This window comes from Hibiscus syriacus, unplaced genomic scaffold, assembly GCF_006381635.1.
Source record: "Hibiscus syriacus cultivar Baekdansim isolate YM2019G1 unplaced genomic scaffold, ASM638163v2 tig00110387_pilon, whole genome shotgun sequence".
In the NCBI taxonomy this organism is placed as follows: Eukaryota; Viridiplantae; Streptophyta; class Magnoliopsida; order Malvales; family Malvaceae; genus Hibiscus; species Hibiscus syriacus.
In genome coordinates this window covers 1,439,488-1,511,576 of record NW_024062717.1, presented here as the reverse complement: position 1 = coordinate 1,511,576, position 72,089 = coordinate 1,439,488, and the positions used below count along the sequence as shown (strand labels likewise).

The 72,089-nt window shown below is 32.8% G+C and overlaps 4 protein-coding genes and 2 pseudogenes across 4 annotated transcripts; 3 read left to right on the top strand and 3 right to left on the bottom strand.

Annotated features, from left to right (window-relative positions):
* Nucleotides 1-6,553: 6,553 nt before the first annotated feature.
* On the bottom strand, nucleotides 6,554-7,250 carry LOC120122375 (annotated as a pseudogene).
* A 10,045-nt stretch (nucleotides 7,251-17,295) lies between these two features.
* LOC120122402 (indole-3-acetic acid-amido synthetase GH3.17-like) lies at nucleotides 17,296-19,425 on the bottom strand. The gene is made up of 4 exons (XM_039141520.1): nucleotides 19,084-19,425; nucleotides 18,890-18,991; nucleotides 17,996-18,804; nucleotides 17,296-17,862 (listed from the first exon to the last, which is right to left on the bottom strand). The coding sequence occupies exons 1-4, from the start codon at nucleotides 19,359-19,361 to the stop codon at nucleotides 17,306-17,308; spliced, it is 1,746 nt and encodes a 581-aa protein (XP_038997451.1). The 5' UTR covers nucleotides 19,362-19,425; the 3' UTR covers nucleotides 17,296-17,305.
* Nucleotides 19,426-32,882: 13,457 nt separating this feature from the next.
* On the top strand, nucleotides 32,883-34,213 carry LOC120122374 (annotated as a pseudogene).
* A 2,080-nt stretch (nucleotides 34,214-36,293) lies between these two features.
* LOC120122803 (beta-galactosidase 6-like) lies at nucleotides 36,294-51,908 on the top strand. The gene is made up of 15 exons (XM_039141884.1): nucleotides 36,294-36,490; nucleotides 37,696-37,791; nucleotides 38,089-38,201; nucleotides 46,438-46,504; nucleotides 46,639-46,731; nucleotides 46,799-46,942; nucleotides 48,195-48,289; nucleotides 48,406-48,511; nucleotides 49,025-49,109; nucleotides 49,206-49,324; nucleotides 49,403-49,951; nucleotides 50,032-50,139; nucleotides 51,312-51,419; nucleotides 51,512-51,657; nucleotides 51,729-51,908. The coding sequence occupies exons 1-15, from the start codon at nucleotides 36,326-36,328 to the stop codon at nucleotides 51,883-51,885; spliced, it is 2,151 nt and encodes a 716-aa protein (XP_038997815.1). The 5' UTR covers nucleotides 36,294-36,325; the 3' UTR covers nucleotides 51,886-51,908.
* Nucleotides 51,909-52,257: 349 nt separating this feature from the next.
* LOC120122643 (VQ motif-containing protein 31-like) lies at nucleotides 52,258-52,761 on the top strand. Its single transcript, XM_039141765.1, has one exon. The coding sequence runs from the start codon at nucleotides 52,258-52,260 to the stop codon at nucleotides 52,759-52,761; it is 504 nt and encodes a 167-aa protein (XP_038997696.1).
* A 1,038-nt stretch (nucleotides 52,762-53,799) lies between these two features.
* Nucleotides 53,800-57,451, bottom strand: LOC120122698 (protein SUPPRESSOR OF GENE SILENCING 3-like). Its single transcript, XM_039141820.1, has 5 exons — nucleotides 56,454-57,451; nucleotides 56,029-56,323; nucleotides 55,614-55,858; nucleotides 54,253-54,410; nucleotides 53,800-54,082 (listed from the first exon to the last, which is right to left on the bottom strand). Exons 1-5 carry the CDS (start codon nucleotides 57,435-57,437, stop codon nucleotides 53,815-53,817), a joined length of 1,950 nt encoding a protein of 649 aa, XP_038997751.1. The 5' UTR covers nucleotides 57,438-57,451; the 3' UTR covers nucleotides 53,800-53,814.
* Nucleotides 57,452-72,089: the final 14,638 nt, after the last annotated feature.

The following is a 72,089-nucleotide window of genomic DNA, read 5'->3' as shown; positions in this document are numbered from 1 at the left end:
AAAGACTAAATATCCTTAATATTTGGATAAATTATATGTTATATATTATACAATATTAAAATTTATAAATTAGTCTCTAAAATTACACCTAAATTCATAATGGTCCAAAATTTAATAGATATTTAGCTGGGTGGGTGGATGTGAGGCGGGCGGATGCGGGGCGGGTGGATGCGGGGCGGATGCGGGGCGGGTAATGTCTCAAACCCATTACCCGCCCACCACCCACGACAGGTACCACTTTATAAATCCACACCCGCCCACTACCCGCTAAAATTATACCCATCCCAGCTCCAATTGGAGCGCATGCGGTGCGGAATCCACGAAACTGTACCCGTTTTCCATCTCTACTTATACTCATTATGTCTAGTATTCAATAGATTGGGTATTACCCCTATCAATATCTCAAATCAATGATGGGTTCGATTCGGATCCTGCCTTAACTAAACGACACCCAAATCAGTCTGGACCATTTGTCAGGCTATTGGTCTCTTGTTTTGTTCCTTCAAAGTAATGGAGTAAGACATTGATTTCTCAAAAGGATTAATTGTTTTGATTGCATGATAGACTTTCTTGAAAAATATTGGCACGCGTGTAAATGAGGTTCTCTACCAACTGAGCTATAGCCATTGTATTTTTTATACATAGTTTATCATATTATATAGATAATTTTTTGTCAATATGAATATTAGATGATCCAACATCATAAACATACCTTTTTGGTCGGTTTGATTGGTATTACTTATAAGTAATATTGGATTTATAATCCATCGATGTGATAGGTCCCTTTTCTTTCTCTTTATGATTTCTTATGATAATAAATGACCTATTTAACTCAGCGGTTAGAGTATTGCTTTCATACAGCGGGAATCACTGGTTCAAATCCAATAGTAGGTAGAACTTATTATATACCAAAAATAGTAAAATAAAAAAAATAAAGAACATACATCAATGTAAACAACTAATATTCTTGTCTTGATGTGGGTAAAAAAGATGGATAAAAATAAAGTCTTGGGTTTAAGTATGTGGTAAAAACAAAGAAAAAGGATAAATGCTCAAAAAGTGGTTCACTAGTGGATATATAAACGGGTAGACTTTTTGGGAAAAAGTGGGTTTAATCCTAAGTTCTCTTATAACATTAAAACATTATGTTCAACATGTAGTTTAATATGTATTAAGATTACGAGTTCTATAATATCATAATTAGTCCGACACACTTGGTCGAACAATGAGAAAGAAAGAAAATATATGCTCGTTAGGCTCAAATCTCACGAGGAAGGTTTATATGTACCGAGTCAAGTTCATCTCCACTAGCAAATGCATGAAAATATCAATACTTAACGGAAAATCACCAGCTATGTCAATAACCATCATGCAAATTAAGTTCGGTCAAAACATAGTCACAATCCAAAAGGAAGCAAGAGTATAAAGTGAATTTCAAGATAAGCAACTAAAAATTCTAACACATCAATATTAGAACAACTTAATTTTAATTTGATAGAAATTCTACCTCTCACTTAGATCATATTGTGCCAATATGTATAGAAAAGCACACGAGGGGGGACATAAATACTCCCCTAGTCTAATGATGAATCTGTTCCAAATTTTGCTCGATCAAAAATATTTGGGAACCTAAAAATTCATAGAAAATAAAATAAATACCCAGTAAAATAAATATAAATTAAAAATAAAATTAAAAAAAATTAAATGAAATAAAAAAAAATGGGTTGTCTCCCATCTAGCGCTTTTATTTAATGTGGTTAGCTCGGCGACCTGTTTCAGACTATGGGTTTCGAGAGAAATATTTCCTCCACTTCATACGCTTTTTCCAACTAAGAACTTCCTTATGAGAAATTCTATGATCATATAATTCTTTTATTATTTACTTTTAGATTTTGGCATTCTCATAGGCTTTTCTACAAATCCTTTTCATCTTTTACGAAATAATTACTGGAAAAGTATCTCTTTTTCCCAAAAATGTGTTCTTCAAGTTTTTTGGCAACTGCTTTAAATCGATTTGAGGAGCCTGCAAAACATAATGTAGCATTTTACGATTTCAGGGAGTAAAGCATGAATCAGAATTAACCAAAAATATTTTCTTGAACTCCCAGATTTCATTTTCAAATTCCTCCAATTCTTTGCATAGATTATCAATAAAGTTATATTCCATATAATCCTCAACAGGAGGCTGAATAATATAAAAAATTAATACTAACAACTTTATATGGATGTCGCATTGCTTTGTATACATAAAATTTTATGATCTCACCGTCAAACTGCATTGTAAGAATTTCACTTCGTACATTGATTTTCATATTTGTTGTGTTAAGAAAGGGACGACCAAAAAGTATCTCTGAAAAAGTATCCGTTCGGTCATTTTCCATGTCTGTGACATAGAAATATACCGGAAATATAAGCTCATTTACCTTAACTAAGACATCTTCCAAGTGTCCTTCAGGATAAACTATCGATCGATCCGCCAGTTGTATTGTCACTCTTGTATCCTTCAAATGCTCATTAGAAAGTAAGTTGTACACAAATAAAGGCATAATATTTATAAAAGATTGTATATCGCACATTACACATTTAATTCCAATTTTATCAATTTTTCAAAGTATAGCAAACATACCTTGATCTTTTAACTTTGGTGGAAGTTTTCGTTGGAAGACAGCTAAAACATGCTCTCCCAAATTCACCTTTTCTATTTTGATTAGCTTTCTTTTTGTGGTACAGAGGTCTTTAAGAAATCTAACATACCTTAGTTTTTTAGATTACATCAAGGAGAGGTATGTTGATTTCAACCTTTCAGAATACTTCAAAGATTTCCTTCTCTTCAGCTTGTTTGTCTCTTTTTACCGATATGAAGGAAAACGTGACGGAGTTTCATAGGGAGATGGTGTCGGATCGGCCTTTGAAGCTTCTTTATTTTTTCTTTGGGGATTTACATCAATCCCCTTTTCCTTAGGGGGATTTATTCCAACTACTTCTTTTTCTATTTGAAATTTTGAATTATATTCATTCCTTGGTGGATTTGCACTTACTGCTTCTAGGACTGGCTGTTCCACTATCGCACCACTTTGGATAGTGATGGCGCTTACATTCTCTCTTGAATTTTACTCCGTTTGAGAAGGTAGCTTCCCTTGTGACTTTAATTTTCCCACTGTTTGAGCCAATTGGCTAATCTGCTTGTTCAATTCTTGAAAATGGGTCTCAGATCGATTTTGGAATTTTTCTTGGGACAAGGTTCAATAATGGATTCTAGAGAGGACTTTTGTGGTTGAAACGTTTGTGGAGGCCTTTGCTGATAGGCTTGATTCTGCTTTGGGTTTTGTTCATAGCTCATATTTGGATTGTCTCTACATCCCGTATTATAAGTATTGGAGTATGGGTTATAGGGTCTCTGGGAAGGTCCCTAAAAGTTCCCTACATCATTTGCTTCTACGCCAACTTCTTCCTGTAGCATTGGACAACAGTCTGTCAGATGATTTGGCATTATGCATATTCTGCATAATCTTGTTGATCAAATTTTCCATGCAACCAAATAATTAACTACATCAGTTAACTTATTGATTTTTTTCTAAGGAAACATTATTTATCTCGTGAACCCGTCGGTTGGGTTCACTTAAAGTGCCAAATTGTTGTAAGTTGGAAGTCATTGTCGAAATTAATTGCCTTTTTGCAGCTGCTGTTTTGTTCACAAGAACTCCTCCACTAGCATAATCTATAGTTTTCATCTCCATTGGAAGCAACCCTTCATAGAAATACTGGAGGAGTATTTGCTTTGATAATCCGTGTTGCGGACAGCTTGCACAAAGCTTTTTAAATCGTTCCAGTAATCGTAAAACAAATCTCCATATTTTTGTCTTATTCTCACAATGTTTCTCCTTAATTCGCTTGCTTTTTCTGCTAGGAAAAACCTATCAAGAAAATTCCGAGTTAAATCAGTCCAAGTATTTATAGAATTGGGAGGTAAATAAAATAGTCATTATTTAGCTAAACCGGATAAAGAAAAAGGAAAAGACTGTAGTTTTATTTAGTCTTCAGATAATCCCTGAGGTTTCATGCTTGAACATGCCATATGAAACTCTGTGAGATGTTTGTTTGGACTCTCACTGGAAAGCCCATGGAATATAGGAAGAAGATAAATAAGGCCCCTTTTTCAGAGTAAACTGAGTTTTTCCTTGAAGAAAAGTGATGCGGAGAGGTTGTTGTAAGGAAAGTGTCGCAACTAACTGGTTATGGTGTTTATTTGATCTGCCATTGGTTCTGGTGTTTTGTCTGTGCCTAGTGTATCTTCAATTATCGGTTCTTTGTTTGTATTAAAGGAAGATAATCCTTCTAAATTTAATTCTGGATCTGATTGCTCTAGTTGTTCTTGTTGTCATTTTATTTTATTTTTCTCAAAGCGTTTTTGCGTGAATTCCTCTAGCTCAAGCTTCGATTTATGGATCAAATTCCACCAAATCACCTGGATTACTTATGGTCATAAATAAAAAATGAAACAACTTTATCAGTTACTTTAGATAAAGTCCTCGGCAATGGCGCCAATTTGACAGGCGTCGTATTACTGTCAAATAATTTCTTCTTCTCAAAAATAAATAAGTAAATGAAAGAGTAGTAAAGAGAAGTAGGGTCGGTCCATAGGGAATTTGGAGTTTCTGTGGTTGTGAACCTTTTGATTTAGATCTAGAAGGATAAAAAAAATAGGGATTTGGATAAAGGTGAGAAAAGATAAGGATGAGAGAAAAAAAAGGAGATTTTAAATTGTTTGAAAATAATAATAATTTGAGATAAAGATAAGAGAAATAAATAAATTGAAAAATAAATTAAAATAAGGAAAACTTATGGTGAAAACAACCTCATGCTTCAGCTTTTGCCTCAATTCAATTGATCCTTGGAATAGATTTTCCCTTCGGATATCTGTCAGTTACAGTCTATAGGGCCCAACCCCTGTAACTTGTTTCTCACTCTTGGAAACCGAAAATTCAAAAGTTTTATTTGAATTCCAATCCTTATGTGGACTAACTACGACTATCGTCGTCAGCACCAACTCAATTTTAAAAGCTTTAGAAAAAACTCGACTCGAACTATACTGTCTCAATGAGAATCGAGCCCGATCTCAATTTTCCTTAGTGGACTGTTGCTAAGTGCGTTCACAAAAAGTCGAACTTGCTACCAGCCGATTCTTCCTCCCAACTTTAAACTAGAACAACACCCATAACAATGACCTTTTTTTAATTTTAAATGATAGGTTGATTACCTATCCTATTTCTCCATAAAATTGAGAAAATAACCCGAAGGTATTTTTATTGCTTTTCAATCCTTACAATAGGAATTGGGTCATCGCTTTAGCCCTTGGCTTAAGGAGAAATTAGAGAAGTATGACAATCATACTTAGCATCTTTAAAAATAAAAATAAAAATAAAGAAAACTTTGAAAAAGAAAAGAAAAACATTTATAAAACCCAAAGCAAAGAAGAAGAATAAAATATGAATGTGTTTATAAGCTTACCATGAGAGGGTATTTATAGCCTTCAAAATAGATAAAAATAATGAAAAGATAATTCCTAAAAATAAGATATAATTTTGAAAGATAATTCTTGAAAATATCCAAACTAAAATCCTAAAAACATGAGATAATCTTGAATTCGAATTTCAAAAACGTGAAAGACCCATTCGTCATTCTACAAGTGCTAATTGGATCTTCTGAAAGGTGCTAACTCAACGCGACGTCTGATTTGTCATGCCCAGAGTCATGCCTACTAATCCACACTTGATTCTGAAAATAAAAAAATGCTATAGAATTATGTCATTTAGTGTAATTTCCAGAATCTAGTGTCCTACACAAAAAAGTTAATCATTACAAACAAATCAACCATAAAAACTAACAACTAAGGAGTAATTTAAAGGCAAAATAATAACCAAATAAACAACCTATCACCCGATTTCTAATAAGTTTTTATAACCACCCTCTTTTATTTTTATTGATTTTTATCTTTTTCATCCTATTCTATTTTCGTTTTCAATTTTCAAAATTTTCGTTAGATTAAAATTTGATTTCACTTTTGATTGTATTTTATTCTATTTAATCAACAACATCAAAATGGGATGTATAAATAAAGTTTTGTTTATACGGAAATTCTTTCGATTAATCAACTAGTTACGAAATCGCGTTGATAGCCTCTACTCGTGAGCTAGCCCATCTGAGAGCTAGACTTGCCTCAATTGTTTGCCTCTTGCCTTCAACTTTCCTCAAGTTAGCTTTCGCTATTTTAAGAGCTTGTTGAGTCTCTTATGGATCAATGTCACTACCCTTCTCCGTATTATTTACTAAAATAATGATTTCATTATTGCCTATTCTAGCAAAACCACCCATCAAAGCCATCTTTAACCATTGGTCATTAAGGCGTATTCTCAAAATACCTATATCTACCATTTTGGCAATAGGTGCGTGATTTGGTAATACGTCAATTTGTCCGCTATTAGTAGATAAAATGATTTCTTTCACTTCTGAATCCTAATCAATTTGATTAGGGTAAGTACGCAAAGATTTAAGGTCATTTATTCAAATTGTTCTCTATTTCTAAGTTCGTAGCCTTCATAGTAGCTTCATCGATGTTACCTACCAAATAAAAGGCTTGTTCATGAATATTGTCTAATTCTCTGAAAATTATCAATTTAAACCCTCTAATTGTTTCTTCTAAGCCAACATATTTTCTCGGGGAACCGGTAAATAATTTCGCTACGAAAAAGGGTTGTGATAAGAAACACTCAATTTTTTGTGCTCTTGCAATGGTTAAGGGATCCTCTTCAGACAATTCATCTAACCCAATGATAGCTATAATGTCCTAAAGTTCTTTGTAACGTTGTAAGGTTTGCTTAACCCATTACACAGTTTCATATGTTCCTCACCAATGATTCGAGGTGGAGCATAGTTGACGTTGAGTCTAAAGGATCTATCACGGGATAAATACCTTTTTGCAGCTAATCCTTTTTCTAGTACGGTAGTAGCATCTAAAAGCACAAATGTTATGGCAGGGGCAGGGTCGGTTAAATCATCCACAAGTACATAAACTTCTTGAATAGAAGTTATGGATCCCTCCTTGGTAGAAGTAATTACTTCTTGTAAAGTTATGTGTATCTGACTTCTCCATCTCTTATTTTCTTGAAATGCAAGCAAACACCACTAGTATCACGAAGATACATGAAAATTCATGAGACAACTTTCTAATGTTCTTTACCGAGATCCACCATGTATCTACTCACTGAATTGACCACGTACACTAAGTTTGAACGCGTATAAACCATAACATACATTAAAGATCTCATTATATTATAATATGAAAAATGTGACATGTACTCTGTATTTGATTTTGCTGAATAATCTGATGAAAGTCAGAAGTGAGTTGCCAGTGGAGTTCTCACAAGCTTCGCACTTTGCATATTAAACATGCGAAGAATCTTTTCAATGTATCCCTTTTAACTTTTAATTCGAGTCACACTCTAACATGATAGATAAGTCTCCCAGCGAGAATTGTCTGGATACACAAGGCCTTGAACTCGAGACCTGCTTAAATGATTCCAAACTACTTACCACTTAAACCAACTCCGTTGGTGAATCCTTAAATCTTTAATTGTTCATGATTCTGACCTAAAATTTAGATACAGGGAAATGAATATATAGTTAAGGATAAATTAGGAGTTGAATCTTCCTGATAATTTTAGTTCTTGTACAATTTGTATATATCTTTTAGAAATTTTATTAATAATTTATATTTTTTTAATTTACCTTTTTAACATCAAACCATGTAATCATGTGTCTGTCTTTATACTCAATTGTTAAAAATCTTGGTAAAAAAAATGTAATACCCCAATTTATGGCTAAATTTGAGAATTATAAAGTGGTGAATTTAATTGGTATTTTGGAAGAAAATTTGAGGATTAAATTGAAAAATTTCAAAGTTGGAAGACCATTTTATAAAGTGTAAGAAATTCAAGAACTAAACTCATTGTTTACCCATTTTTTATGGGATGAATTATAAACCCACATTCCAGTATGTTTTTCTGCAGAAAATTCCCAGTTTTCCCTCCCCTTTGACCCTCCTTTCAACTCCGATCTACTCGTCGTCCGACCTCCGATCGACGAACTGGAACCACCATCGTGTTCATTGTCGACCGAGGAATAAAAAACCTCAAACCTTTCATCGTTAATCATTGTCGTTCGTCGTTAATTTCAGTTAGAAGTATCGTCAGTTTTAACTTGATTTTCGTTGTTTTTCCATCAATTCACGACGATCCGGTCACCTGTTTTCGACACCTCCCGCACCATCGTGTTCCTTGCATCATTCTGAGTCTATCGGTGTTCTCTGTTTCTCCATCCTCACCGGCGCGTGAAGGGGTGAGACCGTCAAAGTTTACAACGTTTCGTAATCGAGCTCTTCACCGTTCAAAATTGTGAACCGAGCTTGGTAAATGTCTTAAAATCTCATAAAATAATTATTAGGTATTTTTCCAGGAATTTTCTGACACCATATCACTGTTCACCTACCGTACGCACCGTCACTACGCGTAGGGGTGTTAATTTTGTAATTAATTTCTGTTAGGGTGATATTTATGTAAAATTCGAGTGTTAGTTTTGTCAATATTTTTAGAAGGTGGATAATTTTGTAATTAATTTTGGTTACGGTGATATTTGTGTAAAACGATTGACTGTTGACCGTTGTTCTGCGTTCACCGTTGACCGGCATTAACCACTATTGACCAGAACTTTGACCGGCGTTGACCGGGCTTTGAACAACCTTTGACTTTGACCAGGTATACCTATTATGACGTTTTTTGACATCCTGAATCTGTTTTTGGGGTTTTACCAAATTCGAACCCGATAAGTTGGTTTCACTGATTAATCACCCGATTCGATCCGTTTTTCAGAATTAAGCCCCATTTTTTATGAAATGTTCATTGTTATATATCTGAGGAATTATTGGAAGATGATTTCAAGATTGAGGGCGTTTGAATAAAATTTAATGGTCGAACGATATGGCACGAAAATCGAGGTAATACTTTACTACCTCTTTATGCTTTATGGAACATGTTGATATTGGTAAATGCATGAATAAGATAATGTTGGTCACTTATGTGGAGTTAATTAATGAAGTTCTACACTCAATACAAATACGGTAGAAAGTAGGTAACTGAATATGGCTCAGATGACTATTATAAGAAATTAGAGGACAATTAGAATTAAATTACAAGTTCTGAAATTAAGTGATAAAGGAATCAACCATGGATATGTAGATTATAATTTATCTCATTAAAGGTACTTAGATGATAAATTATGAGAATACTCTGGTAGGGTAAAATTATGAAAATACCCTTAAGTTGTAAGAAGATAATAATTGTCTCTGGAAATTCTATATAACTCTAAAAGGATATATTGATATGATAAAACTACAGATGTGCATAAGAAATACTAGTTTGCATAGAAAATTCGGATAACCGGTTTTTAACCCTAAGAGGGTTTTGGACAAGATACTAGAAGTCTGTTAAAGAATCATTTCAAGATCAAAGAATATTCGGGGAAGAAATTAACCATATGATCTCTAAATTATAAGTATGTTCGTTAAGAGTTAATACTGAAATTATTTAGGTTAGGAAAATACAAAAATGACCTTAAAATATAAAAATAGTCCGAGTTGACCTTGAATGAAAAAGTACTTTGAGGATTCGTATTTAACTCGATAAATTATGGATTTAATTGTTAAGATTATTTCTTTGTACAGAACATTTTTGATATTCTGTTTGTAAAATTAGAGAAAGCTATTGACCAAAAAATCTCTGAATTATGAGTAAATCCCTGAAGTATGATTTATCGATGGTGCCCTTTTGTCAAAATTGTTTGAAATGACTGAAGTAAATGATAAAATTATATTAAATAATAAGACTGGACAGAAGGAAGAGATTGAAATACACCAAATCTGTAAAATGACCAAAACATTTCTGTAATGACCCAAGAATATCACCAAGCTCAGGAATGATAAGATATCCTTGAGCTCAGTAATGAATGGAATAAAACTGAATACCAAAATGACCAAAATACCCTTATGGCCTAGACTAAGTAAATGTTTTGTATTAATTAAGGAATCCAAATAAACATGGGTATTGAACTACCCTTAAAAGTTATGGAATTCAACTTAAGTGAGTCGATCAACCGTAATAATATGCCAGTACCTGAACGGCGTAGGTATTATTTGAATGTGTGTTCGTCTTCTCAAGTTTGGCTTGATGATTTTGGAAGTATTTAGCTCAGCTCAACTCTATATCGTATTCAGTACTAAGAATTGGATATTTGTTCGACAACTCAATCATGAAGACCAAATTGAATTGAATGGAAGTACAATATGTATCTTAAATTCAGAAACGTCTGAATTACTCTGGAAAATCCCGAAGTAATTGGAATAGACTTGGCTGCTAAATGAACTAGGTGACTTCAAGGACTGAGGATTAAGTAAGAGATTGTAATAAGCCTGAAAACTCGGATGAACTTACGTGATGTATCATCCCTAGGAATTATGAACCATAAATCAAGTACATCAGTATTTTCTGGTATAGTTGAAACATGGAAATGAAATAAAGACCATTAGAATATATGTTCGTCTCCTTAAGAATTGTTCAGTGTGATTTAGAAAATGATCTATGAATAAAAATATTTGGTATTAAAGAGTAAATACCCTGGAAGGTTAATGAATTGACAAGTATTACTTCTGGGGTTATTCATCTGGAGTTGTTAGATAATCCGATTAATCGACATAGACTGTAAATGTCCTGAATCTTCATTTCTTCCTTACCAGTTCAAGTCATATTCTAAATAACTGATGATTCCGTTAGTTATTGGACTCTTTCAATAGTGATTCTGAATTTTGATATTCTATTGGTATACTGAAGATCCGTGTTTCTCTACCTATTAAGATTATCCAATATCTTTGAATAATATATGTAAATTCTGGTGTGTTCCCTACTCACATGAATATTTTATCTGATTTTCGATTTGATTTCTGATCTGATACTTGACATGGATTCTGATCTGATATCTGACATGGATTCTGATCTGATACTTGACTTGGATTCTGATCTGATACATTACCTTGATTTTGATATGATACTTGACATGAATTATGGTTTGATTTTTTATATATCTGTTTACGAACATAACATGTTTTATTGGGATGGATTCTTGTTGGAGGAAGAATACCTGGAGGCCTCTCGGCTTTGTGCTCAAGGCCTTATTGGACGTGACGGGGTTGTATGGTTCTGGGGAACCTACACATTTTGTATGTGACGGATGGGGGTATATATATATACTTGTTTTAAAAGATATGTATCTTTTTATTGGTTTTACGGGAACACACTAGATAACCTATTCTGATCTCCTGAACTCAGTCATCCGAAGTATGTCTTTGAACTGAAAGCTCATTGTCCGTTACCACCTGAAAAATAAGTAGGATCTCCGCTTAGCATAAATATTTGTAGATGTCTGAACCGATAAGGAAATATATGTTTATCTGTATCTACACGTTCTTCAGCATTATCTGGTAATTCTATATTATTGAGCTTTCCAAAGCTCACTCTATTACTCACCATTGTAGGTTAAAAGAATTATACCAGTGCAGCTATTGACATTAATAAGGGAGTTCTTCCGGTGTTACTTGCGGAGTATGATACATGTGATTAGGGGGCATGTAATTGTATTTTGTTTTATATACAAGTATGAAAATCTGTTTTATTTCTGCCTACTGATAAATCATTTTATAAGTTACATGTTTTAAATAAAAGTTTTAAATTTTTTGCTATTTTTACAATGGGTCACTCCGGTGGCCCTAATGTGACACTCCAGATCAGATCAGGTTACCCTTATCGGTCTACGGGGGTTACATTTAGTGGTATCAAAGCTATGGTTGAGTCAAATTTTTCAAGATAGATCGGCCTGACGAATTTCAAAAGATGTCTGATCAGTACATGCCCCTAGACTACAATCGTATTTCTCTAAGCCAGAACTCAAAGGTTGAGTCCCTATCTGTAAAGAGAAAACTTAAGTTTTCATTCAATAGGACTCTATCCTTTTATAAAGGAATAACAGTAACGTCTATTTCAATTCTGTAAAGTACCTTATGAACCATGTGAGAGTTACTCATATGAGAAATTCTGATCCGACTCCGGAAATGAAATTTGGATATGCTACTACTTTATGAGCCTATTTTCGCAACTAATACTGAATTGATTCTTCAAGAAAATTTTCGTTCGAATTCTTTTATTGAAATGATGAAAAGTTCTTATAAGAATGTGTGCTCATCTGGTTAATAATTAGTAAAGAACTAGCATTTTTGTAAAAGTTACTTGAAAGTATGAAAGAACATATAGAAGTTTCATTTATGCATTTCTGTAACATGAATTAATTTCGAGGATGAAATTTTTTTAAGGAGGGGAGAATTGTAATATCCCAATTTAGAGGCTAAATTTGAGAATTATAAAGTGGTGAATTTAATTGGTATTTTGGAAGGAAATTTGAGGATTAAATTGAAAATTTTCAAAGTCGGCAGACCGTTTTATAAAATACAAGAAATTCAGTGATTAAACTCATGGTTTACCCATTTTTTTTATAGGATGAATTATAAACCCCCATTCCCGTATATTTTTTTTGCAGAAAAATCCAAGTTTTCCCTCCCTTTGACCCTCCTTTCAACACTGATCTACTCGTCGTATGACCTTCGATCAACGAACCGAAACCACCATCGTGTTCATTGTCGACCGAGGAATAAAAACCCTCAAACCTTTCATCGTGAATCGTCGTCATTCGTCGTTAATTTCAATGGAATTATCGTCAGTTTTAACTCGATTTCTGTTGGTTTTCCGTCAATTCACGACGATCCGACCACCCGTTTTCGACACCTCTCGCACCATCGTGTTCCTTGCATCGTTCCGAGTCTATCGGTGTTCTCCGTTTCTCTGTCGTCATCGGCGTGTGAAGGGGTGAGACTGTCAAAGTTTACAACATTTCAGAATCGAGCTCTCCACCTTTCAAAATTGTGAACCGAGCTTGGTAAGTGTCTTAAAATGTCACAAAATAATTATTAGGAATTGTTTTGGAATTTTCCGACACTGTATCACTGTTCACGCTCCGCACGAGCCGTTACTGCGCGTAGGGGTATTAATTTTGTAATTAATTTCTATTAAGGTGATATTTGTGTAAAATTCGGGTGTTAATTTTGTAAATATTTTCGAAAGTGGCTAATTTTGTAATTAATTTCGGTTACGGTGATATTTGTGTAAAACGGTCGACTGTTGACTGTTGACCGTTGACATGCGTTGACCGGTGACATGCGTTAATCGTTGATCGGTGTTGACCACTATTAACCAGAACTTTGACCGGCGTTGAACGACCTTTGACTTTGACCATGTATACATATTCTGACGTTTTTCGACGTCCTGAATCTGTTTCGCCAAATTCGAACCCGGTATGTTGGTTTTCACTGATTAATCACCCGATTCGATCTGTTTTTTGGAATTAAGCCCCGTTTTTTATGAAATGTTCATTCTTATGTATCTGAGGAATTATTGGAAGATGATTTCAAGATCGATGGCGTTTGAATGGAATTTAATGGTCGATCAGTATAGCACGAAAATTGAGATAATACTTTACTACCTTTTTTTGCTTTATGGAACATGTTGATATTGGTAAATGCATGAATAAGATAATGTTGGTCACTTATGTAGAGTTAATTAATGAAGTTCTACACTCGATACGAATGCGGTAGAAAGTAGGTAACTGAATATAGCTCAGATGACTATTATAAGAAATTAGAGGATAATTATAATTAAATTACAAGTTCTGGAATTAAGTGATAAATAAATCAGCCATGGATATGTAGATTATAATTTATCTCATTAAAGGTACTTAGATGATAAATTATGGGAATACTCCGGTAGGGTAAAATTATAAAAATACCATTAAGTTGTAAGATGACAAGAATTGTCCCTGGAAATTCTATATAACTCTGAAAGGATATATTGATATGATAAAACTATAGATGTGCATAAGAAATGCTAGTTTACTTAGAAAATTCGGATAACTGGTTTTTAACCCCAAGAGGGTTTTGGGCTAGATACTAGAAGTTTGTTAAAGAATCATTTCAAGATCAGAGAATGTTCGGGGAAGAAATTAACCATATGATCTCTAAATTATAAGTATGTTCGTTAAGAGTTAATACCGAAATTATTTGGGTTAAGAAATTACAAAAATGCCCTTGAAAGGTAAAAATAGTCCGAGTTGACCCTGAATGAGAAAGTACTTTGAGGATTTGTATTTAACTCGATAAATTATGGATTTAATTGTTAAGATCATGTCTTTGTACAAAAAATTTCTTATATTCTGTTTGTAAAATTTGAGAATGCTATTGACCCGAAAATCTCTGAATTATGAGTAAATACATGAAGAATGATTTATCGATGGTGCTCTTTAGTCAGAATTGCTTGAAAGGACTGAAGTAAATGATAAGATTATATTAAATAATAAGACTGCATAGAAGGAAAAGATTGAAATACACCAGATATGTAAAATGACCAAAATATCTCTGTAATGACTCAAGAATATCACCAAGCTCAGGAATGATAGGATATCCTTGAGCTCTGTAATGAATGGAATAAAATTGAACCCCAAAATAACCAAAATACCCTTATGTCCTAGACTAAGAAAATGTTTTGGATTAATTAAGGAATCCAAATAAACATGGGTATTGAGCTACCCTTAAAAGTTATGGAATTCAGCTTAAGTGAGCCGATCAATCGTAATGATATGACAGTACCTGAACGGCATAGGTATTATTTGAATATGTGTTCGTCTTTTCAAGTTTGGCTTGATGATTTTGGAAGTATTCAGCTTAGCTCAACTCTAGATCGTATTCAGTACTAAGAATTGGATATTTGTTCGACAACTCAACCACGAAGACCAAATTGAATTGAACGGAAGTAAAATATGTATCTAAAATTCAGAAACGTTTGAATTACTCTGGAAAATCTCGAAGTAACTGGAATAGACTTGACTGCTAAATGAACTAGGTGACTTCAAGGACTGAGGATTAAGTAAGAGATTGTAATAAGCCTGAAAACTCGGATGAACTTACGTGATGTATCATCCCTATGAATTATGAACCACAAATCAAGTACGTCAGTATTTTCTGGTATAGTTGAAATATGGAAATAAAATAAAGACCATTAGAATATATGTTCGTCTCCTGAAGATCTGTTCAGTGTGATTCAGAAGATGATATATGGATAAAAATATTTGGTATTAAAGAGTAAATACCCTACAAAGTTATTTAATTGACAAGTATTAGTTATGGGGTTATTCATCTAGAGTTGTTAGATAATCCGATTAATCGACATAGACTGTAAATGTCCTAAATCTTCATTTCTTCCTTACCAGTTCAAGTCATATTCTGAATAACTGATGATTCTGTCAGTTATTGAACTCTTTCAATAGTGATTCTGAATTTCGATATTCTATCGGTATACTGAAGATCTGTGTTCCTCTACCTGTTAAGATTATCCAATATCTTTGAATAATATCTGTAAATTCTGGTGTGTTCCCTACTCATATGAATATTTTATTTGATTTTCGATTTGATTTCTGATCTGATACTTGACATGGATTCTGATCTGATATCTGACATGGATTCTGATATGATATCTGACATGGATTCTGATCTGATACTTGACTTGGATTCTGATATAATACTTGACCTGGATTTTGATATGATACTTGACATGAATTATGGTTTGATTTTTTATATATTCATTTACGGGAGGAACATGTTTTATTGGGGGGATTATTGTTGGAGGAAGAATACCAGGAGGCTCCTCGGCTTTGTGCTTAGGGCCTTACTTGCACGCTCCTCGGCTTTGTGCTCAAGGCCTTACTGGATGTGACGGGGTTCTATGATTTTGGGGAACCTACACATTTTGTACGTGACGGATGGGGGTATATATATATATATGTGTTTTAAAATATCTGTATCTTTTTACTAGTTTTACGGGAACACACTAGATAACCTATTCTGATCTCCTGAACTCAGTCATCCGAAGTATTTCTCTGAACTGAAAGCTCATTGTCCGTTACCAATTGAAATATCGGTAGGATCTCCGCTCAGCATAAAGATTTGTAGATGTCTGAACCGATAAGGAAATATATGTTTATCTGTATCTACACGTTCTTCAACATCATCTGGTAGTTCTATATTACTGAGCTTTCCAAAGCTCACTTTATTACTCACCATTGGAGGTTAAAAGAATTGTACCAGTGCAGCTATTGACATCAATAATGGAGTTTTTCCAGTGTTACTTGTAGAGTATGGTACATATGATTAGGGGGCATCTAATTGTATTTTATTTTATATACAAGTCTGAAAATTTGTTTTATTTCTGCCTACTGATAAATCATTTTATAAGTTACATGTTTTAAATAAAAGTTTTAAATTTTCAGCTATTTTTACATTGGGTCGCTCCAGTGGTCCTAATATGTCACTCCAGATCGGATCATATTATCCTTATAGGTCTGCGAGGGTTACAAAAAATGTTAAATGCTAGAAAAAAGTAAAAAGATCTCATATTGTCTTTCAAGAGCAAGGAAAACGTTGTTGAGTGATTTTGTGAGAAATCAAGATTAGTGTGACTTAATTTAATTATGTGTTAGTTTAATAGGTTGTTTGTCTTAGTCATTTATAAGATTTTGATTATATATCATTAAATAATATATTTGAGAAAATTGCACTGACAGTATATTTGAAAAACCATCAAATATTTTATAAGATAAATTGTCAATTGAGTCATACATTATTGAAATAATGTGTAATAGTTTATAATAAAGGAAATGAAAATCAATATGAAACATAACAGACTTAGAAATTTCAAAATAAAAAAACTCATCAAATGATATGTAGTTAAAACAAATATTATTTTCTCTAAAAGTTATAAATTTGAACAATTATATTTGTAAAATATATACATTGTCAATAATAAAGAAAGATTTTGAACATATACTACATTTATAATCACTCCATATTATTAAAAAATTAAAATAAAAGAAAATAAAAAAACAATTTGGATAAAACTAAAAAACCAGATCCAAATACTAGAATAATATACTATATCTCATATTTAATAGAAGATGCATGTAATTTGATAAAAACATGTAATTATTCTCATATAGGCTTTTAAATATCATAAAGAGTAGGGTCTTTGGACTGAAATGACACATCTACTTACAAAGGTGACTTTGGACTGAAAAACTTTCCCATCACTCTTGAATCTAATATCTTCAAGGCTTCCTTAGATTTAATGCAACTAGGTCTCTTGTATTGGCTCAAAGATGCTCCTTTGGACAAATAGTAATCCATTATTGCATCAAACGTTCCCTGTTTTACAACCCTAATCTCCAATGGTGCAATTATACTTTTTTTCCTATAGATTTTATATGTATAATGCAATGACTCTTCCATTCTATAGCAACATTCTACCATTATCTTTGGGTCAAACTCTTTGCAATGGTTGCCTTCTTTTTCCTTGAGCTCCCAAAATAAGACATAGTGACCTGGTGCTGAGGAAGTATCAGCATAGCTAGTGTACTCTGTCAACACGAATCCGAGTGGATCGAGAAGGGCCTTCGCTTCTTTCACAGCCTTGAAGAGATCTGCTTCGCTTGTTTTTTCTTGATCTACGCATATAGCAACATTTTGCCTCTCCACAAATTGGAACTGAGGTGCATTATTGTGGAAACCAGTCGCCATAAGAATATCTCCAACTTTATATCGATATAATCCTGAAATGAAGGAAGGAATATCATCAAACAAGATTATATCATTATCTAACAGGTTCATGTACTAAGAACTTGGATGGTATGATGCAAAATTAGAAAGATTAAATGGTTCGACTTACAAAGGAGAAAATTTTACCTTCAGAAGTTGTGACAAGTAGTTCATAACGGTAACCAGGCTTCACATTTACAAGGTCAACAGGTTCAGTGTCTTCATTGTTGTTGCTCCTTATTTCAATAGATTCATCATGGTCATTATTCACAGGAAGGAATTCGAAGTAAGCCATGTTAGGGAGGAATGTGAAAGAGACATCTGCAGGTTTGCATAGAGGTTCTAAATTAATCCCACACTGAGCTTCCGAGCAAGCATATAAAGCTGAAACTAAAGGGAGCCCTCCGCTGTAGAACTCGAGTTCTGCCGTGTATTGTCTCATAACGCCCGTACATATGCAACGGATATGGTTTGCTTTAGGCCATAGTTTTCTGATTATTCCTTCCCTTGATTTACAATTACATATGTTCTCTATCAGGTCAGCCAGTTGAGGATTAGGCTTCATGATCAATGATGCTGCCTTTCTGCATCCCAAGTCCGTGATCCGATGGCTTATTTGACCTGCTTTTATGTCAGAGCACAGCTCTTGCCAGTGATTTTCTAAAAACTTGATGGCTCTTAGCAACGTAGATGCAAAGACTGAGCCGAACAAGACAACCTCATCTCGTTGGATTAAACCAAAGAGTAATTGACAGTACAAGCTCTGTTCGGGTTCCGGGCAAAAGATGGTCTCAACGGGGCTTGTGTAAAACTTAGGCAACATGGCTCTAAACCCACTCTCCTTGTATATGCTTGTTGTCACAGATGCTGCCATGAGGCCACTAGGAGTTTGAATCTCTGGTCTAGCAAACATAAGTTCCATTCTCTTACCGCCTTGGTTTATGTCACCAAAGTGCCTTTAGAATCAAATGGATAAACCCAAATTGTTAGCAAAAAAAAAAACAAAACAAAACAAAAACAATTACTAGATGGGTTCCTTACTTCATCACCGGAGACTCGTACAAGGTACGAAATAATTCCCACTTCTGTGCAGCTTCAGCCGTGACAGGCGTCATCTTTGGCTGCCCTCCTGAAGTTCCAGAGCTGCATATTATCGAACAGATGATAGAATAATTAGGAGGAAGGAAGGGGAATATAACAAGATTTGAACACAGACAAGAGCAACAAGTTCATGCCTCATAAGGAATCCTGTAATGGGTTCAGCTAAAAGGATATTCGATCTATCGCCATTAGCAATCCGATCAATGAAAGGCTTGAGTTCTTCATAAGTAATGACGGGAACATTCTTCTTGAAGAGTTGCTTGTCAGTTTGGCCATGGAGGAATTGCCTTAAATACTCTGTTCCTGCATTTCTACTTAGTATTTCCCTCAATAACTCATCTTGAATTTGCTCAGCATTTGTGGTCAGCTCCTCGATCATATTCAACCCATCTTCATACCATTTTGTTTCCATCGAGTCTGTAAGTGATTTCTAAATTGCTAAAGGATAAATTCCAGGCAGCTCTATTATTTTTTTCTTTTTCCTCTTTGTTTCGGCTCTAGTTATGGCGATTGAAACAAAGGGCACCCCGATCATTAAATATATAGTGAGGGTTTTGTTTTCGGCCATAGAGGCAAATTAAATTATAGTAATAAAGATAAATTACACTAAATTTACAATCGACGTTTTGAGATGATATGACAAAATTGACATGTCATCAATTTTTTTAATTAATTTTTATTTAATATTTTTATCTAATAAGATGATAACTCGTGTCATCATCTCATTTGTTTAAATTTAAACTAAATAAAATATGTTTTTGAGGAGATTTGAATTCTGATTGTTATGCGTGGAATCTCGACACCCAATCACCAAGTCAAGTCTTATATTTAAATGTTTCTTGCAAGAAAACATATTTAACATATATGTATAACATATTAATAAAGAATTTGTTGTTATTTCTTGTGGTTCCGAGTTTGAGTATCAGGAATTCTAAATGTACAAACATCAAGAATATCAAATATACAAGTATTCAATGTCAAAGAGTTAAAAATTATCTTTAAACAAATATTATCTTATACTTACTAAAATTAATAAAAGAAAGAAGCATATTCATTCTATCTCTCACACATTTTAACAAATACCTACTTTATCCCCTTTCACTTGTAATTTATTTTCCTTCTTGATCCCCTCTTCACAACAAATACATGACTTAGCTTGGTGGTTGGGTGCTGGAATTTAATGCATAGTAGCCTAAGATCAAGTCTCTCATATGTATATTTTATTTAGTTTAAATCTAAACCAATGAGGTGATAACACAATATGTCTTTTAATAATATAAAATTATTTCATGATGATATGTTAATATTATCGTTAAATTTTTAACGATAAATATTAAAATGAAACTTAATTTAAACTAAATTTTAGTTATGATTTTGAGAAAATAAAATTTAGATATTAAAACAGAATAAAAATATGTAATTTACCCTAACAATAATATTTTTATTCAAATTGAATATTTTTTGTTTTGAGAATTGTATAATTAATGGAGAAAAGAAAATAAGTAACAAGTAATGAAACCAGTTTATTTTATAAAAATCAATTAGTATTTAATCATTTGCATATATAAATTCAGTAAATCATACTCACATGTTTATGAATAATTAGATTAAATTTTTAATTTTTATAATTTAGTAGAAAAAAATAGATAAATTAAAAATATCACTAACTTATATGTAAATATTTAATTTTCATAAATCAAAGCCAAATTCATAATTAAACTATTTATATTACATATTTAATATTTTGTACAATCATATATGTATACATGTATGTATATAGGGAAAAATGTATGATTTTATGTTAAGAAATACGAGTTTATAAAATTTTAAGTAGAAAAGAATTTTTAAAATTTAAAAGGACATGAATATATTTTCAATAAAAATTATATAAAAACATTTAAAATATATACGAATTTGAAGTTTTTAGTGGGAACAACCGTCCTCTCCTACTCGTCTATATATATATATATATATATATATATGTATATATATATATATGTATATATATGTCTTAAGATAATCTTATCCATATATTAATTTTATTCTTATAAAAATAGTTTCTGGGACTGTCTGACTTTGTTCAGAATTACACATATTTCATGGTATTCTTATCTAAATAATTGGTGACGGTGGAGCATTATACATTCATTCATGCTGTTCGTCTTTTCTTTCTGAACCGAAATTTTCAGAAGAAAGACAGGAAGATAAGGAAACATGGCTGCCATGCAGCTGTCATTCGTCTAGCAATAACACTTGTTTGATACGTGTTTCTTTCTTTATTATACAAATATTATTTTTGTCTCGAGAACTTTTTATATTGATTTTTTGTATATTTTACGATTTATCGGTTAGATTCATAACTATGTTCTTAATGATATTGTATTTAATTTTTTTATAAAAATTGGTAATTTTATTAAAAATAGAAAATATTTAAATTATATTGAAGGTTTATATCCATGACTATAAATATATAAGAAGAATATTTTTTATACAAAAAAATTAGTCATTTAAGATCATATAAGAATTATACAAGAAAAAAATTAAAAAAATCTAACTAAATACACTCGAACAATAGATAAATACAAATAGATTTGATTGCATCGGCAAACAAACTATAGAAGGGAATAAAGATATTGAAGATCACTGACATACCGTAAATCAGAATCAAGCGATATGAAAATACTATCAAAAAATACAAATTGCATATCCAAATTCAATCCGAGAGTCCAAAGCAGGAAAGATCATCATGATAATACATAAGTATCATTTTAATAAGTTGTGACGATGTCAAATCCAACTCAGAAAAAATAAAAGAAAACAATGGTCAAACAACTGAAAACGTGTCATAGAAGCATAGCAAAACGTGTCATAAAGACAAAAGAATACATGCCAAAAGACTGAATTATTAAGAATAAAAAACAAGAAAAAATAAAGATACACAAAATAAAAAAAAATAATGAATACAATCAATACCAAGATTAATATGACCCCGATCACAAAGATGAAGAAAAAAAACTAAAAGCGGTTATGAAAAAAGAGAAAAAGCAAAACAAAACCTGAATGCAAAAGTTTTTGTATATTTTTGTATATTGTATTTAAAATTTAAATATAGATTTTCTTCTATTAAAAAATATGTATTTTCTTTAAAGTTTAATTATAATGAGATAAATTTTGGAGACCCGTTTAGGATGACTTGAATGATAGATTTAAATGAACGTTTTAACATTTGATTAATTGATCGACCTACTGATTTATTAATTCGAATCGTTTTGATTTACTAATTCAATCTATTAATCTCTGGATCCACTGGTTTGTTGATTATTAATCTTTAATGACCATTAATTAGAGTTGAACATTAACTTTTGTTAACTTTGAGGTAAATTGATTTTACATGTTAACTTTTCTAATTTAATTAGAGTAAGCAAATCTGTCAAATAAAATCCTAATTTGTTATCGTATGCAAGTATCTACAATTATGGGTTATCTCGACCTCATAAATCATTGTAAACGCTTTGTCATCGAATAATTTACCTTTTGATCATTATCGTATCTAATCTTAATAAAAATAGATAGATAAAAATGGATATTAAACGACTGAAAATATGTATAGACAAAGAAAAACATATTATAAAAGCATAAGAAGACGTGTCATAAAAATATAATTATTAAAAAAAATACACTATAAAAAATAAAAAATAAAATAATGAATATTGTTAATCGGTGATCAACATCAAAATTGATGTTGCTGTTGATTACAAAGATAAAGAAAAAATAAGACAAATAAGACAAATCTTAATTTGATCTTTAAAATGAAAATATATGAAGTTAATCATGTTATTAATAAATTATTGTAATGTATCCACAATCCAATTATTAGATATTAGAAAATTCTTAAGGTTCATTGAAGCAATTAAAGGGATAATGAATTGGGATTTACAATTTGTACAGGAGTAATATGTTCACTTGTCCTACTAGATTCCTGATGATTTGATATATGAACACAGTTAAAATCATCTAACTTTATTAAGGAGTAATTTTACTCAATAGCATATATACAACTATCAGTAAACTTTGACATCCTAGTGACATGTATACATTTTTAACTTAATACATACTTATTCCATGTCTAGAAACGGCTAAATATGTAGCTCTGATACCAATAAATGTAACACATATAACTCGTATACTTATGCTAACACAGATTATAGTTGTCACACGAATTACTTAAAACATTCTCCAAATCAAAAGAGATTAAAATTAATTTCTCCAAAATATAGTTATTATTATAAAATATTAAATCACATAAAACAGTCACATAATATTTAAAACATATTTTAATATAAAATACATCCCTTTATAATAATAATAATAATAATACTCATTCATACTATCCATAGTGAAATAGAGTAAAACAGTTTAGTTTAGCCATTACAAATCAGTTCCAAAATAGTTCAACAGAGCAACTAGGACATTCATAAGTTTATGCCATTAACTAAGTCAAAATTACATCAAATGATGTCTTACTGATATCGTAATATACTCCTCGATGATTGGTGTTGCTCAGTACTCCTTACTTATACTCGTGATCTTTACCTACGCTTGAAAATCATCACACGCTAAGTATATACTTAGTGAGGCAATTTCAAATAATAAACAGTGCAATACAACTCATGCATGAAATTACATATCATTTTTCAATGCAATAAGATCATCTTACCTGCATGTCCATATTTTACCATAATCACATGATAATGATATCATTTTTCCAATAACCATAGCCAAATGTAAACCTATGAAGACCTTGGGTATTCGAGTAATATATATATATATATATATACCGTAGTGTTAAACTTATACTAAGCTTACGCTCTAGTGTTAATCCGGATATGACACATAAGGTCGTGCCCACTACCTGCACTTAGTGTCCTTACACACACTAGTGCTAATATTAACCTGCAGCTGCTATACTCTATGGCATATCAACTATACATTATCTTTCAACGATTTACTTGGGCATATGGTATAATTTATTTCATCCACGGCATCGTATAACCATATAATTAACATTATGGCAGTTCATAACTGAAATAACATTCATGACAAAATATCATATTTATCAGATATCAATGTTTTATAATTCACACCTTGACATATCAAGGTCGTGTCAATATTATGATAAATGGAATAATATCATTCTGATATAAATAAAGTAGACTCATCGCAAGTCTTTCTAATGATGTATAACGCATCTATGTATTATATCATGCATGCATTACAATCTTGCCACTTTAATCCAATGGTTCAGATTTAATATGGAATTAAATCCTCAAATCCAAAGGTTTATGTTATTTTTCATCATTTTAAAATGTGGAAATAATATTTCTAAGTGTAATTTATCATCCTTCAATTTTTCTTGAAATTTCTATTCGGTCTGATTTACTGAATTTTTTTCTCAAACTTTATCGCTTTATAGTTTTTAATACAAAACCCATACGAAAAATATGATTCTCATGGAAACGTCATTCTTGAGGTAAAATATTTATTTATGGGGCTGGATTGTAACTTTTTAAAATTATCATTTTAGTCCCTAACTTTTCTAAAGTTTATATTTTAGCTACTTAACTTTTAAAATTTATATTTTGGTCACTAACCAAAATTTGGGGTATTACAACTCTCCCCTTAAATAAAATTCATCCTCAAATTTTAAGACGTACCTAATGTGAAGAGGTGTGGATACTGCTTCCTCATGTCCTCATTTCTTTCCCAAGTAGTTTCATCGACTTTATGATTTTTGCCAAAGCACTTTAACTAGATGAATCATCTTGCTAGATAGTTCTTTGATTTCTCAAGCCAAAATCCATACTGGTTCTTCTTCATAAGTCAAATCTGGTCGGATCTCAATTTCCTCCGGTGCAATGACATGTGAAGGATCCAATCGATACTTTCTAAGTATTGACACATGAAAAACATTATGAAATTTGTCTAACTCTTGAGGTAATACTAACTGATAGGCCACCGACCCGACTTTCTTTAAGATCTCGTAAGGTCCAATGAATCTTGGACTTAATTTTCCTTTGTGCCCAAAACACAATATCTTTTTTCAAGGTGATACTTTAAGAAAAGCTTTATCGCCTTCATGAAATTCAATCTCTTTTTGCTTCAAGTCTGCATAAGACTTCTGCCGATCAGATGACATCTTGAATTATCCTCACTTTATCCTCAACCTCTTTCAATAAATCAATGCCAACAAGATTCCAATCTTTTAACTCGAACCAATTTAATGGTGTTCGACATTTTCTCCCATATAAAGCTTCATATGGAACCATATTGAAGCTCAATTGATAACTATTGTTGTAGGAAAATTATGCTAAAGGCAAATACTTTTCCCATGATCCCTTGAACTCAATCACACATGCCCTGAGCATATCTTCTAAAATCTGAATAGTCCGTTGTGATTGACCATCAGTCTGTGGATAAAAGACCGTACTGAAATTCAATCGAGTACCCAAAGCTTTATTCAAAGAATTCCAAAACCTCGATGTGAATCTTGGATCTTTGTCGGATATTATTGATATTGGCACTCCATGGAGTCGAACTATCTCTTTTATGTAAAACTTTGCATATTTATCCAATGAATAATCCATTCGCACTGTAATGAAATATGCCGACTTAGTTAACCGGTCAACTATCACCCAAATGGATCTTCTTATTTGATTACAAAGGTAGCCCTGTAACAAAATCCATAGTGACTATTTCCCACTTCTATTCTGGAATAGAAATCGGTTGCAACAATCCCGAAGGCACTTAATGTTCATCTTTTACTTGTTGACATGTCAGACATGTAGCAACAAACTCAATGATGGTTCTTTTCATACTCGACCACCAATACTGATTCTTTAGATCGTGACACATCTTGTTTCTGCCTAGGTGCATAGTCAGCAGACTATAATATACCTAAAAAATAATGTCTTTCTTCAACTCATCATCATCCGGAATGCATATTCTTCCCCGATAATATAAACATCCATCAGACTTGACTTTAAAGTCTTTTGTCTCACCTTTTTCCACTTGTGTAATCTTTTCCAAGCATCTCATGTATTTCTTTTGTAGCGCTTTTATCTGATCTAGAAGCATTGACTTTATCCTTAATTCAGCCAACAAAACGCCATTTTCTTTTAAAAATAGTCCATCCATAGCTCGTAAAGCTGCAAAAGTCTTCCGACTAAATGCATTTGCTATGAAATTTGCCTTCCCTGTATGATAATCAATGATCAAGTCATAGTCCATTAAGAGTTTTATCTATCTTCTCTGTCTCAAGTTTAACTCTTTTTGAGTCAATAGGTACTTAAGACTCTTATGATCTGTGTAGATGTAGCACCACTCACCAAACAAATAATGACGCCAAATCTTTAGAGCAAATACCACATCTGTTAACTCAAGATCATGAGTAAGATAATTTCTCTCGTGCTTCTTTAGTTGTCGGGAAGCATAAGCTACAACCTTACCTTCTTGAATAAGTACATAGCCTAAACCATTATGAGATGCATCTCTATATACCACATACTCTTTACCATATTTTGATTATACCAGCAATGGTGCTTCTGTTAAAATCTTCTTTAGAGCTTCAAAACTCTATTGACACTTCTCTGTCCAAATAAATGAAACATCCTTTCTCAAGAGCTTGGTCAATGGAGAAACAATCATTGAAAAGTTCTTTACGAACTTTCGATAATAACCAGCAAGTCCCAAGAAGCTTTGAACCTCTATAACATTTTTTGGGGTTTTCACTCCACTATTGCCTGAACTTTCTTAGGATCAACTCTTATGCCTTTTGTTGAGACCACATGACCAAGAAAATCAACTTCCGATAGCCAAAACTCACACTTTGACAGCTTGGCATATTACTTTTGCTCCTTAAGTATCTCGAGCACAGTACGAAGGTGAGCATCATACTCTATCTTTGTCTTCGAATACACCAAAATGTATTCAATAAATACCACCACAAAGTGATCTAAGTAAGGCTGAAATAATCGGTTCATCAAATCCATGAGTACTGCTGGAGCATTTGTCAAACCAAACGTCATTAACATGAACTCATAGTGCCCATACCATGTTCTGAAAGTTATCTTTGGAATATCGTCCTCTTTAATCTTTAACTGGTGATATCTCAATCGAAGATCAATCTTAGAGAAAGTTGTCGCTCCCTTTAGTTGGTCAAACAAATCATCAATCCTCAGAAGAGAATACTTGTTCTTTATATTTACTTTGTTGAACTGCCGATAATATATATATAATCATATGGATCCATCTTTCCTTTTTACAAACAACACTGGTGCACCCCAAGGTAAAATACTCGGTCTAATGAATCCTCGATCTAGCAGCTCTTGCAATTGGGTGTTTAATTCCCTTAACTCTGTCTGGGCCATTCGATAAGGAACCATCGAAATAGGTGATGTACCTTAAAATACATCAATACCAAACTCCACCTCTCTATCTGGAGGTAATCCAGGTAATTCATCTGGAAACACCTCTAGATACTCTCGTACAATTGGAATGTCTTCAAACTTAACTTCAGTAGCTCTTGTATCCATCATAGTCACTAAAATTGCTTGACATCCTTGTGACAGTAATTTCTTAGCAGTAAAGGCCTGAATCACATTGGATAAGGGATTTACCCTTGCTCCAACAAATATTATCTCTGAACCTTTTGCATCCTTTAAAAACAATCTCTTTATACGATAATCTACCCAATCATAATAGGGAGATAACCAATCCATGCCTAATATTATTTTGGACTCCTCAAAAGATAATTCCAACAGATTTTCTGGAAATTCTACTCCCTGTATCTTTATCAGACACACTTTACATATCCAGCTAATCTTTGTACTATGGCCCAGCGGATTGATTACCACAATATCACTAGAAATAGGTTATAAGGAAATTCTCTTATCTCCAACCACCTTTGAGCTAATATAAGAGTAAGTAGAATCGAGATCTACTAACACAAAAACATGTTTATCAAAGAGATTAAAGGTATCTTCTATGATATCAGGAGCATTTTGATCGTCATTAGGAATCTCGTTTAACATGTTCTTAACATTATTCAACCAGTAATCAGTAGCCATCGGATCAGCGTCTGTATCGCCTCAAAAATTTAGGTGCTCTAATTTTCCTCAGTTCTTTCGAAACTGAAACAGGGGTTCAATGATTGACTATATTTTCCAATGCCTAAACAAATAGTCCTCGATATTGCACATACATATCGTGTTGATTCAGATTAGACGACCCATCATTATGTTGAGCATTAGGTGGATTTTGGTTCACTTCATTACTCCCACTTTGTGCAGGAGTAACATGCTCAGTTACCCTACTAGATTCCTGATGATCTGACATCTGATCACAGTCAAAATCATCTAACCATAATAAGGAGTAACTTTACTCAATAATAAGCATCATAACATATATACAACTATCAGTAAACTTTGACATCCTAATGGCATGTATACAATCTTAACTTAATACAGACTCATTCAATGTCTAGCAACGACTAAAGTTGTAGCTCTGATACCAATAAATGTAACACCTACAACTCTTATACTTATGCAACCACATGTTATAGATGTCACATGAATTATTTAAAATATTTTCCAAATCAAGAGTGATTAAAATTAATTTCTCCAAAATGTAGTTATTATTATAAAATATTAAATCACATAAAACAGTCACATAATATTTAAAACATATATTAATATAAAATATATCTCTTTATAATAATAATATTGATTCGTACTATATATATTGAAATAGAGTAAAATAATTTAGTTTAGCCATTACAAACCAGTTCCAAAATAGTTCAACAGAGTAACTAGGACATTCATAACTACATGCCACTAACTAAGTCAAAATTACATCAAAGGATGTCTTACTGATATTGTAATATACTCATCGATGTTTGGTGTTGCTCAATACTCCTTACTCATACTCTTGATCTTTACCTACGCGTGAAAACATCACACACTAAGTATATACTTAGTGAGACAATTTCAAATAATAAACAATGCAATATAACTCATGCATGAAATTACATGTCATTTTCTAATGCAATAAGATCATCTTACCTGTATGTCCAATATTTTACCATAATCACATGATAATGATATCAATTTTCCAATAACCATAGTCCAAATGTAAACCTATGAAGACCCAGGGTATTCGAGTAATTTATATATATATATATATATATATATATATATATATATATATATATATACACTGTAGTGTTAAACCTATACTAAGCTTACGATCTAGTGCTAATTCAGATATGACACATATGGTCGTGCTCACCACCTAGACTTGGTGTCCTTACACACACTAGTACTAATATTAACCTACGGCTGTTATACTCTATGGTATGCCAACTATACCCTATCCTTCAACGATTTACTTGGGCATATAGTATAATTTATTTCATCCATGGAATTGTATAACCATATAATTAACATTAGGGAAGTTCATACCCAAAATAACATTCATGGGAAAATATTATATTTATCAGAGATCAATGCTTTATAATTCACACATTGACATATCAAGGTCATGTCAATATTATGATAAATTGCATAATATAATGCTGATATAAATAAAGGAGACTCATCGCAAGTCTTCCTGATGATGTATAACACATTTATGTACTATATTATGCATGCATTGCACTCACCTTGACACTTTATATATTCAAAAGATTTGCCTCACTATGATCCCCACTTAATCCCTTTTATACTCGATTTGCTTTGATCACAAAATCAATCACGATTTGTACAAAATCACAAATTGATATCGATACATATGTTAGTATTGTACTAACATAATTATATTTTAAAAAAAATCCATAATTATACTTGAAACTTATTTACTACCAAAATACTTTAACACTTATTAATTCTTTTAATGTTGGCACCAACTTTTCCAAATTATATAAGATGGTCTTCACCATTTTATCACTTAAATTTTAAATACCAAAATTCCAGCATTGAAATAACTACCACCAAGTACATTTACAAAGGCATAATTACGTATGAACACCCCAAACTATTCGAATATTGCATATAATTCACTAAACTTTACAAACTTTTATAATGATCAAATTTCACATCCTAAGACTCATTTAAAACCCCAAACAAAAATTTCCATCATAGTAAATCAACTATTAAACAATTACACAACAATCTAAAACTTTTCCAAAATTATCAATTTGGTCCTCTAGTTTTTCAAAAATTACAAAATGGTCCCTAATTTTTTATAAGGCTTGTAGAATACTTCCTACATCATTTCCGCCCTCAAATAATTTTTTCCATAATTTTACCACCCATTTAAGTCATGGTTGAATACTTCAAAGTTCCAAAATTAAGGTTTTCATGATTTTGCTCGTTTTTTATTCGATTCAAGCATGAAATCAACCTCTATCCAACCTTATGTAATCTCTACCATCAAAGCCCTAATCAAATTTCATCAAAACACAAAGTTCCCCAACTTTATAGTTTGGTTGAATCTTAAGGAAGCATTTCTAGGAGGATTAAACATGTTTTAATCATCAAGCAAGCTTGAAAATGAATCTACAACCTCAAAAACATCAATATTCATTATCAATTCCATAAATCCTAATATAAAAATAAACCCTAGATTTTGGGATCTTTGAAATCAAGCAAGATTAACAAGCATAAATGGTACCAAAAGATAGTGTTTCTCGCGTAGAACAATTTTTTATTTCACGGCATAATCCTAAATTCAAAGGAAATTGCTCAAAATTTGAAAATAATTGTTTTTTCTCACCTTTGGATGGATTCACGGCTTGGAGAAGAAAGATAAACAAGATGACATGAAATTTTAGATTAATTTCATGCTAATTTACCTTTAATGTAAGCTTAAATGAATATTATATTCATTTAATTGGGAAAAGACCAATTTACCCTTAATGAAACTTCATATTTACCATCAAACCAAGACACCATAACCTTATCATCTTCCAAAAGTCAAAGGTGAACAAAATAATTCACACTTTACCATTTTGTCCATGTAACTTTCCAAAAATTACAATCTTGCCACTTTAATCCAACGATCCAGATTTAACATGGAATTAAACCCTCGAATTCAAAGGTTTATATTATTTTCCATCGTTTTCAAATGTGGAAATAATATTTTTAAGTCTAATTTATCATCATTCAATTTTTCCTGAAATTTTTATTCGATCCGATTACCGAATTTTTTCTTAAACTTTATCGATTTATAGTTTTTAATACAAAATCCATACGAAAAAATATGATTCCCATGGAAATTTCATTCTTGAGGTAAACTATTTATTTACGGAGTAGATTGAAACTTTTAAAATTACCATTTTAGTCCTTAACTTTTTCAAAGTTTATACTTTGGCCACTTAACTTTCAAAATTTATATTTTGGTCATTAATCAAAATTTGGGGTAGTACATCTCTCTCCTCTTAAATAAAATTGACATGAAATATAGAAGAAAAGGAGAGAGAACCGAAAAAGATGAGGGGGCTGGAATTGAGAATAAAAAGAAGTTAACTTAAAGAAAAAAGCAGAGAAAGAAAAAATGAGGCTTTTAGTTGGAGATTTTTTGGATTCGAAAAACATATAGAAAAAACTGAGAGTTTTTAGTGTGAAAAAAGAAAGAAATATCCGAAACAAGAAAAAAAAAAGAGAAAACAAAGAGCAATTTTCGAAAAAGAAAAAATGTAGTGAAAAGAAACCCATCAAAACCAGAGAAAAAAAAGAACGAAAAAAGAAAGAAAGAGGAGAACTCACCTTTGTCGTTGTTCACCAGAAATCTCATATCTCACCGGAGGTAACCTCTAGATCTAGGTTCGATTGTTTTGGTTTTTTAAGAAAAAAACCATGGATTTGGGTTTTAAAAAGTAAATAAATAAATGAGTGAAGAAGAAGAGTGGCGTGAGAAAAAATAATGAGACAGAGAGAAACGGCGAGAATGAAGTAAAAATGGGGTTAGGATTAGGTTTTTCTTTTCTTGTCAAAAAGGAGTTAATCTTCTCCTAAGGCTTGAAGTCTTGTTGTCTTATTTTGTAGTCATAAGTTATTAATCAAGTTCTTGTTTTCAACTTTAAAGTTTAGATCTATTTTGTTCTAGTCATTATCTCATGATATTCTTATTTTTTTCTTATTTTACTTTTGGTGTATATTATTTTGTTAATTTTCATTTTAGTCCTCCATGATACTTATGGTCATATTGTGGTTCTAATACCCATATTATATGATACTTGCTTGTGCAACCTTGATCCTTGTTGATTTTGATATTTAGCCTTTAAAGTTACCATCTTTTTACTTTGGTCCTTTATTTAAATATTTGTTGATTTTCTTCTTATTGTTTTTCATCTTGCCATGATTATATTTTTAGACCCACTGAGAATACTCCTATTAGTCCTAAAATCCCTTTCCCTCCAAAGTTCCAAAATGCAGGTTGAGTCTTCCGCAAGGATTGTCCCAACATTTAATCAAACAAACAACAAAAGCATCAATACCCGATAATTAAAATGTTGAAATATTGTCCTAAAAAACAATAAGGAGAAGTCGGTATAACCGAAGGTGAAGAGCTCTGTGGAACAACTGGAATTTGAAATAAGAAGATTAAGTTAAAAGATAAATTTATCAGTCCAATAAACTCAGTTCTATCTACAATTTCCCAACTCCCCTGGTCATTCTCTGGTTTTACATTCATATCTGCTATGCTCCAAACTTGATCCTTCTGAATTTGCTCTTGTTTAGTAGTTCATCCCAATTTCTAATTTCTCTATTTCTTTTAAGAATACCGCTTCTCCTACTCATATCGAATAGAACTGCTGAGGCAAACCTTCTTCATGTAAAACCTGCTTGATTTAGATCGGGAGAATCGTACAAAATATATGGCTACTGAAACCCTCACTATTTCAATCAAACTTTTTTATAGAAACAGGGTAGTTCTGGCCGAAGCTGGCAAGGATTTTGTCGATACCCTGTGTGGTCTCCTTATGTTTCCTGTCGGAAAAATTGCACGGCTTGTTGATAAGCATCTGACTTCGCTCCTCAGTTGCTTGAAGAACGGCCTTCGGACCGATGCATGCAAGGATATGCTGCTTCGTCCAAGAAGCGTTCATGAAGAGAAGTTCAAGACCTTGAAGCTTTCCATGGATGATGCTACAGAGCCTACAAAGTATTTCGTTTGTGAAAAAATGGTTTGTAGACTAAAACCCGTTGGTTGGCTCAGTTATTATAGAACTACAAGATGCACTTGCGGGAAGTTGATGAATAAAGAAGATGTGATTCGAGTTGAAAGAAATGTGCTAAAAGAGGAAACTAGGGGAAAATCAATATTCATCATAACTGATGATTTTAGAGTGATGCAAGGTCTGCCAACAGATCTGATTCAATGTGATTTTAGTCTCATAATTATGTCTCTTTGCTTAATCTTTCCAGTTGGCTAATCTTTGAGCCATTTACTTATATCAAAGACCACGCTGACTGATATTTTCCTGAGAAAACAAGGAATTCCCAGCAGTACCCCGATGTCCGATGACCAATTCGTGCTCGTTACACCGGATTTGGAGGAAACTACCAAATATAATGGCAAGGAGAGAACTGAAAATGATGGCAGAACAAGTGTGAAGATAATGCTGAGAAAGTCTGATGGTAAAGTTTTATACGCTGAAGCAGGTGCAAATTTTGTTGACCTCTTATTTAGCTTCCTCACCATCCCTTTGGAATTGGTATTGGGACTCTTAGGAGGGAAGGACAATCTCACTACCGATACCTAATGGCCTCGGCTACTACTTGACAAGTAGTAACAAACACACAAGCAGACCCTTGAAACTGTTGGACCCAAAGTCTCCGAAGCCGAACATTACAAACAGTTCGGGCTATGCCGAGAAATGCTCACTGTTTGTTGTCACTAATGATCTAGTAGTTAAATCACTGACAACCGTTTCTAGTGCATCTTTACTAAAGGAGATGGGGATCTCTCTTGATGAAAAGTTGAAGAGAAAGTTATTATAATTGGAGAAGCTGAAGTAATTTATTACCATTTTGAGATTTGGTCAATCTTAATTTTCAGCTTTCAGTCACTTTATATTTACAATCCACGGTGAAATATCTGTGCTGCAGGCGCTTACTTTATTGAGGGCTTGTTTGTGTTCATCCTCGGCTTTGTGAGCTTTACTGAATGTTCATGTCTAGCAGCCAATGCATGAGCCATCGCAGGAAAAGCTTCAAACTAGTGTTTATTTTATCTTATATTAGTCAAATCCTCAGTTCTAATCTCAACTTTACTATTAAGCAGTGTTTCATTAAAATCTCAAGCATATTGCAACTCCTTGTCTCGGCTTGATTGTCTTACACCCGAAGATTATGAATGATCTGTCAGGGTCTATAAATCAAAGTGATGAAATAAAACGAAATGGCTAAGAGAAACGTGCTAATCTTTTATGTGCTTGAAACAAATGCTATTAAAAGTCCGAAATCATAACACTCTGCATGTATCAGTTTGATCATTCAATATTTCACAGTAAACAAACATAAAGGTTATTGGGGGACAATTCAAATCAATAATCACATTAACACAATATATACAGTCATATAGTAATGAGTCTACTACATACTAGTAAGCTTACTACTCACTACTCAGTACCATCAATTGTACTCCATTGCAACCTTTTTCCAAGACAGTGAACAATAGCACTGAAAAGTATTAATAAACGTGAAATATACAGTAGAGAGATAAAATAATGAACATTAATAGTACTCTAGAATCAATCCGCTAAGTGCGGTATCCTGCCTTCATTATCCATCTATCTCCCATGATATATGTAAACAATACAATACAGTGATGTATGCCAATAACAGTATCCGGAGGCAATACATAAGTAGGATATTTCAATGATTTCACATAACAATAGACACGTTCAACAAATGTATATATATATATATATAAATTCACATGTAATCACGAGCAGAAAGTCATTCAACAGAAGTCATTTTGAGGATTTCAGTAGTACAATACCTCAGGTAACGATTTGCCTATTTCAAATATAGGAATACAATGTGGCTTGTGTTAATGGGGGAACGTAAGGATATTTTTAGTTAAGTTAAGATGAATAGAGCGATTTAGTTTTGTGCTAATCTATAAAGCCTTGTTTGGTTTTTAGGGTGTGAAGAGCTTTGCAAGCAGTTACTGCTTTGTTTTGTGTTCAGAGTCGAAGTGTTTGCAAGTGTTTCTTGTACAACTTTGATAACCTTTATGTGTTCTTTTTCCTCGAGGGATTTTTTTAATGAGACATATATGATCTTGTTAATTTCATTATCTTTAATAAAATGAAGACATTGCAGAACAAATAACAATAATGTAATTATGGTAAACAATAAATTATAGTCTAGTATGATCGAAAGTGAAATATGATAATCGGTATGACACACAAGGTATAATGACTAGTAAAAAACGTCGGAGTTTTGTTTTATCATTGTTTTATCTCATCACCAATTAGTAATCGAATCAACCCTATGTAAATCTCAAAAAAAAGGGATAAAAATAATTATATTAATATAATTATATTAATTAATAAAAGATTGACACAATATCTTATGTTATGAGGTGAACTTATAAAATTGTAGGGAGATCATAAATAACAACATTTAAGCATATCATTGAACCAGTCAACCTTGGTTTTAACTCAAAATTCATTTTTTTCAATCAGGGTTGACGTATAAGTAACAATATATAAAAGATAAAGGTTAGGTGGTGATATATCTTATATCTGGGGTTGTTTTTTTCTTACGTTTGGTATAAAATAAAAGCTTAGAACCCAAGCCACGCCAACATTACAAACAATTGCTGCCTTCACTATTTATTTTTATCCTCTCTACCGCCATTTGTATTTCTAATATTTCTAATTTATCCAATGGAAACACGCAAGGCGTGCAGCCCTATGACGTATACGATATGGCTCTTACACCTTTTTCACGTTCGTCGGCCGTCCTAAATTTATTAATTGTTAAGTCACTTTACCAATTATCGTATAAACCACATTAAGATGATAAGGAATTAAGGATATTAAGATCCAATAACTATATTTAAAGCTTCTTCTCATCATGTAAGCGAGCAAATTAAGAGAACAAAGGGTATTTAGTCGATCAAAAAGGGTATTAACTTAAACATCAACTACACGTTGCACATTTATGCACATTAATCTTTCCAAGAATGACAAACCTTCTTTCCTGTTTCCTATGTGTGTGTATATATCATATCATCCCAGGCTCACCAATCCCACTGCAATATCCGGTTTAAAGTCCAAGTTTGTAAAGGCCAGTGGTAGCTGAAATGGAGATGGTTTGGTGGTGCATATATATACTGGTTGCGGTGCAGGCGAGCATGGCAAAGGCTGGAGAAGACAACGTGACGTACGATGGGAGATCATTAATCATCAATGGCCAACGTAAACTTCTGTTTTCGGGTTCCATTCACTATCCTCGCAGCACTCCTCAGGTAAATTCAAATCATAATTTCTTCGGCCCTTCTCCGTCACTGACTCACTCTCACCTGCATTTGTTTTTCATTCTCCGGCCATCGGCAACCAAACACCACCATTTTCATCATAGCCCATAGACAACTATATTATACAAAAGGCATAATATCAAAATTATCCCCCAACATTTATTTAAATGATCATTTTAACCCACACCCCTTTTTGGGAGTATTTTAGTCCCCAATGTTTCATTTTTTGTCAAAATGACTCATGTTGAATGGAAATCGTTAATTAATTAATTATCAACGCATGTTGTTGACTGACATTTCCATATGTGCTTAATTGTTGAGATGACATGATGCATTAGCAATTAAGCACGTGTAAAAGTACTATGTTAGCAACACGCGTTGATCGTTAGCCAACTAATAATTTTCATTCAACATGAGTCATTTCGAGAAAAAAAATTGAAACGTTGGAGGCTAAAATGCTCCTAAAAAATATGTGTTAAAGAGATTATTCTGAAAAACTTGAGAATAATTTTAACAGTATGACTATATAAAATATAGATAATCTAACACAAACACTTGGATCATGTCGGGATGACGTCAGGATCGAACTATGAGGAGACAAATTGTTTAATTTTAAAATAAATAAGATCCTAGAAAGTAATTAAATCATAAAAATTGAGATATTAAGGATTTAATTTTTACCAATTTTAAAATTTAAAGTTCTTAAAAAGTAATTAAATCAGATAAATTTGGGATCAAGACTTCATTCCATTAATTTTAAAACTACTAGTATCCCAGGCACAATAGTTTTAAAATTTCTAATAACCTAAAATGTAATTTGATCATCAAAATTAGAGTGAACAATTACCCCTCTCACCTATAACGTGGGTCCGTTACTGCGTCACGAGATTACTTAAGGTAAAGGAAAGAACACCACCGCATATATATAGAGACAATGAAACAAGGTCAGGTATTGGAATTTTATACATGAATGAATGAATGCCAACAACAAAAAACAAATCTCACGCTTTTCTTTTGCTTTTTAATACAAACAAACCTCCTCCTTTATTATTGTTCTAAAAGTAGAGATATGAATGGTTACGGTTGTGGGTCACGAGCACATTATTTTTGCTCTTTTCTCTGCAAATGTTTACTTTTGGCTCAATGATCCTACACTTTTTCTGCAAATTGATCAAAAGCAATGAGTTGGTATGCAGATGTGGCCATCTCTGATAGCCAAAGCAAAGGAAGGAGGAGTTGATGTGATTCAAACGTATGTATTTTGGAATATGCATGAGCCCCAGCCTGGTGAGGTTAGAACACAAGCCAATTGAAACCATATTTCTATATAATTACATGAATGTGTATTTCACCAAAGCTTTTTTCCCCCTATTGTTTTGCATTGGGTAGGGCTTTTGGCCAACTCAACCTAATCCGAGAAGTATATACAGCTCATCTAATCTGACTTATCAATAAATTTTGACCCAATTTAAACTTGAATTTCTTTAAAAATCAAAATGACCATCAATTTCAAGTTAAATTATCATTTCTAAGTATTTTTATATAATTTCATGATTATGTATCTCATCATTTTTTTTTTCATTGGGTAGTATGACTTCAGTGGGAGAAACGACTTGGTGAAATTTATAAAAGAAATTCAAGCACAGGGGCTTTATGTCTGCCTTAGGATTGGACCCTTCATTGAGAGTGAATGGAATTATGGGTGAGTTATTTATACCCATCATTTTTCTTTTACAAAGTTTACAACTATTTTTTTCTCTGATCGGCTCACTTTGGTCAAATTTATAAAAAGGTCCTTGTAGTAGCGCTTTTAGTAATTGAGTCCCTCTACTACAATTTGAGCACTTTTAATCTCTTTACTTTCTAAAATATGTATTTTATATCCCAAAGTCAATTGTTTTCTATTAATTTCATCAAATATTTTTATGTATTTTTTAAAAAAATGACGAGGTGATATATATTAACGATTTTCACATATTTAAAAAATAAATAAAAATATATAATACTTATGTAATATAAAAATATTATTAAAGTCTATATCAGTAAATTAATTTTAGTATCTAAATAAAAATTACGATTTAACCACTCATACTCGTGACTTTTTTACTCAAATATACCTAAAAGAAAATTATAATTAAAATAACACATGTTCACAATTAAATCTCGAAATGACACTTTTTAATAAAAATACTTCTTATCCAACACCTTTTAGAAAGTGTTTTGTAGATAAAACGTCTTAAGCTGACATGGTTAAACTCATGAAAAAAAAAACTTTCTATCAGAAACATCTTTTATTCCCAAAAATTACATCTATCGTATAGGCTTCCTTCAAAATATTACATCCGATATCAACATTGACATAGTACTTGTAAAAACACTAGTATACCTTCCCTATACAAGGCTTAAGGATATTTTCGTTTGAAAGAAAAACCTTTCGAAATGGTAAGTATTTGCAACAATCCAAAGATTTCAAGACATACCCACACAATCGAACATTTGAAAATATACACGTTAAATTTGAAGCCAAAAAAATTTCCTAAGTTAAGCGAATGTGTAGGAAATCATCAATATTATTCCCAGCAATGAATTATAAAATCTCAGATAATATATCATTTGAGAGATCATATAAGGATATTTTATATGTCATTGAAAAAGTAAGTGAATAAGGAACACAACAAAATTTCTCTATAGCAGAATGAAAATGATGGAAAAAAATAGAGATAGTGAAGACCACAACTAAACATAACATATGGATAATGCTTAAAATATGGAGAAAATTACATAAATAGTTCTCTTCAAAGGTTAAATAGTTACACCCCTTCAAGAATACGAGTACAAAGGTTCTCTACATAAAGGGAAGGTACGTTTTAGTATAAGCTCTTCCATATTGTAGCAGAGATTCTTTATAGGATCATATTGTCTAATCATTTTCTACAATTGTGTCATATCCTATTATGCTTCAAACATAGAGATAATGACATGAATAATTCTTTACAGAGGTCCAACAGTTACACCCCTTTGAAAATAAAGGGTGTATAGATTTTTTTACATGAAGGGAATACGTATTTCAATAGAAGTTCTTCTCATTTGTAGCATAAATTCTCTATAGTGGGATCTTGTCTAGCCATTTTCGATAATTGTGTCTTATCTTATCATCTTTAAACATGAAGACAAGGATGAGAATATTTATCTACAGAGGTCTAATAGTTTTACCCCATCAGGAATAGGGGATGTAAATGTTCTCTGCATAAAGGAAAGACTTGTTTCAGCAAAAGCTCTTCCCCTTTTGTAATATAGATTCTTTGTATGATCACTTTATCTAATAATTTCTGATAATTGTGTCTTATCTTATCATGCTTCAAACATGGAGAGAATGACATGAATAATTCTTTGTAGAGGTCCAATAGCTACAATCCCATAAGAATAGGGGATGTGGTGATTTTTTTTTTTTTTTTTGCATAAAAGGAATGCTCATTTTCAATAAAAACTCTTTCTCTTTGTAGTAGAAATTCTCTATAAGGTCATCTTGTTTAGTGATTTTTTATAATTATGGCCTATCCTATCCTACTTCAAACATGGAGAGAATGATGTGAACAGTTCTTTGCAAAGGTCCAACATTTACACCCCTCAAGAATAAAAGATGTAAAGATTCTATTCATAAAGAAAAGACTCATTTAAGTAGAAGATCTTCCCTTTGGTAGAAAATATTCTTTACAATGTCATCATGTCTAGCCATTTCTATTAGTTGTATCTTATCTTATCATCCTTTAAACATGGTGACAAGGATATAAATAGTTCTTTACAAAGGTTCAACATTTACAAACCTCAAGAATAAGGGATGTAGAGGTTCTCTGTAAAAAAAAGAAGACTCATTTCAGTAAAATCTATTTCTCTTCGTAGTAAAGGTTATGTGCACGTCCATCATGCTTCAAACATACAAACTATAGCCCCTTATACCCAGCCTGGACGTTATACCCAAATTTAGGCATTTACATATCTTATTCATAAATTTTTTCATATTTAAAATAAAGTTTAAATTCATATATCATATAATATGAAATTAGTCATAAGAAAAGTTCATACGATAAACGTCTATATATCAATATATACATGTATCAGAAAAATCTTATAAAACATATACATAGCAAAATATCGGTAATACATATATATCAAGATGGAAGCAAATACAAGTGTCACCAAAGTATAAAAAAAATGTATATAGAGATATACAATGGTACAAAAATAGGAGTAGTCGGTCCTCCTGATGCCAAGTCTGCTAGCCTACGGTATACTACTATTTGAAAAGATTAAAATTTACAGAATGAGCTAAAAAGCCCAGTGTGCTCCTTACGGTGTATAAAAACATACAAATAAAATACTTCAGTAAAATCAGTTTATCAAATATGTTTTAAATATATTAGCACTACCCCCATCCGATCACCAGAATATGTAGGTTCTCCAAAACCATACACCCATCTATACTTCAGTAAAACCAATTTATCAAACATGTTTTAAAAATATGAACACTACCCCCATCCGATCACCCGGTAAGGGCCTTATACACAAAGCATAAGGACTTGCGGTAAGGACTTACCCTGTGCACAAAGCAGAGGAGCCTACCGTAAGGACTTACTATGTACACAAAGCAGAGGAGCCTACAGTAAGGACTTACCCTGAGCACAAAGCTAAGAAGCCTGCAGTAAGGACTTACCCTGAGCAGAAAGTTGAGGACCTACGGTAAGGACTTACCCTGAGTACAAAGTCGAGGAGTCTGTAAATAATGCAAAGTATTGCAAATTGCCCTAGTTTTTTTTATTTACTAAATGGACTCACTTTCTTTATTCACACAAAGATGATAGAGACAAGACAGCGCGTTCCTAAACCCCGACATAATGCGGTTAGCAAAATTTGATTCCATTTGAAAATTTGATTTTTTTCGATTTGATTCAATTTGAAAACTTTCAAATTTAAGTTGAATTATAAAATAAAACTCGAATAACTTGAAAATTTTGAGTAATTAGTGGATTTATTTTCAAGTTTGAGTTGAGTCCCTCAACTTTGAATGATATATGTATAGCACATATGAAAAGAAGAAGAATAAATATATATGGTTATAGGAAACCGTTTAAATTGAAATCAAATACTTACATAATATTATAAATATTTATAATTAAATTTAAACAGAAACTTGAACAACTCGACTCAACTCAACTCGAAATTTTTTTAAATCAAGTTTGAGTTATAAAACAGAATTTCTAAACTCGAATAGCTTGAAATTTTTTTTGAATCATCTCGATCAAACACTCAACCCTAGCCATGATTACTTATATTATGGATTAAAATTACATGTTGCGGTCACTTTAAGAAAGTGGGTAAGGACTTACCCTGAACCCCAAGAATACAATACGACACATACGAATGGATATAATCATTATCAAATAATGCAAAGTAGAGAACTGAATGAATAATAATAGTACCTGAAATCACATCAGGTTCATCGTGGTCCTGTCGACGTCTACCAGTGTAAACCAATGTAGACTATCTGGCCTCAGATCTTGCTGGACACCTAGGGGTGTTCAAACGGTTAATTCAGTCACCGACCGAACCGAATTAACCATAACCAAATTAATCGAACTTTTTTTAACCGTTAACTAAACTGAAATTTATTTGAAAATTATTAACCAAACCGAAAAAATTTTGGTTAATTCGGTCAATTTTCAAATTAACCGAAATTTTTTAAAATTTTCTAATTTATATAAAAATTGAATATTTTTTAATTCAAAAAAACAATTTACAATTAATTTAAATAATATCTAGATTTTTTAATTAATTAATATTGATTAAGGTTTAAAAGTTATTGGATCTTAAATTATTAATTAGGTTTGAAATGGTTTGGGTTGAGCCTATATGTTATATATTTATATATAATATATTTAAAATTTAAAATTTAATTTCAGTTAATTCAGTTAATTAACCGATTTCGAACCGAATTAACTGTTAACCGAATTCTAAAAAAAAATTAACTGTTTCCCGACCGAACTAATTTGGTGGCCGACTGAATTAACATAACTAATTCGGTTCGGTCGGTTAATTTGGTTAAAACTGAAAAATGAACACCCCTATGGACACCTACTCTGAGAAGCTCGACCTCTACTAGCCGATCCCAATGCTTTCTCCTGACTATGGTTCTCTACTAGAGTCTGAACTGTACTCTGGGTACGAGCGGGAGTACGAGCAGGTGTCTAAACTGTACTTCTTCTTGCATTCACCAAAATTACGTTTTCCATAGTGCTCACAAGACAACAAAGGATGTGATCCAAAAGAACCACCATGAATAAAAGGCGTCAGAGCTAACGAACTTGACGCCACAAGCCTAGAACTTGCACCGCCTCTCTGAAAAGATTTACCCCTGCCTCTTTTGCTAGGGCGTGTAGAAGAGTCAACAGAAATAGAATGCCTCCTGAATCGGTCTCTATCTCGGTCTCTGTCTCTCATGTGCTCCATACCCACTCGTTCTATCTCCTCAGCGGTCTTGGCTATCTCAACCAAGGTATCAAAATTCCCCTCCCGATGGGTAGCAACTGGACTCTTATCTCATATCTGAGTCCATTCTCGAATCTCAAGCACCGGTTCAACCCAGTATCAACAAGTTTAGCAGCATAGTGGATCAACCTGATAAACTCAATCTCATAGTCCATAACATATATCGCCCTGCTCCAAATTCTGAAACGCTTAGCATCGCTCCTGCATGTATCTCTCTATGATGTAGCGACTCTAAAAATATGCCTTGAAAATATCCCACGTCAATTGATTCCCATAAATACTATCGAAAATCGATTACCATTATCGAAAACTCTCTTTCTTTAGCATAGATAGGGCCCCCTTTAACTTTTTCTCAAGCATCAGGTCCATCTCATCCATAATCCTCTCTGTATCTTCCAATCAATACTCAGCGTCAATTGGAGGTCCACCAGTAATGCCCTCGAACTAAACTACTCCAGCAGCTACCAAAGACTTTGAAATCTCGACTACAGACATATTACCAGGGACTCTAGCAACTATCCTAAATATACGAAACACAGCTCTATTGATGGCATCCTCATCCATATCAGTGTCCTCGTCCTCAGTGATGGGAGGGTCTCTCGCAGGTGTAACCGGATTATCTCGAGAAATAAACGGATCTACATGCAAGAGGATCTCAAGGTGACATCGAATCGTCTATCCTAACAGAAGATCGAGTTACTTACCCTTGACCACGGCCACGACCTAGCCTACAACCTCTAACAGCACTCATCGGATAAATCTACAAGGCTCTACGGAAAGAATTTGAACTTAAGTTAGACTGACATCAAGAATCTCAAATATATTTAAAACTCGTAAAATAAAGTGACACGGTTTTTGTAAACATCGAAAGATCTTGAAAATCCAAAATTTAGGACTCATCCACAATCCAAGTGTTTAAAACTAAAGGCTCTTATACCACCAAGTGTAACCCCCTAGACTCGGCCTGGACGATATGCCCAAATCTAGGCGGTTACATATCTTATTCAGAATTTTTTTTTCATATTTAAAATAACGTCTAAATCCATATACAGTATATTATGAAATTAGTCATAAGAAAAGTTCATATGATAAACGTCCATATATCAATATATACATGTATTAGAAAAACGTATAAAATATACACATAGAAAAATACTGGTAATACAGATATATATCAAGACGGGAGCAAAAACAAGTGTCACCAAAGTATAAAAAAAAAAGGTATATAGAGATATATAGTGGTACAAAAATAGGAGTAGTCGGTCCTCCTGATGCCAAGTCTGCTAGCCTACGGTCTGCTACTATCTGAAAAGGTTAAAGTTTACAGAATGAGCTAAAAATCTTAGTGTGCTCATTAGGTGTATAAAAACACGTCGACAGAAACAGAGACAATATGGACATTGGTGGACTCGGGATGATGTAATGAACACGATGGTACGGGAGGTGTAAAAAATGGAGCAACGATCGATGATGAAACGACGATTGAAGTTTTTTGCTAAACAAAGTTGAAAGATGAAGAAAATAGGGTTTCTAAATGAGAAAACTTTCTAGACTTAGGGGTTATATATTCACTAAAAAGAAAATTGGTAAAATTATACTATAGGTCTTTTAATTTTTGATACTTTCTGAATTTGGATCCAAATTTAATCAAAATTTCACTTTGGCCCCTAAATTTAGTTAAAATTTCAATTTAGTCATCAAAAAAAATTTAAGAAAATTTTAGACCCTAATTTGGGGTGTGATATTAACAATTATGATTTTTGGTATAATTCATATATATGATCTTTGGTATATTCATTTTAATAAATACACTCTCAAACTTATAAGCTCTCATCTCTCAAACTCTCTAGCTCTCATCTCTCAAATTTAAAGGCTCACACGATGAATCATTTTTCTACTATTATTTATTACAATGGTTAAATTTATAAAATTAAGTTCAGAGTTGTTTTTAAATCAGAGTAATCTTTCATCATGTCTTTCAAGAGCAGCATCACTCTTGAGGGGTTAATTACGAAGATTTTCTTCAAAATCATATTGGAAATAATATAAGAGTCTCTTCGCTGCATTACAAATTCCCTCTCGCACTAGTTCAATCAACTTATAGAACATTTCATATCTCCAATGACGATGATGTTGATATGATGATTGACGCTCACAACACCAATTTTGTAGGTCATGAAAACATCTATGCACAATTTATTACAATTATGAGGGGTTATATGCCTTTCATTATAGGTAGTTTATCAAGTTGACAACCTAACTTAAGCATTTGGTAATGATTTCACATTATTAATGACAAATTTTGCTAGAGGGATTCTCACTATTACGACGTGGAGACATTCATCAACTACTACATACGATGTTGATTGAGGTATAGCGACCCTCTTGATGTATAATTGATACGCAAAGAGCCCTTCAAGTTCAATGAAGAAGCCTTCCTCTATTAATTTCTTTGATCTCAGCATCAAAATTCGATCAATACAACAATTTGTGCATTATCCTTATGTTGATATGACTTCTAGTTCAATGAGGAGTATTCTTGTGCTGATACATTTGACCTAAATACAATTGTATCTACTCATGATATGATATGAAATATATAGTTGTTTTTCAAAAGCCCGCTTTATGAGTCCAATGATGATGGTGATGAGATAAATTTATCCATTAAATCATAATCCGCTCCAATTAATATAGACTCCAACAATGATGAAGATAACGATGAAGTTCTCACCACTAATCTAGAATTGAAATCAAGATGGATTTTGGGTTTAGAAGACATTTCCTTTAGAACAGTGGCGGAATACAAGAGAGACTAGTGGGGGCATAGTCCCCAAAAAATTTAGAAATTATAATTTAGATCCTTAAAATTTTCAAAAAGTTTAATTTGGCCCCTCAATATTTTTAGAAATTTAGATTACACTTTAAAAATTTGTGAATGTTCCTAATTAAATCCGTCCCATAATTTTTAAAAATTATCATGAAGTCTCTAAAAATTTCAAAAATTCTAATTAGAACCTATTTTGTTTTTGGAAAAAATGCAAACTAAAGCCTTAAAAAATTTAAGAATTTTAATTTAAACCTCTGAATTTTTTTTAAAAAAATTTAAGTTATCTCCCAAACTCTATCACCAACTTTCACTACTTCTATAGAAAATGTCTTTCATGGATGTATCCACATCAACAAAAGGTGTTTTCCACATAAAGAGCCGTTATTATGTATATGAATAAACGCTATCATAGAAGGCATTTTTTAAGAAAAAAAGATGATATTTTGAGAAATAATCGTGAATGTGTATTATTTTAATAATAATTGTTTAGTTATATTTGAATAAAAAGGCCTATATTTGGAGTATTACTTTTGGGTTATTGATTGGGATTGGTAATTGTTGGTTTTAGGGGATTTCCATTTTGGCTGCACGATGTCCCTGGTATTGTTTATCGAACAAATAATGAGCCCTTTAAGGTATCTACTTTTTCTTTTAAAATAATAATAATAATGTATTGCCTCTTTTTTATCTCAAAAAATTCAATAATTAAGATTTTGTTTGATTTATGTTAATTTTTATTGAATTGGTAGCAATCATTTTGTTGTTGTAGTTATACATGCAGAATTTCACTACAAAAATAGTAAACCTGATGAAATCAGAAGGTTTATATGCTTCGCAAGGAGGCCCAATAATACTATCACAGGTAAATTGATGCTCTTTTATTTTCAAAACTGATAAAAACTTTGATGAACCGTGAACTAAATTTGTAGATAGAGAATGAATACCAAAACGTGGAAGCAGCTTTCCATGAAAAAGGAGCTGCTTATGTTAAATGGGCAGCAAAAATGGCGGTGGACCTTGGAACTGGTGTGCCATGGGTCATGTGCAAGCAAACCGATGCTCCTGATCCTGTGGTTAGATTCTTCCACTATTTTATCTTCTTAATTTGTTGGGTAAATTACATATTTAGTGATCTAAATATCATTTTGGTTCCGTTTTGGTCACATACCGTTAACAAATTAACAATGATAATGCTGTGTCAATTTTCATCATAAGATAATGCCGCAGCATCATTGAAAAATAAAAGAAAATTTTGACACATCATTAGTTTTGTTTATTTTTTTAGCAATAGGCGACTAAATCAGAACTAAAACGTAGTATTAGGTATGATTTTGAAAAATAGTTGGGTGACTAAAATAAAACTAAAGTAATAGTTGGGGTGACAATATGTAATTTACCCTAATTTGTTTATAGCCCAAAAGTATGTTACATTATGTATGAATTTGAAAAAATAAATAACTGATGACTAACACAAAACTAAAGTGATAATTGGTGTCAGAGGAGAAGCTACGAGGGAGGTGAGAGGGACAATTCTTAGGGGTGTTCAATCGGTAGATTCGGCCAATTGACTGAACCAAATTTTCTAAAATTCATTAACTGAATTTTTTTTCTTTTAAAAGTTAATTAAATCGGATTTTTTTTAATTTTTTAACCTAAACGAACTTTGTTCGGTTAATCTGTCGGTTAACCGAAATTTATAAATAATATATATATTATATTTAATATTTTTGGTTAATTCGGTCGATTAATTCGATTAAAACTAAAGTTTAAACACTCTTAAAGTTAAGTAATATATAAATAATATATTAAATATTTAATAATTTTTAGTTAATTCTGGTAATTAATAGATTTCAAACCAAATTAATCGACAAACGAAGTTGAAAAAATCCTTAATTGTTAACCGACTAATTAACCAAAAAAATATGTTCAATCGGTTAATTTGGTTAAAACCCCCACACTTTGATGGTTTAATTGGTTTTAGGTCACTAATATTTTTTAAATCATTACAATTAAGCCACTGCCCCTTCCAAAGTCACTTGTTTAATTATATTTTAGGACCCTTTTAGTTTTAAAACGAAATATTGAGTTCTATTTTTTTGTTTTAATTGCTCTTTAAGAGCCTTCAATTTTAAATTAATGAAATTAAATCACAACTTCTTTAAATTTTATGGTTCATTCAGTTTTAAAGATATTATTTATTTCAAAATTAAACAATTTGTCCCCTCATAATTCAATTCTGGCTCCATCCCTGATTCGAGTACTAAATACGTAGTTTACCCTAATCTGTTTATAGCCCAAAAGCACGTAACATTAATGCGTTTGCAGATTAATACATGCAATGGCATGAGATGTGGGGAAACTTTTGGAGGTCCCAACTCACCCAACAAGCCTTCCATGTGGACAGAAGACTGGACTTCTTTGTAGGCTTTCACCCACTTTTCTTTATTCTTTTATTAATTGATTAATGGTGAGTTCTATGACAGCTACTAACTTGTACCTAACTTGTACCTAACTTGTACCCTTATTTTTAATTAAGCTATCAAGTATACGGTGGAGAGCCATACATAAGATCTGCTGAAGATATTGCATTTCATGTAGCACTTTTCATAGCCAAGAAGGGAAGTTACATCAACTACTACATGGTAATCCTGTTATATTTAGGGAGTGTCATTTTACTTGGATTCGACAGGTTTTGACTCAATATAATCTGATATGGTTGGTTTCTTAGTTTGAACGTTCAGGTTTGGATTGAATTTTTAACTGTATGATGGGTTTGGGTCGAGTTAAGATGAAAAAATTCAATCCGATCAGACATATTATTATAAATATCTCTTATATATTTTGAGATAATCACAATAATACTCCTTTCTATTTTTTTTAATTAGATCCTTATTTTACCTCATAAAAATGAAATATATTTAAGTCAGATCGACTCAGATTAAGTACGAGTTTTAATATAAAAAGTTAGATCGGGTTTTGAATCAGATGGGATCCTTCTAAACTCGGTTTGAGTTGAGTGCAGATGAAAAATTTAATTTTCGAGTCAAATTTGGATAGCCCAAAATTCCGACCCGATCTGACCTATAGACATCCTAGTTATATTAATGATACGCACATTTGACTGAACCCTAATCAATGGTTTACATATAATATAGTACCATGGTGGAACGAATTTTGGAAGGACGTCATCGGCCTATGTGATAACAAGTTACTATGACCAAGCTCCTCTCGATGAATATGGTGAAATGGATAACCTTTTCCAACATATATATATATATATATATACATATATCGCGTTGTTCAATGTTAAAAACTGGAATTGAGGTTAACTTACAGGTTTGCTGAGACAGCCAAAGTGGGGTCATCTTAAGGAACTGCATGCTGTGATAAAGAATTGTTCCACACCTTTATTGCAAGGATTGCAGACCAATTTCTCGATAGGTCCACTTCAACAGGTGAGGAATACCCTTTAACCCCAGTACTATACAATTCATTAATTACGTAGTATCAACTACTCATCTCTTTTGGATTAGGCTTATGTTTTTGAACAAGGAAAGGGAGCATGTGCTGCATTTCTCGTAAACAATGATTCCACAAGAAATGCTACGGTCCAGTTCCAGGACAAGGCGTTCGAGTTGTTGCCGAAGTCGATCGGTATTCTACCGGACTGCCGAAACATGGTTTTCAACACTGCAGAGGTGAGGACAATGCCGAATAAGAGAATTGCAACAGTAAGCGAAGTGTTTGATGCAGTGAGTAGCTGGAAAGAGTGGAAAGAAGAGATCCCCAACTTTTTAGATACCTCACTGCAATCCGATTCATTGTTGGAACAAATGAACACAACAAAGGACGTATCAGATTACCTTTGGTACACATTCAGCTTTCAACCCAATTCATCTTGCTCCCAACCTGTGCTTCACATTGAGTCTCTTGGACATGTTGCACATTCCTACATCAACAGCAAATATGTAGAAGCTGGACATGGAAGCCATGATACTATAGGATTTAGCATGGACGTTCCAATTAGCTTAAATGATGGTATGAACAATGTATCAATACTGAGTGTTATGGTAGGATTACAGGTAATCTTTTTCTTCTCACAAATCATATAAGCAAATAATTACAGGATCTAATAATAACATTTGTTTATTCTAATTTGAAGGACTCGGGAGCTTATATGGAGAGCAAATATGCTGGATTGAATAACGTGAACATTCAATGTTCGGGATCAAACTCATATGACTTCACCAATTATACATGGGGATATCAGGTATACATGAAAATTTACATTATTTATTTGCACGGTGTTTTAAAAGAGTTCACACATTTCATTTTTACTTGATTTTTTCAATGTGCATCTAGGGTATGTGTCGTCCTATTAATCTTACTCATAGCATATAATTTAATCTAATCTAATCATATCATATTGGGTTAATATAAAAATAAGAGTTCAAAGTACACCATTTTCCCCAAAGTGGTGTCTAAACTTTTTTTTTCGCTCAATGTAGGTGCATAACGTTACAAATGTTATCATTTAAGGTGAATAGACCATACCGCCGTTAAAAAATTTCGTCAAGTGACACATGTCACGTTCTGGTAATTTTAATTTAAAAAAAAAATTAAAAATATTTTTTTATTAAAAAAGCCAAAAAATTTAGAAATTTTTAAAAAAACCAGGATTTTTGAAAACCCTAAATTCAGTCCTATACCCACATCGACCGTTGCTTTGGCTATCGTTTCGTCGACCAAGCCTACGCCGAACGTACCTCCACCGGATAGTCATTTACCCCAAAAAACCATCCAAAAAAAACACCCCGGCGATGAATTAAACGATAAACCTAATGAAACAACGAACTCGATTCAACTCTCATTGACTCTGGTTGTGGGGGCTCTTCATTAGGAAAATGGTCGTTGGGTGGCGGCGCGGTCAGGTGGAGGTTCAATCGATGGTAGTGACGGCAAGGGCGAAAACCAATTTGGGTATAGGGATTAGATTTCTGACTTTTCAAAGTTTGTGTTTTTTTTTAGTTTTTCAAATTTTAAAATATAATTTTAATTTTTTTAATAAAAAATTCAAAGTTACCGGAATGTGACATGTCTCACTTAACGGTAGAATTTAACGTCCGTTGTGGAATATATACTTAAAAGTAGTAACATTTGTAACATTGGACACATGAATAGACCGAAAAAAGTTTAGACACCACTTTGGGGGAAATATAGTTTATGCACTTTTTTTATATTAAGCCTATTATATTATTTCATTAAACATATATAATAATCTCTCTTGACACTATTTTTTTAATATTCCAATATGATTACAATATAATATATGTTTAGAATTTTCTTAACTTATTAACAATGCACATATAACCTACATACGCAACTACTCGAACTTATATCATCTTTGACATTAATTTTTATTTTATTTTTTTTATTCTATAGATTGGGTTGAAAGGGGAAAAGTTAGAAATATATAAAGAAGAAAATTTAGAAAAAGTGGAATGGAGTGAGATTGATGATTCAACAAATACTTCACTCACTTGGTACAAGGTGAGCTTCAAACCTAGTTTACATTGTTTTCCAGTGTATATATATATATATATATATCAGCAAAACATAAGGTAAATTATGTATTTTGTCAGACCACGTTTGATGCACCAGTAGGAGATGATCCGATTGCCTTAAACATGAGTTCAATGCAAAAAGGACAAGTTTGGGTGAATGAACAAAGTATTGGTCGCTATTGGGTTTCATTCCATACCCCTAAAGGAAATCCCTCCCAAACTCTGTAAGTAATCACTATACCCTCAATATTGGACTCTCAAATCTTCTACTGATAAGTTTTGGTTAAAATTGTAGGTACCATGTGCCTCGTTCATTCCTCAAACCATCTGGGAATGTATTAATAGTGCTTGAAGAGTTGAATGGGGATCCCCTTCAAATTTCTTTGAACACCATTTCAGTTGCTGACTTCAATTCTCCAAATTCTTACAATCATCTCCCTCAGTTTATTTAACCCTTCATCAAACTGTAACTGATGTCTTCTATAAAGCATTTACAATATCAAAATGACAAGTTGATTGGATCAACTCCTCAATTGGCTAATATTTAATGGGGGGTTTTGTTCCCTAGTTATGGTTTGAATTGACTTTCCATTCTTTTTCCAAGTAATTACGTTCAATCCATGCATTCGTTATAATTTAGTTGTAACTTAACATATAACCAATTCTCTTTCTTTCTTAAGCATTACAAACTGTTTTTGCTGTTAGGGTTTTGGGTTTTTATAAATATATATGGGTTGTTCATCTCCTTGTTGTTGCTAAGAATTTTTATTCCTTTCTGAAAAGGAAAGTGGAAATAAGAGGCTTGTTTGAAGAAAGAGGTGACAATGGAAAAACCTGCAAGCAATTGCAAACCCTTGACCACATTTGTGCAAACAGACAGCAACAATTTCCAAGAGATCGTGCAGCGGTTGACAGGTCCATCGGACGGTGATCCAACACAAGCGGTGGCCAAAAAGGATCCCGGTTTGAAAAGGCCGATTTCGAAACTCCATGAAAGAAGGCAAAACATGATGAGGCCGAAACTGGAGATTGTTAAATCCCCGTTGAGCTTTAAACCTGCTACATCACTGGGACGATCGGGAAGCTCCAGTCTTCTTACGAGTCCGGTGGGCACTCCATCATCGATTTTCTCCAAGCTAACATTGCTTGTAGACGAGAAGATTGAAGAATTAGATAAAAGGAAACTGAACACGGAAGAAGAAGAAAAAGCGATCAGAGAGAGACGGTTCTATCTGCATCCGTCACCGCGGTCGAGAGCAGGAAAAACGGAACCGGAGTTACTTGTTTTGTTTCCTCTTACGTCTCCCAGAACAAACGATGAAGCATGATTCTACTGCTGTCTTTCAATGATTGATTATACCATCTCCGTCTGTACTCATAAAACTTGTGAATAAATTTGCTTTATCAATTGTGATCTTCATGTCAAGGCTGAACTTTCTTAATGATGCATGCAACTGTATATAGAAAGTAGTTAACTGAAGTCTTCTGCTCTCGGCTGCCTCTATCCTATTCATCTGTTGAAGTTGGGGAATATCAATTACCACTGGAATCAAAAACTGTGTTCAGTCTATCAAGATTTTGATAAATAACAGTGAAGGATATAGGCATTATAGTGAGTGGTCCCAACCCTAAAATATTTTTTATCAAACTATTTTCAACCCTACAATTTTCTATTGAGAATCCTACTTTCGTCCCTGGTCACAACAAGAACCAGTTCCACCTCGTGATGAGTCCTACAGGCACCCAACACACTGGCATTAGCTTCAACAGACATACCAGCAACCAAAGAATATGCATCATCGATTCTAGAAGATCCACAATGCAAGAATATTGTACAATGCTTGGTTTCATCCCAAGAGAATTCTCTAGTGAATTAAATATTTTCAGTCCATCAACCAGGCCAGCGTGACTCCAACAGGATAAAATTGCAGTGGTGATAACATGATCAGTCTTCAACCCCAACTCAAGCAAATAAGAGTCCTAAAATTCAATAGGTTGGCCTTGGGATGCTGTTGGCAGTGAAATTAGTGATTCGGGTGCGATTTTAATTGCAATGTTCAAAGGGGGAAGCGTAGAAAAATATATCTTATATTATATAATTTGATTTGGAGAATATCTTAGAAGTTCAATAAAAGTTAATTTTGTATAATAATCTAGTCGTTTAACCATCGTTGCAAGATAATAGGAAATAAACTGTTTGATTTGCACCATGTCTAAGCAACCTTATATGTAATTTTGGAGAACTATTTTCATCATTTTTTTCCTTTTATATTACTGAACCAAGAGTCCTGGCACCCTACCGGGCTTTTAATTTTTATATTCCAGTCTTTTAACCTACTTTTTTAGAGTTGTAACAGACATCAAAATCTGTTACCACTTTCTTAGAAACCGTCGTATATCCCTCCGGTTCTACAATCAAGCATTGCCAGTGCTGAAGTGCTGACTTTCGAGCCAACCGGGTTGTACTTCTCCATGAGGTGACTCAATTCAGAATCAAACTCCTTTTCAAGCTCAACTTCTTCCTGCCAATGCCTCTGTCTCATAGCAGCCATCTTCTGTTCATGTACTTTAATCAGCATGTCCCTCTCGCCCGCAAAAGCCTGCATTTCTTGATCCTGGAAGTTTAGGAATTTTGCAATTTCATCCGCCCTACAAATAATTTTTCAAAAGGAAAGCTATATGAATAGCTCTTGACTACAACACAAACAGAAAAGGGCAGCATTTCATCTTATGAGATAAAACTACCTGTTTTTATGTGAAACAGCTACATGCTATAAGGTTACACGTGTTCAATCAAATTACACAACAGACTCACATACCTGCGCCTGTATTCCTCTGTGTTTGAAGGGTTGGGGTTAGATAGCTTGACCTTCTCACGCTGTTGCTGCTGCAGCTTCTCAAAACTCTCTTCCTTCTCATCCCTGGCTTCATGGATAAATTTGATTTGTTCCTGGAAGAATTGCTCTTGGTAATTCATCTGGGAAGATCAAAAGAGGAAATATTTATCATAAGCAGAAAATAGAAAGAATGTTCTATCAAGTAGAAAAATCTTAAGGTAAGACAATCTCATGATCTTCATCTACTTGAACATCAACCAACATGCAGCAGATGGTTTAGCCACATTAATCTGCATACCTTAACTGCAAGCCTAGCAAATAGCTAGTTTTTACCCGGAAAGCATTGGTCCTTGTAATAAAAATGCAATGCCACTTGGAAATTTCATTCCAGATACACAGCAACTTTTACGATCGCCACCACCATCTTTTACTAGTAATAATTAGCGAATGACAAAAAGCTTATTTGCATGAACAAGTTCGTTTGAAGGACACATAGCAGGACGTGGGTACCTCTGTGGCACAACACAAAGTGAGATGGTTTTCCCGCGGGGGGGGGGGGTTTGGTTAAGAGGCATGAGTGTTAAGCAATTCATGACAACCTACAGCACCATCTCATGAAATATCTAACCAGCTATATAAAATAGATAATTGTTTTATCACCTTCTCTTTAGCCTGTAACAAAACGAGCATAGCATGAAAACCTATCTAAAATTGGAACAAAACATACACAACTAGTACACTACATGCTGCACTACAATAGATAGTTTTCCCCCCGGGGGGGGGGGGGGTTAAGAGGAATGAGTTGTTAAGCAATTCATGACAACCTACAGCACCATCTCATGAAATATCTAACCAGCTATAAAAAAATAGATCATTGTTTAATCACTTTCTCTTTGGCCTGCAACAAAACAAGCATATCATGAAAACCTGTCTAAAATTGGAACGAAACATACATAAATAGTGCACTACATGCTGTACTACAAGAGCATGTCATATGCACTCATTTTGAAATCCAGATACTGAAACTAGTCAACAAAAAAACTGCAATCTGGGAACAGAAGACAGCAAGCAATGTTGGTAATAGTAAACTACACGAGACAGTAATACAAGATCCTAAGATGAAAATATTCAAAATCAAAAACCAAGCACGACAAACCATTGGAAGCAAGCACTATTAATCAATCCTTATAAGACATCACAAACCAGTAGGTTACTAATATGTACTATAGTATAAAATTAGTAACTAATACACCAGAACCAAATGTCTGGCAACAGGTATATGAAAATGCTGCCGATTTACATCTCAATCCATACAAGAAACTATCAAGAATTGAAGTAATTACCTCTTCTTTGTTCTGTTCATGCTGCATTTTGGTTCTTTGTCTTACAATCCTGTTCTCTTCCATGGTCTTCCGGAGCTTCTCAGTCACAATACCAAAAGACTCTTCAAGTGCAGTTTTTAGCCTTTTCTCTTTAGCAACTTTGTTCTTGTAAAAAATAAGCTGCTGGTTGTCCTCACTCATTTGCCTGATTTGGTTAACAACCATCTCTTGATAGGATCTCATCTCAAATTTCAGCCTAGATTTGCCTAATCAACAGATCAGTCATACAGCACGTCAACCAACTGCATGAGCATCTACAGAACTACTTATTTGTGAAGAAAAAGATAAAGAAAAATCTCATGTATTTAAAGTTATCTTGCATTTTAACCCTGCATGTATATAAACCATTTTCTTTAGTCAAATAGAGACAGAGAACCTTGAGAATGCTGGTTGAAGCTGTCTAAGTCTTCTTTTGTAGCCATGTAACCATAAAGCTGGCGCTTTCCACCTGGGTAAAATAAGACCCTACGTCGGTCCCAAGCATCCCTGTGTGTTCCTTGCTCAGCAAAATGCTTATGTAGACGTTCAGCTTCTAAATAACCCCTTGCCGTGCTCTCAAAAACCAGAACACTCATTCCACGATGCCCCTGTGGACCATATGAGTGGCGAGCCCTCACAGCAACATATGAGCTGAAATAATCAAGAAGCTCTTGGTTTCCCATACCAGTCCACTGAAGTACAATAGAATTAAAGTCATAGCAGGATATAAAAATAGAGTATTTCTACTGCAATTATAAGCAATTAGCTTCATTATTTTAGTACTGTATCTGAAAACAAAAATTGCATAAAATATAGCACTACCTTATCATTCTCATCTTGTTCCAGTCTTGTGTTCATTATGATAACCATAGGTGGCCAGACAATTTCATGATCCTTTTCTTCATCTTTTAAACCCTTCCATTTCCCAAAAGCTTCACCTGCAGGAATAACTGAAGTACCCCTTCGTAGCAACTCCTCATCCAAGAGTTCAGCAAGTTCACGATGCAGTTTCACCCTTTTTGCTCCTTTTGTTTTGGCATGTGTCACTAGAGGCTGGAGACCTCGATACCAGTCAATGGCACCAGGACCACCATGGCATGCTGGGCAGTGCCACTGCCTTGCTGGGTCATTGATTTCCTCAATGCTCAAGGCATTCAAACTCGAGAAAAATTTCATAAACCATCTATTATTCTTCCTTCTCTCATGGCTCTTTTGACTTGAATCTGAATCAAAGTCATCAGCTAAAAGATCATCATCGGAATCGTCAAAAGCATTATCATCTGAGTCATCCTCGACCTCATCAATATCATTGTCCTCTTCAACCCCAGCACTAACATTGTTTTTCCCATGACCATCTTGTGACTCCTTGGATGAATTGGACCCAGCTCTGGATTGCCAATTCCATCCATACTGGAGAGGCGGGCGAATGACGGGATTTGGTGGCACGTTGTTCTCAGAAGTCTTGTTGAACGTTTGAGGTTTTGCATTCTCTCTGCCAGCTGTCATCTTGGAATCAGTATTATGTGTAGCCCAAGCATTACCAGAGGCTCTTCCTGGTCCAACATTAGTCTGCATGCCTCCCCACGGGTTACTATTGGAATTTTGAGGACCCCAGGGTCTTGGACCACTGCTTCCAGCTCTGTTCTTAGGCTTCCATTGAATAACCTCCCAATCACCATCATCTTGAGGTAAACCCAGATTCATGTCCTCGACGCCCTGGCTTAGTTGTTCAACCTTGGAGCCAGAGAATCCAGATGCGCCTTTCCCCTTGGATGATGGGTTTCCATTCCCTTTTCTTGAACTCATCCTCCAACACAATCCTATAGTAACATATCATAAGATCGACATTTAGACATACAAAACGAAAAGATCAACAACAATTAACTATGAAACGGTGGCCCAAGATACTCAATCACAAGGACATCTCTGTTAATCTTTATTTATAAAGATCAAAACATTTACGCACTGCATTTGCTTCAACGTACGCTTAGCTCATGATACGAAATGTTAAACATGTCAAAACTTGACACGAACAAGACAAATTTCACGCAACAAGAAAAGACTGACACTAGTATAACAAGATTAACACGAATGACATCTCTAACCTGTATAAAATGAGACGATAGCAAAATGGATAGCACGAACTATGACGGGTAACAACTAACAACAACAATGCGAGAATGAAACAACTAAAATCCATTAAATAAAAAAAAAACCAGCAGTAAAATAAAGAAATTCTCAAAATGATTTACCCCAAAGCTAAGAAACAATAACTAGAGTTACCTACAAAAAATAGTTAAAACCCAAGAAATTTACGTCCAACAGTACGTTAGATGTAGGGTGCGGTTTAACTCCGATGAGGAGGTGCGGCGGCGGTGAGCAGATTAGAGTGACAGTGTGAGAGTGGAGGAGAAAGAGTGTGGCTTGTCTAGAATTAGAAAATGAAATGGCTAACAAATCATTTTAGGGGGTGTTTTGGTTAAAGGTTTGTGGGATTTTTAAATTCCACATTCTGGTTGGTCAGGCTCATTTCTGTTAATGTTTTATTATCAATAGTAAATTTTTTGAGTATATTATCGGGAATGTTATTACCTCACTTTCCTTAGGTATTGTAATATTACCGACGTTTTGAACTAAAATGTCCTTAAATTTTTATTTTTTTTCAAAAATATCATTCTCTGTCATTAAATAATAAAAATTCTACGAAGTTTAAATTATAAATTTATTCTTAAATTATTTTAGATTTATAAAAAAAATCTATAATTAAAATTTTATAAGAAGTTCAGGGGTTAAAAATTTTTTAATCCTTTTATTAAATCTTTTTTATATTTTTAATTTTATAAAAAATTATATAAATATTATGAATTTAATTTTTTAAAGAAAATATATAAATATTTTACAATTTGTAATATTATACAAATATATAATAAGGATAATTTGGTCAAATATACATTCTAATAATCTTTTATTCCTTTAACTAAACATGGTAATCTTACATTCCTGTTAAGCCAACCAAACACAAAATACAACATTCCCAGTAATCTTATTCCCCAATAATCTTTTATTTTCATTGGTAATCTTATATTCCATTAACCAAACGCACCCGATAAAATATATAGTTGGAAAGCAACTTAAAGAATCATTTTATAAAATTTGTACGAATCAATGGGTAGCAGAGGTTGAAGTTGAATACTGTGCTGTAGACTAGGGCGTGTAAATTTGGAAAAATTTATATATCAAATTTGATCTGATTAAAAAATTCAAATGTTTTAAAAAAAATTGAATAGTTAAAATAGTGATTTGTATCTTATTTAAAAAATCGAATACTTGATTTTTTCAGATTAGATATTCAAATAGTCAAATCTAAATATAAAATTTAATTTTGACAAAAATAATTTTATATTTTATGACTTTAACTTATACCTCTATTATATTATATGTGTAATTACTCTCATACAATAAATAATTAAATATCTTAAATTTTATTAGGCTAGAGTTTTAATGGGTTTGTGGATTACTCATTTATTGGGTTAAATGCTATCTAAAATCTAAAAGTTTAATTTTTTCAGATAATTCAAAATTAGAATTTATTTGATCTATATCTGACTCGATTATCTGAATTTTTTCAGATATTCAATCTGAATCATTCAAATATCAGAAAACAAATCGAATATTCGAATTTTTGAATTGGATCGAATCTTTTTGCATACCCCTAATATCAGTATCAGTGTTGTTTTAAGTGTTGTTTTTATTTAAATATGTCTATTGAAAAATAATTTACTATTTTAATATTCATTTTAGATTATTTTCTAACTTAACATTATGCTTCGTCCCAACTAGGACCGCAAATGAGACGAGACAGATCGCGAGCTACTCGAGATCGACTCGATCACAGCTCGATAAATACTCAGATCGAATGGACTTGACTCGAACTCGAGCTCGACTCGAATTCTTAACGAGCCGAAACGAGCTACTTAATACTCGACTCGAAAAGCTCGTGAGCAGTTCGAAAATATAATATATTAAGAATTTATTTTTAAAAAAATAAATGATTAATAATATTAATATTTATATGTTGATTTTTTTTAAAAATACAATAAAGCTTTCATGTATTTAAGATTCAGGTTCGAGTTTGAGTTTGAGGATTCAATCTTGTTAAGTTTAAGAATTTTTTTCATTTCGAGCCTTTTCGAGCTTCTCACGAGCTTTAGTTTAGGATTTCGAGTTTGAGTCGAGCTTAAAAATTTTAAGCTCGCGAGTTTTCGAGTCGAGTCGAGCTCAGCAATACTCGAGCTCGACTCGGACTGTACCCCTATTTTTTATAATTTAAAAAATATATATAAGTAAATACTAAATTAGACCTTCAAATTTTAGTTTATTTTGATTTTACCTCTCATTTTCTATGGTTAATTATACGCTGCCCCTCATTTTTCATGGTTAATTATACTTTGCCCCCTTGAACTAGTAGCCTAGCTCCGTTCCTGCTCAACATTTTTTTGTGTCATGTAAACAGAATACGCTTTCACTAAAAGGTGCTTTTTATAAGAAGCGTTTTCCGCCTGCGTGGCACAAAATGATCAGAACTCTTTAAATACAGATTGAAATGAAAGGAAAAGAAAAATATGGGTAAAATTTATGAAAGAAAATTATAGGAATTTTATAAACAAACAAACAAATATGTGTGATGCGTATCAAAGATACATAATTGAACGAATACAAATTGAGCGGCAGCAGCAACGCGCATGTATTAATCTTATGTTTAATCACTCAATAAATACAAACTTAAAATGCTATATTTAAACACTTGTAAATCTAGATATTTAAACAGTACCGGTCATTAAGAAAACCAATATCAACTAATACATGTGCATAACCACTGTAGCCCGATTTGATTCATAGTTATACTCTTATAATTACGTATCTTCGTCACACGTCGTGAGCGTTTATTCATTTTGAATAAAATTCATATACTTCTTTCATATTTTTGTCTTTATTTTCTTTATCTTTCATTTCATTCAACTTAAAGAATTTTGATATTGTTATGTCACATAAGCAAAATGCATTTCATACAAAAAGTGTCTTCTAAAAAGTGTTTTTTTGTAGAAAGCTTCTTCCGTTTATGTGGCACAAAAGGGTGTTAGATAGTGGTAAAACTTGGTGATAGAATTTTGGGGTGGCAATTTAATTTTTTTTTAAATTGATGTTTAAATTAAAATTTTCAAACTTTTGAAAAGTTTAGTTTTTTTTTCAAAAAAAATTGGGTAACTAAAATTTTTAAAAATTTGAAAGACTTAACGAGAAATTTTAAAAATTATGGGAGAAGTTGATTAAGAACATTAAAAAATTTAAAGCTCAATATGAATTTCTAAAAAGTTTTTTCAGGGCCAAATTAACTCTTTTTTTTTTTAAATTTTAAGAGTCTAAATTATAAATTTTCAATCCCCACATGTCCCAATTGTGTATCACCTCTGGTGCTAGAATAGGAAATAGTATGAAATGGATGTTAAAATGGTAAATTATTTTCAAATAAAGTATATTTGGCTAATAAAACTGTTTTAAAGGATACTGTCAATTTTTTAAAATATCTAATATGTTATTATTAAAAATTAATTTTATAAAAAAACCTAAATGATATATATTTTTTTTAAATAAAACTAGGGTTTTATTAAACAAAAATGTAATTTACAACAAAGGCTTAACAATCCCAACATGAAAATCCAAAGGATGTGAAGAAAAATAAAATAAAATCTTCTTTTTTGATATATGTTTCATCTCTCAAAAAAAACCTAGCAATTATCAATAATATTTATATCTCTACTCGAACCTAGACACAATATTGATCCTAGAAACAATATTGATGAAGGCGTGGAGATTAAGATAACTAATCTAACAGATTGCTCCACAGACGGTTCTTAATGTATCGACAAACTTTCATAAAAGGGGACCTAACTATAAGCGTCGACATTTCCTAATCAGAAGATGTGTCGTGATGAATGCAACACAAAACACCAAGCTATCATAGTAACAAAATCGTGCTATAAAAGCATAAAAACAATTTTGTCATAAAACCATATAAAAAAACCAATGCTTCAAGAATATACAAAAAGAAAGAAATCAAAACGAGAGGGTGTTTATTCATATCTAAATCAAAAGAAAATTAAACAAAAAGAGAAAAAAATAAAATCAAGAGAGGCGACGACACTTACATCGTCATCTTGATGGAATTCGAGGCAAAAATACGATCATAATCGAAACAATACGAATTTATCTTAAGACCTCGTGCATATCATACTAACTACAGTAGAACAACAATGTGTGAGATTACCTTAATCGTTGGTTCAGAAATCGTTCTATGCTGCCTCTAATTTTCTTTCAATAGATGTCGCCTTTTTGAAAGAAGACAACCCTTATGTTTTTCTCAGAAATAATTTTTTTGGTTTTTGGTTTTAGACGGCTATATGGTGTGATCAACCTCAACTTTATGCATATAATATCTATATATATGGCTTAATCCGGGTTAGGTTAAATCCACCGTTTTAATTAACTTATTTAATTATTATTAATTTAAAACTTCTTTTAAATTAAATATTAATTTAATTATTACTTATTTAAAACTCATTTTAAAATAAATAATCAATTTAAATCATATTCTTTATCTGATAAGGAATTTAATTTCAACCCAAATTTTTAATTTCAACCCAAATTTAATTAACAAGTTATTTAATAATATTATTTAATATTATTTTTGAATAAAATAAAGAAATAATAATAAATAAAATATTCTATCAAAAGAATAAAAATTTAACTCCTTAAATTTGAATAATAAATATCCTTTTAAAATATATTTTAAAATAATCTCATTATCTTAAATTATTATTAAGAGTAACAACAGCAATCATTCTTATTCATTCTTAATGTGTGACTCTATAGATTCAATTAACATTGACAATAGATAAAATCACATTTGATCCTACAAGTTATAAGTGACCTTTAGCAAGACATTAGTACTACCCAAGTTAAATAAAAAGCTCATGATCCAAGACAATCATAACACAACTCAAGTTATAATCCTATTTCTTACGATATGTTGATATAATATAAAGCATGGAAAACTAATTAATAATATTATTCATATGAATTTGATTTGATTATGATTTCATATTCATCTCATAAATATCTTTCAAACTTCATACTAATTTTATTTTATTATTTTTCTCACAATCATAACTAATTAGGAATATTTAAAATAATTAAAAAATTTATTCAAAAATATTAATAAAAAATGCACACAAATGATAATAATCAAAAACTAATAATCATACTATCATTTTCATATAATGTGTCTAGGGAAATAATATTTCCTTTATCATTTTCATGTAACGTATCTTAAATGACACCTTAATTGATAGAAAGTATTTATTTTTTATTCTTGATTTGTTAAATATATTAACTCACCGTTTTATTTTGTCAATTTTCCCCGGCTACAATTAATAATGTATTTTGTAGCATTTGTTGAACAATATACAATTTGTCATAACTGCGAGAACTTTGACAAGATCACTAAAAACATTGAACGATTTATAACATTTGTCGTAGCTAAGAGAAAAGTTATAAAAGTTCGAGAGATTTCGTCTTTAACAATCTTCGTTAACTTTTCTCACAACTATAATTAATATCAGCGGCAGATGTATGTATTATTCAAGGTAGACACATGCCTTTCTTCTAATTTTTTAATATTATTTGTTAATTTTACTGAAGATATTTACTCTGAAATTTTATTTATTTTCACCATGAAAACATAATCTCAAAATGATATTGATACCATAAAGTGGTATCGATACTACTATATATAATAGTATCGATACTCCTGCGCACGTTAGCACACTTCTAAAGAGACTGACACACGTTAGCAAAACCCAAAGTGTTTTCTCCTTTTTTTTTTTTACATTCTGCAGCTTACCCCACTCTACCAACCCCATCATTCTTTGATCATGGACCCTACCACTATCCTTATCTCTATCAATTTCAAATTTACTTTTACACTCCCTTTTACTGTCACCACCAAAACAATTTCACTCAAACTCCAAAACCCCCTATGCACGGCAAAAAACAAATTTAACCCAACCCCTTTCATCTTTTCCAAACCGATTGCCTCTCCCCAACAATACTCTACCATCGTTTCTTCCTCTCCTCATCGTCACAGGCCTTACCGAACCACTACGTCATCGCTAACGTGCTCGCACCATGATGGTGCACACAAGGAATCAACCGAACAACTCCGCCATTCCTCCGCCCGTCGTCCTTGGCGGATGCCGTCACCTCAATGCATTGGCGTTTGTCGCCATACCAAGTGCTCCGACTCCGTTCCACCGTTAACCTCTGTTCGCCCGACGCGAGGCCGTGGCCACGCTCTGTAACACACCTGGCCCGTATCTGACCTAAATACGAATCCGATGTGTCACATTTGACTTTTCAAACATATACAATTCATAGTTAAGAAAAAAACTAAAGTTTGGTATCAAAATAAAACAACATAAACCTCTTTAATAAGATAACCATTTAACATACATTTTTACATAAAAACCTTAATAATTTACATAAATACCAAAATGTAGGAGTTTACAAAATCGATCAGAGCGTTTACAAATTAAACGTTTAATACACGCCAGCAGTTTACAAAATTAACACAAAAACCTACATTTAATTTGTCCTGATCTGATCTTCTATTGATATGTTATCTTCCCCAACTCAATCGTCTAATCTCTTCAAACCTACGCGTGAGAAAATCACACGCTAAGTCGATGACTTAGTGAGGCAATACTAAGAGTGCTAACTTAATAAACAACATCTTATTTGTTTTATTCAAAATGTTTTACCATTAACACTTATTATTTCCATATCAAAAGTATAATTATGAATAGTTTCACTTTATTTTTTTTTGTTTCAAATGCCCAAGGTATACTACTGAGAACGCTAGGTATTTGAGCACATTGAGGTTATGCATTAATGCTATCACCACAGCTTGTAATTTGCACCGAAGTGCCACATAATTATCCCGAATGACCACATAGATTTGCACCGAAGTGCCACATATTTGTCCTGAAGGACAACATAATTGTCCCGAATAACTATATAAAATCCTCGACTCTTGGCATACCAACTATACCTCTAATCCTCATATATATACTTTGGGCTATTAATCACAGAATTATGTTCAATCATTATTCGAAGTGTTTCTTATTCACATAGTATATCGCTCATAAAGTCTTTTCACATTCACTTGTTTAAAGTTCACATTTCCATAATCATATAATAATGAAACATAGATTGTATAATATAAATCGAATATAACATCGCAATATAAAAGTAAAGAAATTATAAAGTTTTCGATCGAAAACACTGAGGTTGGCTTATCGCAAGCCTTCCTCAAATCTGTTACAAAACCGAGAAGTTGCACTCACCTTTGCCTCACTGAAATCTGATTCAAATCTTTAACCTTTTCGAATCGATAATTATATGCCGAGTTGAGCAAAATTCGATTACGTTCAATCACTACACAAAACAATTGAAAATCAATAATGTTCTTCAACTCAATTATATTGAATCAAACTAACTTGGGATGCAAGAAACTCTTACTATCCATTTCATGCCTAGAAGTATCTGGACTATCCCTCTAGTACCGATACTCCTCTTCAAGGGTATCAATACCTCCTCAAGGTACCGATACCAAAATGGCATTCGATGTTTGCATCTTAAAGATGGTATCGATACTATCCTTTGGGTATCGATACTACCCTTACAGTATCGATACCTCTTCGAAAGGTATCGATATTACCCTTAATAATTTCATAGATTTTTCCCTTGAAGTATCGGTATTGTTCTAACGGTACCGATACTCGAAGCCTAAAATTGACATTTTTACTTCGAAAATCACTAAAAAATCCTCTCAAATCTATTATAGCATCATTCCTTAAGCCTTTAAACCAAACCTTTTTCATTCAAACCAATTTTTCATTAATTACTACTCTTAAACATACTAAATTCTCACTAAAACACTTATCTCTAAAAATCATACCAAGATTTCAAACATGTTCTTAATCAATTCTAATACTCCTAACTCTTAAGTTAGATCATTGACAAGTCAAATATCTCAACAAAACTTCAAATAATACTCCATATCCAATATTCATTTCAAAATCCATTTTACAAAATCCTTTCAATTTCACTCATCTTGTTGATTTAATCCTATATAAGCTCTCTTTAAGTTTATATAATACCCAAACTTTCATAACCAAACCAAAAATTAAAGGAAAACCACAGATTTCATAATTTTACCTTTAGGGATGGAGCTCACATAGAAAAAGTAGAAAGAGCAAGGAAGGAGTTTCTAGACACTCCTAAAACCCACATGCCAAACACTTAATAAAGGAGATACTTATCCTTTAATATGAAAAGACCATATTGCCCTGTCCAAGATAACAAATTTTCCATCAAGACCTATATAGAAAATCCACCATAAATCCTTGAGTTATCAAATTATTCTAATTCAACCACTGAGTTTAAAAGTTCTTACAGTTTGGTCACTGACTCGATGATTGGGATGTTACAAATCTCCCCTTAAGAAAATTCATCCTCGATTTTTCATTGCACAAAAAGGTGGGGATATTGCTTCCTCATATCATCTTCACGCTCCCATGTAGCTTACTTTACTTTATGGTTTCTCCACAGAACCTTAACTAATGGAATCATCTTATTTCGCAATTCCTTGTTCTCAAAAGCTAGAATCCGAACCGGTTCTTCCTCATATGACAAATTAGATTGAACTTCTATTTCATCTGGAGTTATGATGTATGCAGGATCAGATCGATACTGACGAAGCATAGACACATGAAACACATTGTGGATCTTTTACATCTCTGGTGGCAACGCTAACTGATATGCCACAGGTCCAACTTTCTTCAAAACTTCATAAGGTCCAATGAACCTAGGACTCAGTTTTCCTTTACGCCTAAAACGAAGTACTTTCTTCCAAGGTGATACTTTCAAAAACACCTTATCACCTTCTTGAAATTCAAATTTTTTTTTTTTCAAATCGACGTATGACTTTTGTCTGTCCGAGGCAACTTTCAAATTGTGTTGAATCACTTGAACCTTTCTTTCCACTTCATTAATCAAATATGGACCATGCACTTCTCGATCTCTTAATTCATACCAATTGAGTGGTATTCTGCACTTCCTTCCATATAATGCTTCATACGGTGCCATTTTGATGCTGGATTAGTAATTGTTATTATAAGCAAATTTAATAAGGGGTAAATAACTTTCTCACGATCCAGCAAAATCAATCACACACGCTCTCAACATATCTTCTAGAATTTGAATTGTTCGTTCTGATTGACCATCAGTCTAAGGATGAAAAGCAGTGCTAAAATTCAATCGGGAACCCAAAGCTCCTTGCAAAGACTTCCAAAATCTCGAAGTAAATCTGGGATCTCTATCAGAAACTATCGAGATTGGAACACCATGCAATCGCACTATCTCCTTAATATACAATTCCGCATGTTTCTCCATAGAGAAATTCGTTTGCATAGGGATGAAATACGCAGTCTTTGAAATGCGATCTACAATTAACCAAATCAAATCTTTTTTTCCCCGGAGATAAGGGCAACCCTGTTACAAAATCTATCATAATGTTTTCCCATTTCCACTGAGGAATTGAGATGGGTTGCAACAAACCTAAAGGCACTTGATGCTCAGCTTTCACTTGTTGACAATTTAAGCACTTCGCTACAAATTCCGTAATATCTCTCTTCATGCCTGGCCACCAAAAACTCTCTTTGAAATCTTGATACATCTTGTTTCCTCCTGGGTGCATTGTTAAGGGACTACAATGTGCTTCATACAAAATATTTCGTTTCAGCTCACAATCATTAGGAACACACACTCGATTTTTTAAATATAAACACTCATTCGACTTAACGTCGAAGTCCTTAAGTCCACCTTTCTCTACTCGATCAAACCAAGCTAAACACTTATCGTCCTTCCCTTTTATTTCCTTAATCCGCTCTAACAATAATGGTTGCAACCTTAATTCAGCCATTAATGCACCATTTTCCTTTAGCACAACTCGAGCATCCAAACTACGCAAAGCAGCAAAAGTTTTCCGGCTAAGAGCATATGCTACCGGGTTGGCTTTCCTGGGATAGTAATAAATGATTAGATCATAATATTTCAACAATTCCATCCACATTCTTTGCCTCAAATTTAACTTTTTTTTTGCGTCAACAAGTACTTCAAACTCTTATGATCGGTGAAGATATAGCAATGTTCACCATACAAATAATGTCGCCAAATTTTCAATGCAAAGATCACAGCTGCTAACTCCAGATCATGTGTTGGATAATTCTTTTCATGAGACTTAAGTTGCCTTGAAGCATAAGCAACTACCTTTCTATCTTGCATTAAGACACATCTCAAACTATTATGGGAAGCATCGCTGAAAATCGTGAAATCCTTGCTTGATTTAGGTTGCACCAACACTGGAGCATCAGTCAAAACTTTCTTCAATGTTTCAAATCTCTTCTGACAATCAGGAGTCCATTCAAAATGCACATCATTTCTGAATAGTTTGGTTAACGAAAAAGATATCATTGAAAAGTTTTTGACAAACCTCCAATAATAACCTGCAAGACCCAAGAAACTTCAAACTTTCGACACATTCTTCGGAATCTCCCATTCTAGCACAACTTTAACTTTCTGAGGATCTTCCCAAATGCCCTCTGCATAAACCACATGTCCCAAAAAAGCCACTTCAGACAACCAAAACTCACACTTAGACAACTTTGTATAAAGCTTCTTGTCTCGCAACGTTTGAAGAACCATACGAAGATGGACATCATGCTCCTCCTCAGACTTTGAATACACCAAGATGTCATCAATAAATACAACCACAAACTGATCAAGATACAGTTACAAAATTATATTCATCAAGTCCATAAACAATGCATGTGCTTAACTTGAATGGCATAACAACAAACTCATAATAACCATATGGAGTCCTAAACGTTATTTTAGGAACATCTTTTTCTTATATTTTCAACTGATGATACCCTGAACGTAAATCAATCTTTGAAAACACTGTCGCTCCCTTGAGTTGATCAAACAAATCATCAATCATTGGAAGATGATACTTATTGTAACACCCCCAACTCGTACCCGACCCGGATACAAGTCTGAGATGCCACATTGACTTTTCAAAACTTGTACATCCATAAAATGATACGAAACTTTAAACTTTTATTAACACAAAAACCATATTTATATAACTAAGTTCGACACATTACAAAATTTATCAGAGCATGCGTAAATTACCCTTTTGTACATGCCAAAACTTTTAACTCAACAAAACACATACGATTAATTTCCTTATGATCTGATCCTTGAGTGAAGATATGATGCTCCGCCAATACTAGGGTTGCTCATGTTGCTTTTCGATACCTACGTGTAAATCACTTACACGCTAAGTCATAGACTTAGTGAGGCATAATAAAATACATATCACACATTGTTTTATCACAATCCTTACTATAATCTATATCTTATAATTATATCCTCTTATACCTAACCATTTTAATCAACACCTAATTCATTTAACCGAACAATACATACATCATCATATAAATCATACAATTCATATCACAAAACATATACAACACATGTTATTTCTTTATTAGCCCATGTACACATATGAGAACTGTAGATATGCGAGTCTATTGAGTTTGTGCACTATGCTGTCATCACAGCTCGTATAGGGTCCCACTAGGGGCATATGAATTTGTCCCGAATGACCACTATGAAATGTCCCTAAGGACCACTATGTCCCAAAGGACTACTGAAAATCCCTCGACTCTTGGCATGCCAACTATACCTCTAGCCCTCATGACATATAACATGGGCATTATTATTCATCATTTAACATATTCATACAAACATATCACATATTCATATAAGCTCATAGCTTCATTCACATATATTTGTAATCATGTAGTTTTTTTCACGTAGTTCATGTCAATTCTCATATTCATATGTCACATGACTCATATCACTTTGCATGGTCTTACATATATTTTCCATATAACACACATCATATGATTCATATCTAATTCTTATATCATCATATGTATCATCTATGTTTATTCACTTAATCTTTTATGTTCATAGATATTATCTAATTTCTTTAACTTATAGTTTGAATCAAATGTGACACCTATGACTCTATTCATATATTCATAAAAACAAAATAATCATATCACCCATATTAACATTCATAAAATCATGAAATAAAATATTGAAAATAGACTCATCCCGAGTATTTTCCATATATATCATGTACTAATGCATATGCACTCATCTTGGCCTCATTGACTATTAATTTTTCCTATGACTTCCTTTCTTTGATTTTATTCTAACTCGGTGATCGTTCCAAAGCTTGCTCGAGTTTGGTATCTACATGATCATACATGGATCCATATCAGTATTCTAATTAATATATTCTAATTGTTCATTCCTTAGAATAAAAGAAAGGTTGATTACATCTTTTATTTAAGGTATGCACCGGTATACTCTGTAATGCATCAGTACATTCCTTAACATGTGCATCGATGCACTAACTATGCATCGATATACAAATCACATTCGATGTTTTCATCTTAAGGGGATGCATCGATACACACTTCCTATGCATCGATACACACTGAATAATTTCTGGGAATTTACCTTTGATGCATCGGTACATGATGAATGTGTACCGATGCACACTAGCCCAGAATTCCAATTTATGCACAAAAATCACTTCCTTTTAGCTCATATTTCATCTCCTTTCTTATCCTTAACTTACATACTCATTCTTAAACTCATTCATTCTCATTTATCACATCTTTATCCTCAAAATCCTATCTTCCAAATGGAATTCAAGAATCATACCAAATTTTCTATATGTTCTAAATCCAATTCTATCATTCCAAATCTCTTAATTCATTCATTGACAAGTCAAATTTAATCTCCAATTCTGATTATAAACTCTATTCCAAAATTTCATTCAATAGCTCCTAATCTTTAATCTCTTCTAACTTTATCATCCTTTGATTTTAAGATAACTTAAGCTTTCCTTAGGCTTAGTTATCATCTAATGATCATAACTAAACCTTAAAATCAACAATTAATTAGCTAATCAGAAAACTCACCTTATCGAGCTTGAACTTACGGTTGGAAGAAGGAAGAAGGAAGAAAGATCTGGAGACTTGATATTTTCTTTCTCCTCTACACGTGTACCCATATATATATATATATCATTCTCTCAATTAAATTATCTTTCCTACCAAATGACCCTTTTAACCTTCCATTCTTCATTCTTTTCTATTTATTCCTATACAAAACTTACCATATATGTCCCCAAACTTTCAATTTGTCTACTTTGATCAATAAATTCTGAAATATTTCAATTTAGTCCCTAAACTATTATCGAGGATGTTACACTTGTTATTTATGGTCACCTTATTAAGCTGATGATAATCTATACAAAGGTGCATCAAACCATCTTTCTTCTTAACAAATAACACTGGAGTACCCCAAGGTGACATACAAGGTCTAATGAATCCTTTATCTAAAAGCTCCTGCAACTGAGCCTTTAACTCTTTCAATTCCTTTGGGGCCATCATGTAAGGAGCCATTGAAATTGGTGTTGATTCAAACATCACTTCAATATGAAACTCAACCTTCCTATCTGGAGGTAAACCAGGTAACTCATTCGGAAATACTTATGGAAACTCTCTGACTGTCGGGATATCTTCAAGCTTCTTTTCTTGGACTCTTGTATCAACTATATTAGCAATGTACATTTGACATTCTTGCAACATTAACTTCCAAGCCGACATCAACGATATCACATTAGTTATAGGATGAATTCTGTTGAGTTAATCGATCGACGGAATTAGCCAAGAGGGGGTGAATTGGCAATTAAAAATTCGGTGGAAGCTTTTGCAGAAAATTGAAAAGATTTGCACAGCGATTTAGAGTGGTTCGACTTTCTCAATCATAGTCTACGTCCACTACCTTAGCTATCCACACTAAGGATTTTCCAACAAATTCACTAATTTGTTCTTTCTTTTGAGGCCAAAGAGATAACCTTACAATACCCTCAAGAATATACCCCAATTCTTGAGAACACTCTTTTCCCAAAGAGAAGATTACAAATTTGCAAACTTACAAGGAAAACCTCACAAGGTAAGATGTTTGCACAATTCTAGAACAAGAAAAGAACACTCAAAGATAATTACAAATGAGCACAAATGGTGTTCTTGAAAGAAAAATGAATATTGAAAGGAAAATTGGCTTGATTTGCACAAACTTGGTGTTTGATGCTTTCTCTCTTGTTTCTCTATGATTTCCTGCTGATCAAGG

Excerpts from the sequence above, each read along its gene's own strand:
- LOC120122803 (XM_039141884.1), top strand. The coding sequence starts at position 36,326 with ATGGAGATGGTTTGGTGGTGCATATATATACTGGTTGCGGTGCAGGCG. Across the intron at positions 46,505-46,638 it reads CAAATAATGAGCCCTTTAAG|TTATACATGCAGAATTTCAC; the intron begins GTATCTACTTTT and ends TTGTTGTTGTAG. Across the intron at positions 49,952-50,031 it reads GTGTTATGGTAGGATTACAG|GACTCGGGAGCTTATATGGA; the intron begins GTAATCTTTTTC and ends TCTAATTTGAAG.
- LOC120122402 (XM_039141520.1), bottom strand. The coding sequence starts at position 19,361 with ATGGAAACAAAATGGTATGAAGATGGGTTGAATATGATCGAGGAGCTG. Across the intron at positions 18,992-19,083 it reads ATTACAGGATTCCTTATGAG|CTCTGGAACTTCAGGAGGGC; the intron begins GCATGAACTTGT and ends GATAATATGCAG. Across the intron at positions 17,863-17,995 it reads ACTTGTCACAACTTCTGAAG|GATTATATCGATATAAAGTT; the intron begins GTAAAATTTTCT and ends CCTTCATTTCAG.
- LOC120122698 (XM_039141820.1), bottom strand. The coding sequence starts at position 57,437 with ATGAGTTCAAGAAAAGGGAATGGAAACCCATCATCCAAGGGGAAAGGC. Across the intron at positions 56,324-56,453 it reads AACAAGATGAGAATGATAAG|TGGACTGGTATGGGAAACCA; the intron begins GTAGTGCTATAT and ends ATTGTACTTCAG. Across the intron at positions 54,411-55,613 it reads ATGAACAGAACAAAGAAGAG|ATGAATTACCAAGAGCAATT; the intron begins GTAATTACTTCA and ends TGATCTTCCCAG.
- LOC120122643 (XM_039141765.1), top strand. The coding sequence starts at position 52,258 with ATGGAAAAACCTGCAAGCAATTGCAAACCCTTGACCACATTTGTGCAA.